Genomic DNA, 72,089 nt, shown 5'->3' with positions numbered 1-72,089 from the left:
GAGGAAAACTTGTAGGCATTGACGTTAATTTCCAACAAATTTGATATATAAGTGTCAACTCTTTATTGATTTGAGAAAAAATAAGTGTTCATTGGCTGTAAATGTCATTCCTCTTTCCAGCCGTTATAGTTGTTGACTGTAACTTCCTCTAAATTCTGATTGGTTTTTTTTGTCTATTAGATCTTCCTCTTATGCGATGCCTCTCCTCCCTTTTCATTAATGTGATGCTACATCTATCATTCTTTCTAGTGAATCATCTATTTTCTCCTATCGACCTTCTTACTAATGCTGTGTTAACTGTCGATGGTGGACTTGATCTATGAACTTACGCTGAGCGTATGTTCTATGTGAATGATGATTAGAATAAGTATCTGAATATGCTTTTTTGGCATCCATTATAGTTTGTTTTAACCTAACCTGCTTTGTAAGTAAGCACTGTGTTTTCCAATCAGAATATCTACCCTCAATTGCAATCCAGTAAAATGATTCCATGATCCTCCTGTTGGAAATGAGAATGGAGTAACTGAGAGGGGGAGGGGGTGAATCAGTTACCACAAAAACATTTCACAGTCCCTTAGATGTCTAAAATCTTGATCTTAGTTATAGATTACTGAAACTTGATAATGCAGCAAATACTAATAATTATTAAGAACTGATAACCAAAACAATTCAGCAATCATGAACACTAGAGACACCAGATTTAACATAGAAACCCAATATGGGAAAAACCACCAATGTAACTAGTTATTATTTTTCACTCTTCTGAAGTGAGCCCTATTCGGAGCCAACCCTGTTAAAGGTTACAAAACACACTGTTAGGTGTGACCCTATTAGAGGATTTAATCACCTTGTTAGGAGTGGCCTTGCTAGAGGTCTTTAGAACAATTCAACTGAACTGTCACCTTGTTAGAGGATTTACAATAGGGCTGTTAAACCCACTCTGTTAAGAGATTTTGAGTTCACTATTACAATGGTTAGAAAGAAACAATGAAGTGACCTGATATAATGTGCAACTTATCTTTTCTGATTGCAGATCTCTGTTATGCTTGACTGGATCCTTACTGATCACACACAAATTTGCAGCTCCTTTAATGCATCTAATCCTTCATCACACTTCTTCAACATTCGCTCATATGTTCAATATTCTCTTATTCCATATCCATACATTCGTACTCTTATGCATCCAAACTCTTACATGTTACGAATTCACAACTTGATCTTTCATATATACCTTACAGATTATCTTCGTCGGCTCTAATCACTGACCAATAATCAATCAAATACAATAGTCGGCTAGAAATAATTAAAATTACAAACTAACAAATCCCTTTACTGGCCGACACTACTTGGTTAATACTATTCAGAAAATAATTCCTGTGTTAACCGACTGAGCTCGGTTAATACAGTGAACTCTGTGACATCCCTTGAATCACCAGGAGAACTCGATAAGTATAGATGACCGAGTGAGCTCGGTAGAAACTGTCTTTTCCAAATTCCCTTTGGACACCGAGTGAACTCGGTAAACATTGGCTTTCCTTTGCTTACCTTCCCAGCTTGGTAAACACTAACTTTTCTTCGCTTACCTTCCCAGCTCAGTAAACACTCTGTCACAGTTTCCTTTGATCACCGAGTGAGCTCAGTAAGTACTGAAATTCTTTCGTTAACCAAGTTAGCTCGGTAGAAGCTATCTTTATAGTGTAATATACAACAATACTCAGTAGACTCTGTAAACTACTATGCTTACCTTGTGAGCTCGGTAGACTCTGTCTGATGACTGATATGACATTTGTGTAACATCAAAGACAACACTCAATTAACCAATTGTATCCAACAATCTCCCTCTTTGGCATTGATGGCAACAGAACATGTCATAGCAGAATGAAATTTGAAAACAAGTCCTTCTCTTAGTGCAGCACTATATGTCAACATAATACTTCTCCCTCTTAGATAGAAACTTCTCCCTCTTTTAGTAATCTCCCTCTATGAAGGAATTGTATAACAGAAAGATATGGCAGTTTTATTCTCCCTTTACAAATGCTTACAAATTTTAGAATAGGTATTACAGTTTTACTCTCCCTCTTTGACAACACATGCCAAAGACAATACAACACAGTAAAAGCTCTTTTCGTATGCCAAAAGTACTTCTCAACTGGATTACAATGTACCTTATGTACAGATTCATATGCAATGACTTCAATACTCTGCTACATCAACTTGATAGATTTTCAACTTGTAATAGGTTGATGCATCACTTAAAACATTATTTTAGTGAACTTCAGATAGGGGAGTGACCCCTAACTTACCTCTGAGATACAAGAATGTATCTTTAGGTAATGGCTTTGTGAATATGTCAGCAATTTGTTCCTTTGTATGCACATATTCTAGTCTGATCTCCTTGTCCTGCACCAATTCTCTGACAAAACGATATTTTATTTCTATGTGCTTGGTCTTGGAATGCATCACTGGATTCTTAGATATGTTGATTGCACTAGTATTGTCACAGAACATAACAACTAGTTCTTTGATTTCCATCTTCATTCCTTGTAATAACTGCTTAAACCAAACAATGTTGGAATAGTTTACTGTTGTAGCAACATACTCTGCCTCTGCTGTAGATTGGGATGTACAATTCTGCTTTTTGCTTGTCCAAGAAACCAATCTCTTTCCAAGAAAGAATGCTCATCCACTTGTACTTATTTTGTCATCAAGATTCCCTGCCCAATCAACATCAGTAAAAACTTTCAAATCCAAATTACCTCCAAGTTTGTACCATAGTCCATAATCTTCAGTTCCTTTCAAATATCTCATTATTCTTTTGATTGCCATTAGGTGAGTGTCTCTTGGTTTTGCTGAAAATCTTGCAACAATACCAACTGCAAGAGCAATATCTGGTCTGGTATGAACTACATACTGTAAATTTTCAATCATAGATCTATACAATGTTTGGTCTACTTTTTTGGATTCATCATCTTTGGTAAGTTTCAATCCAGTACACATAGGAGTTCCAACAGGTTTGCAGTCCTCCATACCAAACTTTTTCAATATCTCCTTGATGCATTTTAATTGAGTAATAAAGATGCCATTCTTATTTTGTTGAATTTGAAGACCAACAAAGAATTTTATTTCACCAAACATAGACATTTCAAATTCCTTGTTCATTTGTTCTGAAAATTCTTTGCAAAGATCATCATTCCCTGTAAAAACAGTATCATCTACAAATATTTCTGCCAAGACAATCTTATTATCTGATCCTTCCTTTATATACAAGCTACTATTATCATTAGTTCTTTGAAAACCAATCTAAATAAGATAGTTATGCAATCTTTCATACCATTCTCTAGGGGCTTGTTTCAAACCATACAATGCCTTGTGTAATTTGTAGACCATGTTCCTTTTCTCTGGATCAACAAAACCTTTATGTTGTTCAATGTAAACCTCTTCATCTAGTATTCCTTTGAGGAATGCTGACTTGACATCCATCTGATAAACTTTGAATCTTTTGTGAGCAGCATATGCAAGTAAGGTTCAGACTCCTTCCAATATTGCAATAGGAGAAAAAGTTTCTCCATAATCTATGCCTTCTTCTTGAGAGTATCATTTGCATACCAATCTAGCTTTGTTTCTGGATACCTTACCATCTTCAGTCAACTTGTTTCTGAATACCCACTTGGTTCCAATTATATTCTTATCTTTAGGCCTGGGTACAAGAGTCCATGTCTTGTTCTTCTCTATCTATTCTATTTCCTCATTCATTGCCTCAATCCAACTATCATTTGCCAATGCATCTTTAATACTTCTAGGTTCAAAATCAGCAAGTAAACAAGTAGTTTTCAACTTACTTCTTGTCAGGGTTCCTTCATATTTCTCTCCAATGATCTGATATGGTGTATGATGTCTTCTGACATATTTAGCTAATACAGGTTCTTTACCTCTTGAATGAGTTTCATTGATATCTGCTTGTGCTTCAATTTCATATTCAGGATGTTCTAGCTCGGTTGCTTCAGACTCAGTAGAAACTTGCTCGGTAGTGTCTGAATGTTGCTGTGGCTCAGTTTGAACTATTTGCAACTCGGTTACTGAAGATTCAGGAGTTGAAGATTCTTGAGTGAATGGTATACTTGGTATAGTATCAGGTTCAATGTAAACGAATCTCTTGTAGTCTTCAGGTATCTTTTTTCTTTCTTTTTCTGATTTTTCTGCAAACTCATCAACTTTCACATGTGCACTTTCTATGATTTTGTGAGTGGATAGATTTAAACATCTATATGCTTTTCTTTTGCAAGAATAACCCAAAAATATTCCTTCATCACCTTTTACATCAAATTTTCGTTTTCTAGATTCTTTCAAAATATAACATTTGCTTTAAATATTTTCAGATAACTTACATTGGGTTTGTAGCCATAGCATAATTCATAGGGAGTCTTGAATGAATCCTTTTTCAACTGTACTCGATTTAAGGTATGAACTGTAGTGCTGATGGCTTCCTTCCAATATTTGATAGCAATGTTTTTTTTCTATCATCAGAGTTCTTGCACAATCCATAATGGATCTGTTTCTTCTTTCAGCTATTCCATTTTGTTCTGGAGTTCCTGGTGCTGAAACCTGTCTTTTAATACCTCTTTCAATGCAAAAGTTATTGAATTCATGTGAAATGAATTCACCACCTCTGTCTGACCTTAAACATTTCAACTTTTTCCCTGTTTCTTTTTCAACTCTTGCCAAATACCATTTGAATTTCTCAAATGCTTCTGATTTATTCCTTAGATACATGACAGTCATCATTCTTGAATAGTCATCAACAAAAAGAATGAAAAACTTTTCTCCAGTATAGCTTTCTATTCCAATGGGTCCACATAAATCAGTATGCACAATTTCTAATATATCTTCAGACTGATATTTTTTTACCTTTAAAACTAGTTTTTTCCATTTTACCAATCTGACAATTCTTGCATAGACCAACCTCAGGTTTCTTGATGTTAGGAATGCCTCTTACTTTCTTGAATTTTCTTATTTTTACCAAATTATCAAAATTGACATGACACAACCTTTTATGCCATAACCAAATCTCTTCAATTTGAGCAATAAAACATGAGCATTCACCAAGTTCTAGATAGAACAAGTTACCTTTAGTTTGAGTGCTAGATCTTATCAATTTTCCTTGCTCATTCAACAGTCTCGCCTTTCCATGCATGAATTCTACCTTGAATCCAGTATTTAGTAATTGTGCTACACTTAGCAAATTATGTTTGAGACCTTCAACCCAGTAGGAATTATTACATATGAGTTCTTTGGATAGACAGATTCTTCCTCTTTCCTTTTATGAAACGAGGTTCATCATTACCAAACCTCACACTACCACCATCATAGTCTTCAAATTGATCAAACTTAGTTTTATCACCAGTCATATGATGTGAGCAACCGCTGTCTATAATCCATGTATAATTCTTACTTACATGAGAGATAAGAGCCATTTTATCTTCGTCATCACTATCAGAGTTATCTTTAACAACAATATAAAAAATTTCATCCTCACTATTATCAGAATCCTTAGAATTTTCAGCCATGAAACATGATTTCTTACCTTTGTTCTTGGATGATTTAAAGTCTTTCTTGCCATTCCATTTGTGATCTTTCTTTTCATCATTGTTTTGCTTGTTTGGGCACCTTGCTGCAATATGACCAATTTCATCACAAGAAAAACAAATTAGAGGAACTTTACCTTTGTATTTTCCTTTGCCTCTAGAATATTTCCTGGCTATTAGAGCTTCAATCACTTCGAGATCACTGTCTGAACTTTGGCTTGATTCATTTTCACTTTCTGACTGTGATTCTATCTTCTTTTTACTTTTCTCTTTGAGTGAGAGCTTGGCTTGAAATGCTGATTCAATATTTTTGGAGGCTGGAACATAGTTGTCAAATTTATCTAGTTCAAATGTAGTTAGTCTTCCGACTATGGCCTCAAGATTTATCTTATGATTTGCTTCACACCTTCTTTCCTATATTGCAGAGACTCTAATTGCATAAACGGGAAGCAAGGTTCTGAGAACTTTGCTTACAACTGTTTTTCCTTTGATGTCACCTCCAGCTGCCCTGATTGCACTTACACATGCTTTAACTCTTTCAACATACTTTTCAATGTTTTCATCCTCTCTCATCTTCATTTGATCAAATTGTCCTCTTAGAATTTTTGCTTTTTCTCTTCTCACATTATCATCCCCTCCATAGATCTCCCTTAGCTTGTTCCACATGTCAAAGGTAGTTTTGCAGTCCTTAATGTCATCAAATTCTTCATAGCTGAGAGCAGATGCTATGTCTATCATCATATTGTTGTGAGTCTTCTTTTCAGCAATATCATTAACTGACAGTGTGCCAGAAGGTTCTTCATATTTTTCTTCAAGGTATTTTAGTCCAGTATCACCAACAGTAGCCAGATGAAGTTTCATAATTTCTTGCCATGCTGAGAAGTTATCTCTGTTAAGTTTTGGAATTTCTCTTCTGTAAGAAATCTTGATCTTTGGCTTAGAATCTTGAAATCCTTTCCTGCAAGCACCAAAAGCTCTGATACCAATTGTTGGAAATGAGAATGGAGTAACTGAGAGGGGGAGGGGGTGAATCAGTTACCACAAAAAAATTTTACAGTCCCTTAGATGTCAAAAATCTTGATCTTAGTTACAGATTACTGAAACTTGATAATGCAGCAAATACTAATAATTATTAAGAACTGATAACCAAAACAATTCAGCAATCATGAACACTAGAGACACCAGATTTAACGTGGAAACCCAATATGGGAAAAACTACCAATGTAACTAGTTACTATTTTTCACTCTTGTGAAGTGAGCCCTATTAGGAGCCAACCCTGTTAAAGGTTACAAAACACACTGTTAGGTGTGACCCTGTTAGAGGATTTAATCACCCTGTTAGGAGTGGCCTTGCTAGAGGTCTTTAGAACAATTCAACTGAACTGTCACCTTGTTAGAGGATTTACAATAGGGCTGTTAAACCCACTCTGTTAAGAGATTTTGAGTTCACTGTTACAATGCTTAGAAAGAAACAATGAAATGACCTGATATAATGTGCAACTTATCTTTGCTGCTTACCGATCTCTGTTATGCTTGATTGGATCCTTACTGATCACACACAACTTTGCAGCTCCTTCAACACATCTGATCCTTCATCACACTTCTTCAACATTCACTCATATGTTCAATATTCGCTTATTCCATATCCATACATTCACACTCTTATGCATCCAAACTCTTACATGTTACAAATTCACAACTTGATCTTTCATATATACCTTACAGATTATCTTAGTCGACTCTAATCACTAACCAATAATCAATCAAATACAATAGTTGGCTAGAAATAATTAAAATTACAAACTAACAAATCCCTTTACTGGTTGACACTGCTTGGTTAATACTGTTCAGAATATAATTCCTGTGTTAACCGATTGAGCTTGGTTAATACAGCGAACTCTGTGACATCCCTTGAATTGCCGAGAGAACTCGATAAGTATAGATGACCAAGTGAGCTCGGTAGAAATTGTCTTTGCCAGATTCCCTTTGAACACCGAGTGAACTCGATAAACATTGGCTTTCCTTTGCTTACCTTCCCAGCTTGGTAAACACTAACTTTTCTTCACTTACCTTCCCAGCTCAGTAAACACTCTGTCACAGTTTCCTTTGATCACCGAGTGAGCTCGGTAAGTACTGAACTTCCTTCATTAACCAAGTTAGCTCGGTAGAAGCTATCTTTCCAGTGTAATATAAAGCAATGCTCGATAGACTCTGTAAACTACTATGCTTACCTTTTGAGCTCGGTAGACTCTGTCTGATGACTGATATGACAGTTGTGTAACATCAAAGACAACACTCAATTAACCAATTGTATCCAACACCTCCATTTTGCAGAGTGCCCATTCTGGTAAATATCTGGCCCTTATTATTAACATCCATATTTCGCGCATCTTCCTTTATTTAGTCTATATTTGTTATAATATTCTTTGCTTTATATTCCCTATTATCAATTTTTTCATTTCCAAACTCTCCATAGATATTTTTATCTCTGAAGCTTTTTCCAACTGTTGATTGTATATTCCCCTCCTGTTCTAAAGTCATTAGTTCTGTTTAGCGTTAATTCTCTGCCACCAGCAATGCTAGAGTTAAACAACACTCATTGATGCCTCATGCTCATATCTTTGAATGAGTGGATTATTTATATTGAAACATATTAATAAAATAAATTAAAGGAAAAACATGATAATATAATTTTCAAATTAATTATTAAAATATTAAACAATATTAAAAAATGTTATTCAATTTTTTTTAGCTTTAAAGTGTAGTATATAGTTTACAAATTTTTTTATATTTTAAAAAGTTAAAAAATTTTGTTCATCTGATGTCTTATTGGTTCCTATGAAAAAAATGTACTGAGAGAAATTAATTCTGGATGAGAAAAATAGGAAAAAAATATTTTCGAGTGCTTCATTGCAAAGTTCACTGCATTAAATGTTGGTCCTTTTGATACAAGACTTTTAGCAATAGTAGGCTCCAATAATTCTAGATTTTTTCACCTTTATGTCTATTCCTGCTTCCAATCTCTTTCCTTCTCCTTTGTATTCCTTCATTGGTTTGCAATCTGCATTTACATGTTTGTTTTCTCTCCTTCATTCTGATGATGGATCATGTAGTATGATCCAAAACGTTAGTGCTAAAAACCTCTCACACAATCGATCCCAAAAAAAGAAAATGTTGTATGTAACACCCCGCCAAGGGATCCAAAAGAATTAACCTAAAGTTTTACTAAGTTTGTCAAACAACATTTTTTTTAAACAAGAAAGAATAACATGCACATCAAACACATAGTAGCAGAAGCAATAACATACAATCAACAATAATCATGCATAATAGGTTACATTCCTTAAGAATCCCATGATGTTGAATTACATTTAAATTTAATTAATGCCAAGTTTAACAACTACCACATCCACATGAAAGAATAATAGAAAGTCCAAAGTTCATATTATACATTTGTTTCGAATGCCTCTTGGCAAATTAATTTGGAATGCTCAATCATCCATTGCACATGTCACAGGGTATGAAAGGCTTAAAAGAATATACATATGTAGAAATAGAAATAGAGATACCTCATCCTCCATGAATCCATGATACGAAGTGTAGTAAAATAAAAAAAACCATCCACCATACATGATACATCCATCCATCATAAAAGATATAAACATCCAACATGAAATACAACTAGCCATCATAAAACACAACTAACTAAGTGCATGGTTCCTCCCAACCATCAATAGCATCATTAGACCATCGTGGGCCCTAGCCATCCCCTGTGTGTAATATCCCAAGTCACCGATAAGATCATCGGTACCATAGTAATAGGGACATCACTACTAAAAAATACTACAACATAATCATAAGAAAATATAACATACAAGAATACAACATAAGATGATTTTACAAATAGATAACATCACCTATTACATACTAATCATCAATATGAGAAAATACATCAGTAAATAACATCATCTAATCATGATAAACAAGCATCCCAAGAAGCTCCAATCATAGTGACTACAAATAGATCTCAATGGTAAGAGTAAAAAGCACTACCGCCCGAATGCGTGGAACCTAAATGGCTCGCTCCCAACACGCTGAGGAGATAGTCTCAAGTTCTGAATAGGATATCAAATCACCTAACACAAATACACTCTAAGTCTAGAAAATCCTAAAAGTATACTAACTCAAGGGTTCCAACACATAGATCGACATCTAGACCCAGAGGCACACAAAACACATAGGAATCTACTATATAAGTGGGCAAGTGTCATCGTACGAATCATGTTTAGAGTTACTTGAGTAATCCCTTAGGAATCTTGGGTCCCTAGTGATCCCTATGGCCACCAGTATTCTCTCATACTAACGAGGCATACTATGGAATGTAAGGTCATAACCAAGCATTCTCTCTACTCCCATCCTAGTATGTACTAGCACTCAATGCATGGGCGAGAACATACAATTAATCTTGTTAGATTCATTTTACTCTCATTTAGTGTAAATGTTATCACTTATTAAAACAACTTACAATGAGTTACCTTGGCAGCCACTTAGGGCCCCGACTCCCATTGCAAGCCACTTCTCAACACTACATATAGATTACCTACCCTAAGCCCATGAAATCACAAATCAAAGAATCATAGTAAAATCACCTCAGTCCTATACAAGTGAATGGAAAGCATCATAAGTATAATCCACAATAATCACATCAGTTCTCCATGAGCAACTGAATAACATCAAACAATAAATCACAATATCCATCGGTTCTCCAACGAGCAACTGGAACATATCCCACAATATCTATTGGTTCTCAATGAGCAACCATAAAGCATCTCAAAATAATCCTGATCAAAGACTCCAAAATAGTCAAGTCAAACATGTCACAACATGACATCATTAAGAACAAATCATCCAAAACATCTTAGTCCTCTTAAAGCGATTGGAACGCAAATCAAATATAATTGATAGATGACTCAAAAATGGTTAAGTTAGGTATCTCATAAACATAAACCTCAACTTCACACAAGAAGACTAGCAAGCAATAACAATCAATAATCCACACACATCATAGAGCATGCCATCACATTACCATGTTTGGGTTTAAAAAGATCAAGATCAAAACATCATAACATCACAAATTCATAACCCCCAAGCCTCTGGTAACAACCTAAACTAGTCAACATCTAATCAACCCCCAAAGCATAGACAATACATTGAAAACATAATAGTCTAATAGTTTGGTTTAAGTTGAAGGCATACTATTGAGTTAATGAAAGGTTCTTTCAATTTTCATTCTCAAGTACGTTACAGGTAAAAGATTCTCCGTTAACCCTATATGTTAGCCTATTTATCTCTTCCTATAAAATATAAAAATTGCCCTCCCATAATATTAAATCAATTTTCCAAAAACAATTAGGGGAATAATTATATTGATTTAAACTAGAATGATTCACAATTTATTAAGATCAATATTGTTGATAATCTAAATAAATTAAAATTTCATTGAGAACTTCCATTATCAAATAACTTAATTAAATTACAATTAAATTAATTAATTAATAATTAGATAAATATCTCAGTAATTACCATTCATTAATAAAATAATTTCATTAAATAATAATTATATTTAAAAATACATTATTATTTAAATTAACAAATATTATTAAAATCTATTAATAATTATAATTAAGTAATACTAATATCTTATTAATAATATTATTAATTAAAAATATTATTAAAAGTTTTAACTAAATAATATTAATTAAAATGTTATATTTTTTTAAAAATTATTATTTTTTTAAAATATTTAAATTATATGCACTTCGTCGCACAATAATTTTTAAATATGATTTGTTTAATTAAAACAAACTCCTCCTCCCCCCCTCACACACACACACACACACACACACACACACACACACACACACACACACACACACACACACACACACACACACACACACACACACACACACACACACACACACACACACACACACACACACACATTAATATCATTTGTAAATATAATCTGATAGAAAAATTACAACCAACCACTAGAATTTTCAACTTAAAATTTCTATTTTTTTAAAATTTCAAACCTTTTCCCAAATTATCTGATAAGAAAATTTGATTGACATACAAATTAAAAAAAATCTCAAACTCTTCATGTTTAAATACAATTTCCTTTTACCTACGGATGATATTTTTAAATGGGTTTATTTTCCTTTCAATCTTATTATATAGATGAGATACAATATGAACATCATAAGATTCATACAAGAGAATGAAAGAATCATACAATGAAATCCAGAGAATTCAATCTCAACAATCATCAAGAAGACAAGATTATCCACATAACATAATTTTAACTGGGTGCATAAAACTCAAGAACCTACCTGGTTCTGATGCTAAATCATGACACCTAGAAGATTTACGAGAGAATTATCTTCTATCCAAGAACTTTTTTCTAATAGTTTTCCCAAAATTTCCCTTCCAAAATTCGCTTCCAAATTTGCTCCCAAATTCATCTCCAAAATTCCTGTCCCTCAAAATGAACCCCCTAATTGTGATAAATAGATCTTTCCTTAAATTGAGCCACTGATTGTACGTTCACCCTAGAGAACTCCTTGCTCACAACTCTTAACTCAAAATTAGCTTTTATTTATCTTTCTTTTATCTTGCAATAATCTTTTTCATGCATGTTTATGAATTTTTAAATAACTTAATCTAAATTTTCACTTGACTTTTCTTTTCATTAACTTATTAAATTAATACTATGCATACTTTATGTAATTAAAATATCTTTATTAAATTTACTTATTTCATCTTTTTAATTAATTTCTCATATTTTAATCTCATGTACGCATCATGCGAACTTAAATTTTTTAATGATTAATACCTTTTCCCACTTTTAATTTATTTTCGAATGTTTAATTTGATAAATATTTATTAACTTAAATAATAATAATATTTAGCATTTATTTAAAAATGAACTCTAAATATATATTAGTATTAAATTAAATAAATATTATCATGTTCTAAATTTATTCTCATAACTTTTATCTACAAATTAAATTCTTCTTATTTAATTAATTTCCTAATTAATTAATTATAATTAAATATTAAAATATCATAATAATTATTTATTTAAATTAAATCATTAATTTAATCTTTTAATTAGACTTAATTAATTATAGAAAATTCATCAAAGACTCATAAAACAACATACAAAAACCCATCATAGCAAAACACATACAAAATCAAACCAAAGGGTTATAATCATGAATTAACGTCATTCGATGCATTCAGAGGGTACTCGACTCAGATACTTATCCTAATTTTCAATTAGGACAAATTACTTAAAGGTTTAGGATTTGGACTGAAGAATTTATCTCCCCTCTCTTACCATTGAGATAATGCGATAGGGTGTACACTCATCTTGGCAATTCAGGGAAGTTGATGCCTGGTACCTGCAACCTGGATAAAATTCATGCATGTTCAGACACAATATTCTAAGCTAAACAGGCAATGGCAGGAAGTGGTGCATCATGTAGATCTTGACTAGTAGGTGACTACGACTCCCTTCCTTAACCACATCAGAAATGCCACACATAAAGAAAAAAAAAATGCACACCATAAACATGCAATATGGTGTAAGTATCCGTAAGAAAACACATATGATAATCCATCTAACTAATCATCATCAATAACTGAAAAATTGTACTAATCATCATACATACATGAAGTATAGAGCACTAAGTAATCTCATCATATATCAACTGAATCTGAAACAATATCTGATAATCTGAAAGTAATTCTACTAAACATCGAGCATAAAACTAGCCTAAAGAGTTTACAATGATAACATAAATGCAAATTAGGGGCATGCACTACACTGTAATAATCTTGTAGATATTTGATAATTCACATAGTTTGTTATATTTAACAATTCATGCAATTTTTTCTTTCAGATCGAGATATTGAACTCTTACCTGTAAGTAGCAGTCTTAAAAATATTTCTATTGCTTTGTGAACTTGTTACAACTCATATGATTTAGTTCCCAAATTGATTATGTTCCTTGTCAAAGTTGACAATGCACCCATGAATCACATAAAAAGTGCAACCATTCTATCAAATTGATTATGGCAAGACGATGATAGAGAGACTATATTGGTCCCAAATCAATCTCAATTGACAATGAATTAAAGGATGGTTGCAAGAACCAATGTTTATCAAATGTGGTATAGTCAAAATAATAACATTACAGACCAAGGAAAATACTCACAGGCTATTACTTCCAATGTTTTTCTTTAGTGACAGGAGATGATACGAAATTGGCAGAAGCTAACTGTTAAGCTCAATAATTATTTAGTTGTGTTATTGTTCGAGAAGATAAATAAAATGGGCCCTTAGCATATTTCGGAGGACACTCAACATTGTTACCAGGCCATATATGGTGGATCTATTTAATTGATCAAAAAACTCTGTGGGTCTCCAATTCTATCAACACTCTGGAAATACAAGATCAAATTTGAACCTTTGATGGAATTAACATGCATTCATGGGCTTGACTCATTATAGGACCTAATGATTAACATATTTGCATACATTTATCTTGTTGTGTGATGAGCAATGAAACAACTAGGATTTAAACAGTTCAAAATAAGCGACTTACTTATTATGGAAGCATCCTAGAGTATAATTGTCAACCATGTCAACCTAATCAATAAAATGGGAGAAGGGGTAGTAATTTTCATAATTTCATAAAGGCAGTACACAAAATATGTTGAGGAAATGGACAAGGCATTTTTAGACTTGAGGGACACAAGGCGTCACAAAGACTATAGTTGGAAGTTCAAAATCTATATATCTCTTGGTGACTGGCAACACGCGGAATTTCTATTGAGTATTAAGTTTCCAAGCATTTTATTAACAAGAACTACAAGAAAATATGCGAGCTACTGAAAATAGTACACATTTTTGGGCATGTCTATTTGAACTACTTAGATGCCCAAGAATTAGTTGCAAGCTGACAATGTTTAAAGAGACAATAGTATACTATAGTCCAATCTGAAAACTTTTTAAGTTCCACCTCATATTTATTATATTCCAAGGTTATATGTCATCACTCTTAAATATCATATACTAAATAAAAAAATAATCTTGAAAAAAGCATGTCGATTTTGACCAATTAACACTTTTAGTTAAAATTAAAGTTAGCGTGTGTGATGTATAAGTTGTTTACATATTAGTTAGACATGAAAGAAAGCCATTTATGGCAGCATGACAAATTTTGTCAAAATAGTACATCTAAAAAAGAGGGTGATAAATATCCACTTGTCCATATACCAATCGATCCATTTGATGGAAGATCCCACTTAAATATTTTGGTGAAACCATATACAAGACATAGGGAAGCACAAGAATAATGTTGTTGATTTTTATTTGAAAAATTGAAGAATCAGTTAGAGAGATCATAAAGTCACCAAATGATACAAAATTTTGAAAAGCTTTAGATAGACAAGGGGGTTCTTTTTCACAAGAGAAGAAACTTCATAGGAGAGAGAAACTTTATTTTATTGTTTCTATTATACTAAGATTTTAAAAGAGTTGTGTGCTAGATATTGCACTGAGAAATTAAATAATGTAGATCTTATGTGTGCTTTAATTCGTCCACCTTTTAGATTATAAGTTCTAACATAGATAATGCTATATATTGTGAGTTTGGGATGATCTATTTCTTATCAAATAGCTTCTCATACCTTTATGGTTTCTCTTGTGAGATTATAGGAGTCGAAATCTAAGTGTAATTTTCTTCAGAATTAATTTAATTCTAAAATATAAATCTCAACATCTATCTATTGGCTATGGATAGATAGTTCTTTTCCTTTTGTGCCTCTTGGTTGAAGGCATAAAAAATTATTCATTCATTGCATAGAAAATGAAGAGAGATGCATCTTCACATTAAAATTCAAAGAGTACATGCACACACATTGCAAGAGAATCAAGTGTGAGCTCTCGTTTTATCTTCCAACTTTGGGTATTTAGGTGTCGTTTTGAAGGTGCTTTTAGAAGGAAAAATATGTTTAGTAATATATTTTGAGTGAAACTATCTAAAAATAAGGACCAATACTAATTGATTTATTTCCTCAAATTTTTGAATAATCTCTGCGCATGAAGAGATTGGCAACTCTATTAAAATCACCATGTATAGTTAAGGGGTTATAAAAAGTAAAAGAATGAATCCTACCATCCTTGAAATTCTTGAGATAGATGATAGAGTGTTGCATGATTTTTGGGATCACTCTAGAGGATCTCTAATGTTGTGAAAAATCATATATTATATAAGATGATAGTGTATCTACACTTCTGTGGAGGAGTGTTTGCACTAGATTTCATAAGTTGAAAGAGCTAAAAGAAAAGACAAGCATGTTGCAAATATATGGGAAAAGGGTATCTCATCTTAAAGAAGAATTAAAAATAGATGATTATAAAGCTCCAATGATCTCAAAAGAAACTATTTGGGCTATAGAGTATCATGGAAAACCAACCAATCATCTAAGATCATGTTGATCCAATCATCATTTTTAAATCATATTCAACAAGTTCAAGAAGATAGAGGGATATCAATTAACCAACTCATTTAACATCAAATCATCATATGATTATCATCCTCTTAGGACTCAAAACATGTCCTTTTTTAAGGTATCACAAATACTCAATCAACAACTTGACACTCCAACACAACATCATACCTTTCATATTTGATACCATTTCCACACTTGATTTCTATTAAAAACTTTAGGCCTTAAACCTATTAAACCACAAGGTCATTCATTCACAACAACCAGTATTCCTTACCTTACAAGAGTCCTTTGATTTTATCCTATAGTTCATACCTGCACTTAATCAGTAGCATTAAATATAAACTTGTCATTTTCCATAATTATCCACAAGCATGTAAACATGATCAAAGTTCATTTAAAAATTACTAGTCATTAAAATCACATAAGATAACAATACTTCGTGTTCTTTAACTAGTCCCCATCAATAACTATACTTGTACTCTTTACCATCACCATCTAATTAGTTTAAGTATTATTTCATTTATAGTTTTGGACTATTCATTCAGTTTAAGTAAAACTAGACTTTGATCCCTTATGTATTCATTTACCACATATTTTTCAAGGTTCATTCACATTATCTTTACCATGGTTTGATCATTAAATATAATTCACCAACAAAAAAAAACCCAACAAAGATTAATATCAGAGTCCATACTGTCCAAATCTCAAAATTTACTAGAAAAGCCTAATAGGGCATAAACTTTATAATAAAATCCAAAACCTTTTAACTTAAAACCCATATCGTCTAAAAGGTATATCATCTCCCTTCAGAAAACCTTATGGGTTACTCTATATTTGAGGGTTTTAAACTAGTTTATTGAAAACACATTATATCTTATTCTATATTCTATGGAAAAACTTCTAACTTGACTCAAATAAAATCTAACTCATCATACTTCATTCCCAAATAAGTCTTAAGAATAATTCAATCCATTTACATATAGAGAAATGTGTGAAAATAATAAATAACATGACTAATTAGAGAGAACTATTAATTATCTTGAACAAAAAACACATTACTTATTTGATCTTTTAAATTGTATACATTAAAATTGATTATAGGCTTGTCTCCTTCCTTTATTCATGTCATAGATCACTCATCATATGAGGATCTAGACTCAAAAAATGCACTCAACTCCTACATGTCATCACAATTTTCCAAAAAAGTGGTAGAGGGTTGTTTGATGAATATTTATAAAATACACCTCTAACCCTTTGCCAAGGTGACTTCAATTCAACCATTTGCTGGTTCTAATAGCCGTTGGCTAGTTTCTCAACTACTCAACTACCTTTAAGGTTTGACCAACATATTTGTGCAACTTTGCAAAATGTTACATTTTGTAACAATTTGTCCAACTTTGTATTTTAACACAATTGACTTCTAAACTTTATATGAATCCTTATGACATATCAAAATGGACTATAAATGAAAATTTATGACCAAATTACTATTTCATGGGCTTATTTTCATTGTTTGGCTAGATCAAGACCAATTCATGACAATTTTGACTACTTTTTACAAGTAGTTTTACATAATGACTAAATGTGACTTGAAACATCTACAAATAACCTTAAAAATTCAAATATAAATGGAATTACTCATGGCATATATTTCATCCTCCTAGAATCTCTAGGCATTGCTTTGCGCTTGGTACTCCTACACCATACTATTGACCTTGAAAAGTCTCCCAATCTCTTGGAAATATAACAATAATAACCTACAAGAAAAATATTTAGACTCAAATCTTCATCTTCATCTTTGTATTGTCCTCTTCATTCCTTCAATTCTCTTTCAATTTTACCTTTAAAGACACATGACTATCCTTCCAGTCACATCTCAGTTATTGCTATCAATGGAGTATGAAATAGTTGAAACCTCAAGTACTTCATTAGTCAAATGTCTACCCCTTGTTATGCTACAACATGCACAACTTCCTTTGCCTCAGTTGTGATTCCTTCCCTTTCCTCTCTCCCTAGTCTTCTATCCATCAACAAACTATCCATCTTACCAAACAATAGATCTTGGAAGATTCCTTTCTCTCTTCACCTTACACCTTCTATCACTCAGTTTAATCCCCATTGGATAATGGTCATAATAGACCTTTCCTTGTCTGCTCACACACATACAACCTTCAGCTTTATTTTTTTGGCTAGATGGACAAGCACCTACAACCAAAACTCATTAGTAGAACAAAATCAAACTCCTTTCCCAACCTAGATCATTTTCTGGGCTTTCTACCAATTTTATCGAAAGCATGATTAAAAACGAACCAATCATCTAAGATCATGCTGATCCAAACATCAAATTTTTATCATACTAAACTAGAAGTTCAATAAGATAGAGGTATATCAGTTAACCAAGTTCTTTAATGTTCAATCATCATAGGTTTATCATCCTGCAAGGATTTAGGGTAAAAGCACAAACTTGTGTCACCTTTTATAAAGAAACGTGATATCAGAATATGACAGTTCAACATTAATGACAAAAAAGTGGTATTTGTGTTTAAAATATGAAGATGATGTAAACTGATGAAATGTGTAAAATTGTATGAATTTTATTTTTATAATTTTTATAATTTTTTTGATTGAGAATTTATTCATTTTATTTTATTTTGAAGTCCCTTTTTTAATTGTAAAAAATATAGGATGTAGTTCCGGTCAAACAAGTATGTGCAAATCATCTTTTTTTGTTATGATTTGAAAATATTTTATAGATGACATGTATAGCTAGTGAACAAAAAAAGAAATAATTATTTTTTATCTATATTTTCTTTGTTATAAGTACTCAAGTTCAACCTTGTCAGAATCCAACAGTTTTTTCCTCCCGTCAAAACTTCCCTATCAAATCAATACCTTCTTAAAAAAAAATTACATATTCGTGAAGAGGATTCTCTCCTCTAGTGATAAATATAATTTTTTTTTTTGATATGATTTACTATTTTTTTCATTTTTTGAGAGAGCATCTTCTAAAATGTTAAAATATCGACTTATAATATTTTTAGATTATAACATATTATAACTAATCAAAACAATCAAAAATTTATATAATGATGATATTGAATCTGAGATCTATAAAAGGGTATTTTTAGTTTTTGAAAAAAACTGAGTTTTGATAGAGAAATGAGATTTGACCAAAATAGGTTTTTGTATCACAAACGATGACACAGATCTGTGCTTTTACCCTTTAAAACATTTACTTTATTAGGGCAACACAAATACTTGATCACCAAATTGATATTCTAATACAATACAATACCTTTCATATTAAATATCTTATCCAACTTGATTTCTATTACAAGTTTTAAGATTTGAACCTATTAGTACTTAGGAATACCAAGAGAGGGGCATGAATCCATATTAATAGGTAGCATACTAATTCAACCATAAATCTAATTAACCTTAACAATAAATTCCAAAATATAAAATAGATAAGAGATACAATACAGTAAAAGTGAAGAACATCAAACATGCACAAAATCATCAAAAATGACACAATGATTTCTATACATGCACACCCTCAGCTAGAGGGAGAAAACCATGGTGAGGATGACACCCACAATCCCTTCACTATAGTAAATAAATTTTCCTCATCAAGAGCTATAAATACCCTTTCTAAGTGTTCACCTTGTGAGGAGCGATATGTACACTATTAGAAGTACAATTAGATCTATTATGATCTACCTTGTTAGAGAATCTAGAGAACCTTCTAAGTATTCACCCTATTACAAGATTTACACAAATAGATTGATTAAGGTCCATTCACTTAAGGGATTTCCCTTGCCACACCAACTAAGAAATAACAATTTTTGTGATTAGGGTGTAGCACTCATTTCCTATTAGATCTAGTCTATTATCTACACTCTAACTCTTCTCTTTGATTAGTATCTACTTTATTCTTTGATCTCAACCCTAGCACACCAATGTCTTGACCAAATTCATCCAAATGACACTCAAAAATCCTTCTTTTCAAAAATACTAAGAACATCCTTTAAAGGATCATCACTTATGCCTCTTAATCAACACCATTCATTCAGACCTCATCCTTGACACTCATTCACCACATTCATTTCACATAGCTTGATGTCAAATACATTTTCCTTAACCGTATAAGGGTTTGTATATGTTTTTCCTAAAGAGGGGCCAAAACATGCTTGACCAATTACAAACTAATTATGGAATCTTCTTCACCTAATTGCCAATTATCACCTCGACATATCCTAATTCATAATGACATGATCAAACTATCATTTGGTCTCATCCAACCATTCATATCGATCACTAATCATTGATTCAAGATTGATAGTCTAAGAATATAAAGTGCCCATCTTGTAATTCATCTACTTTTGAGTTCTACATCATCTATCATCATCTTGAGTTGTGATCCTAGTTATAATCCCTTTTTATCATCTCCATATCACACCTAAGACCACACCATTTTATTCTTTCTGCAGATAGATTTCCACCACAATAACCTTGTACTCTATATCCTTTTGTCCATCTATCACTAGACTCTATTCAATGTTTTCCAATCATCGTCATAGAATATTAGTCACTTTTTTCAATGTCTATGATGTTTTTCCATTAATTGAAGCTAAAAACAACACCACATCTGATCATTTCACTAATATGATCATTGCTCATCATAACACCAACAATATCCCCCTTGTGATTGATGACAAACTCTTTTGTGAAAATAGACAAGGTACATCTCAACACCATTATGCATTGATCATAAAATTTCCAAGGTACATCTCAAAAAATTTCCTCCTAATATTGTGCACCATTCATCATAATGCTAACAATATCCCTCTTTGGCATTGATGAAAAAATCTTATGTGAAAATAGACAAGATACCTCCCAATGTTATTTTGCACTAATCATAACAAAACTCCTCCTAATACCATGCATCATTCAACTAAACTTGATCTCCTTTGTTCTTCTCTGCTAAAAAATTATTTTCACACCACACTTCATGTCCCCCTTTTGTAAAACATAACAAAGAAAATAATCTTTACTCCCCCTTTTCTTACTCTTGCATCCTTTCGAATACTTCCTTGTAGTTTCTTTTGGTTGAATCCAAAGACATTTTTTATGATCTCTTTAGATGATTCATGGCTTGATTTTTCCATAAAGATATGTTTCCAACTCTTCCATGGGATCTAATGTTCTCATGTCTACTAGTCCAATTACGAATGTTTCATCCTTAATATTTTATTACATCATTTCTATAGTAGGGGCCAAATATGTCATAGCTCTAGGAGGGTGATTACTCTCTTTTCTTGTTCAATTCAAAATTGTCTCACTTAAAGTGTCATCATCTTCGCTTTGGCACTGTACCCTTCTTCCAAGATAGTAATGGGGTTGAATTGTTCAACCAATACATCTAACTTATTTTGTGTTTCTTCAGCTAATGCATAGAGCATTGTAAGAAACTTGGTTGAGGCCCACAAGTTTGTAAAACTCTAAATGATCACCCCAACTGATCTAAAATGTGAAAATAACTTCTATTGGATCCTTAGAACATATCTAAATCCTTAAACAACTTCCAATTTTATGCGGCTCGAGAGGGATAAGAAGAGGGCCCACCTAAAATCTATTATTGCTCCTCCCACCCACCCCTTTAATAGTAGGGGGCCTATTCTAAGTCTCTCACCTTGACATGGATCAAACTTGATGTCAATTTGGCTTTAGAGACAAAGTTTTGAAATATAATGCAAAGTGAGAAAATGTCTCAAACCTCCAACCTTGCTTTTAAAGATGAATTAAAAATGTTTGTCTTGGTCTAAACCAAACCAACCATAGAAGTAAGTCCCAAAGTCCCACAATACAAAATTTTCCAAACTGGCCTAGTTGATTGGCCTAATTCCTACTAGGTCCATCCAAACAAATTGTTAGCCTTAACTCAAATATCTTACTCACAACTATAGAAAAATAGGCTTTCTAGATACCCCTTTGGAAGGGCTATTCAACTTGAAAGGATCAGGGTTTGAATCTCATAGAGAACCCCCAAACTACTATGGCCAATGACCTAATACGGCTAATTACTCTAGTTTTCTAATACAAGCACCAAAAAGAAAGTTCTTCCAAATTTTTCAAGTTCTTCAACACATTTCATTAGTCTCACAACCACCAAATACAATAATATATTGAGTTCCCCACTTTCCAAACTCCCACTATAACACTAATTTCATTGTTCAACAACCAAGCACATAAGGGATGCTTAGCTAGGCCCTCATTGAAAAATAGAAAATAGTGACCTCCAACCTTGAAACTTAGGAATATTAGAGTATATAGGAATAAATTGATTCAAGAAAAGAGCCATTAATTTTACATGGTGGAAAAGAGAGTTAGGGCCACTTCTTTGTGAAAACTTGATTTTGATGAGGGTTTGGAGCAACTCGTAGAAAAACCAATGGATCTCCCTTATTACTCCACTTTAGGAAATGAAACAAAGTAAAATGTAAAGGGAAAAAAAAATCCTATATAACCATTCCAAATAATTTCACATTCCAATCCAATATGGATCATAAAATATAGAACAACAGGAAAATACACAATAAAGTTATTGTTTTATTTCTTCCAATTCCATCAAAATCATTCAAAGTCTCTAATTTGCCTTTTTTGGCCTTCTTGGTGGTATTTATGCCTACCTTAATGGTCATAACCAAATTTTAAATTAAAATGGATCATTGTGAATGTTTTTCCATTTTTGCACAAAAAGTTGTCAATGTTGCTAGGCAATATTGACAACTTTTGTAACTTTTTTGCAATTTTCTAAACAACATTTCATTTATGAATTTTAGGGGAACAAACTAACTCATATCTACCTTTAAACCTATGATTCCTAAAAGCCATGAAATTAATCAAATATATCCCTTTGACCTGTATTTGAGTCAAGGTTTATAGGATTATTGTTGAGCTGTCGTTTTGCACGATGCTGAACGACAAGGATCATTGTGAATCCCTCTCTTGAAAAGATGATCCAGGATCAACTCCAAGGTTTTGGGTGATCTTGTGACCTACTGAAATTTGTTCAATTGGAGATAAATGTGCATGTTCACGATGAGGCCTTTGCTAGTTATAAATAATTTCAGATAATTAGTTTAACCTATTGCTGTTTGAAAAAAAAAGTAACCACAAAAGAAATATATTTATGGTATTTTTTGTTTTATGATGAATGCAATTATATGAATTCCTATTTTAACCAAGTGTTAAAAAAGAAAATAACAAAGATAAGATAATGAGAGATGAAAGAAAATAACTTGAAAGGGAATTCCTAATGGACATAAACCATGGTAATAGCATGTCTGTGAATTAAATTATCAAAAAGATTATTTAGTAAACCAATAAAATTAGGAGCAACGCTTCCTCAAATCCATTGATAAAATCGTCGATGGGAACTCAATAATAACTAGAAGATGTTTCACATTTCATCAAATTGCAAGTACAAAAAAAGTGCACTCATGCAATACAAGATGCTATAAAAGAACAATACATGATCTTTTATCCAATTCATTTATTAGAAAAATTAGTTAACATGAGGCAAACACTGTAACGCCCTGCTCAGGAACCCAAGAGAAATAAGCCTAAAATTTTACAATGTTTACTGAACAATTTTTAAAAAAAAGTTTAAACAACATCAAGATAACATTAATGCGGAAGCAATAAATACATACACATCAATATCATGTAATCAATTATAGACATAGTTTCAATTCCTCAAGGGTTCCTTTATGTTGAGTAAGAAGTTTATATTAATTAGTTTAAGTCTCAAATATAATGTCTCATGATCATAAAGAAATAATAGATACATAATCACATAAGCATAGCATAACTAATACAATGAAAGTACATCTAATAAATAACATCCACTGCACATGTTGCAGGTTATGTGAGAATAGATATAATACATTAGAATACATGATAGCATTATTAGATTAACTGAAAAGAAGTCTCTGAGATAAGAATTAAGAATGATAAAGCTACATTTTCTGCAACAACTGGCAATGTGAGGGGGACCCAAATGGTAAGAAGACACTACCTCTTGACTACGTGGTTACCTAATCAAGCTTCCACTCCCACCATGTAGGGAAGATAATGAATGATCCACATATGGCTAATCAACCAAGAAACATTCCTAGGCAAGGAATTCCTAATAGCCAAAACTACATCAAAGGTAACACATGCTACTGAAGAAGACAAAATAATCCAAAAAGAAAGAACATTCAATCCAATACCAACACCACATAACCAAACATCATACATGAACCAAGTATAAATCGAATACCAAGATCATAAGATAAAGTCAACAAAAGATATTCACCTCAAGTCAAGAACCACATGTATAAAGTACATCCATGAATCACCAATCATCATCAATGAAAGTAAATAACCACAATAAACACATCCAACAATAAGTACACTAAAAAAGGTACAAAAAATCTATAGAGGAGACTCATGCTACATACTAGGGAGTGTCATCACATGGTCAAACTACTTGAGTTACCTTGGACTGATCTCTCAATAGACCTCAGATTGTCAAGTGCTGAGTTACCCTGGACCCTCAACATGACACATGTAGAACTGAAAATCCTCTCAAGAAGATGAGGCAACCAGTTATACTGTCATCCCATTCCCATCCTTAGTCTATACAACCACTCAAGGCGTGGGCGGGTCAAATATCTCTAACTTATCTTTTTAGTGTGTTTCCCCAAAATATTAATTACTAGATTATCACTTATTACATAACTTACAATAGGTTACCCTAGCACTACCCATTTTGGGTCTCAGACCCCTACTACAAGCCACTCCCAAAGACATGTACTTAGACAACCTCTGCTAAGAACATAAAACATAGTTGTGTCCCATACCACAACACCCATAATGATCAAACTCAGTTCCTTAATAGGCAACCTGAAAATATGTTGGTTCTCCCACCCAAGTACACATAAATGCTCCACAAAGTAAACCTCATAAATATATAATTTTCAATTTGAATCACAAGACACATCATGACATCTAGCCACATAAACGGTATAAAATAAATTTCACAAAGCCTCTGGTGTACATCCTAGACTGGTCAACATCTAATCAACCCCAAAACCCCAAAGTATAGACAATACATAGAAAACATAATAGTCTAATAGTTTGGTTTAAATTGAAAGCATACTATTGAGTTAATGTAAGGCTCTTTCAGTTTTCATCTTCAAAGTATGTTACAGGTAAAAGATTCTCAGTTAACCCTTAAACGTTAACCCATTCATTTCTTTGAATAAAATATAAAAATTACCCTCCCATTATATTTAAATCAATTTCTAAAAAAAAGAAGAAGATGATAATTGTATATATATATATATATATATATATATATATATATATATATATATATATATATATATATATATATATATATATATATTTAAATTATTAAGATAAATCCATTGATTTAAAGTAAAATAATTTGCAATCTTATTATGAATCAGGATTATTGAAACCTAAATAAATACACTTTTTATAAAATATCTTTCATTATTAAATAAATTAGTTAAGTTAAATATGATTATATTAATTAATAATAATATTTTAAATAATTATTAAAATTGCATAATAAAATTTATTTGTAAAAATAATAATAATTCAAACTACTAACAATTATTAATTAAAACTTATCTTATAATCATTAATATCTAATAAAAAATTAATTTAGAATCCTTATTAATAAATACTATAAAATAATAATAATCTTACAATTTTTTAAAAAATAAATAATATTAAATAATTATATAAAAATATTAATAATTAAATTTATTAATATAAATTTGAAACAATATATAATATCCCCTAAAACTATGTTGCCGACCTTTAAATGAAAAGGGCCATAGGACCACTTAATCTCCCCATGCGCAGGTACGCTGCACTACATAATCAACGTCATAGCACGTGGAAAAAATTGTTGGGGGCTAAAATGGTAAGTGGGGTATGGGATGGGGTAAATCCCCCCCTCCCAAATATATATATTTTTCAATTTTTTTAAATTAAATTAAAATTTGTTTTTAATAAAACTCATTTCTTTTTAAAATGAAATAAACCTCCCCTACATTAGTAATTTTAGAAAGTAAATATATAAAAAAATTTTATTTAAAATAATTTTTTGTAATAAAATAATTTTTTAAAAAAGATTTATAAATATATAAAACCCTCTCTTTAAAAAAAATTATGTTTATTTATTTATTTATATTTATTTTTAAAATTGTTTTCAACATTAACTTGATAGAGAAAATTTGAGCAACCAATCAAATTTCCTTTTTAAATTTCTTGTTTAAGTTCAAAACCCTTGCCGATTAATTTTCTCTATTCCATTTTAATTCAAATCCAAATTCCAATTTAATTTCCAAATTTTGATTCTATTGAGGGAGGATTGCAATGATATATCCATAATCAGACAAAAACATGCATGTCCAAATTCTAAATTACAAGATTGAAGGATTCGTCATAGAGAATTATTTAGGCAACCATTAATAGATGTGATGAAGACAAGAAAGAGAGAATTGCATATTTAATCAGTGATAAAAAACACAAGACCCTACCTGAACCTGATGCTAAAATGCAACCCAGAAGATTTGCGAGAGAATTTGTTTCTATCAAGATCTTCTCTTTAAATTTTTTTCCCAAAATTTCCCTTCCAAGATTCATGTCGAAATTCCTCCTAGTTGCTCTTCAAAACCTGTGTGTTCCATAATGACCTGAAAACCCTCTAATATAAACTCTAATTACCTTTTAGGGTTTCTGTCTCCACCAGTTCTAAATTACAATTATTTTATTTAATTATTTCTTTCATGCACAATTAGTTTTCTTTTTAATTAAAATACTATTTTATTATTCCTTTCATGCACAGTTAAATCATTTTTCTTTTATTAAAATATTCTTTTAGTAAAATTTATTTATTCCTCAACTTTATTATTTAAAGTGTTCTCATAAAACAATATTTAATTATTATTTAATTAATAAAGATAACATAAGTGTATTAATTAAATGTCACTAATTTTAAATCTCTATTAATTAAATAATACTGCTACACCAAAATTAAAGTTAAATATTTATATAATATTTAATTTTAAATCTTTTTAATGTAGTTTTCTAAAATTAAGACTTTTAAATTAAATCTTTTAATTTAATTAAAAATCCATTTAGTCCTAATAATTCCAAAAACATAAGATCATCCTATTTTAACATTTTTCCACTTTTAAATTAAATAACATCTAAAAGTTCAATATAAATGATCAATCCAAGAATCATAAATAATTAATCTATCAGGCAAATCACAAAGTCAGACCTCAAGAAATGCATAAGGAAGAACAATCCAAGTCAAGAATCATACAACATACACACAAAAGACTCACGAGTTTTAGAAAGGGTAGATAGTCTGTTACGAGTCCTCCTTGCAGGACAAGTATTTTAGGCTATGGCTAGGATTGGACCTGATCATTATCTTCCCATTCTCACCATTTGAGTATTTGTAATTGGGCACATTCATCCTGGCAATTCAGAGAAGTTAATGCTCGGTATATGCATCCTGTATAAAAGATGAGCATGTACATGTATATAAATATATCTAAACTAAACAAGCAATGGTGGGGAGTAGTACATCATGTAGATCTCAACTTGCAGGTGACTATGACTCCCTCCCTTAACCACATCAAACACGTCAGACAAAAAGATAAAATAAACATGCACACCATACACATGCAAGTATGGGGTAAGTATCATAAAAATCACAAGTCTAACATCAAATGCTCAGGTACAATAATGCATCTCTATCAATACAAATATAGTCATCATTAAAGACATCATGTAACATTTTTATGAAAGAAACCACATTTACTAATTTGGAATCATCAAGACATCATTAACAACACGTGAAATGAAATAAACTAAGCAATTATAACCAATATATTTGTAATCAAGTCATGAAATAATATCATAATATTGTAAATCCAGTATCTCTAAAACTAATCAATGCATAAAATTAGCCTAAAAGAATTTGACAATCAGAACATAAAAGAAAACTACAAGTGGGCATTACAAACACCATAAAGAAAAGGTCACACAATCATAACAATACAGTAAAAGCATTTGGGTTCATTATTATTCATGAACATGGATTCACAAAAATAATGCACTCTAGCAAGAATAACTACACTCAAAATGAGAGCACCAATAACATATATTATTGCATCAAAAAAATGACTTGGAGTACATATTACAACCATGTATTTATAAGAAAACCATCTCCTCCCTTTGTGTTAGGAGTGAGACTTCTTAATATATAAAGACATGCTAAAAACTAATTGTATACAATATGGCTCTCTAAATGGTGCTAAGTAGGTCTCCACCCTTGTTTATATTCATTAATGGATGCATGAACCTTTGCATGACACAAAAGAATAAAAGAATGAGAAGGTAAGGAAATGCAGTTGCAAGATGATCTAGGAGTCTCTAGAAGCTCTAAAAATGGAAGCATGACCTTCTCTAGGCATTTTTGGGAGTTGAACTACCATCAAAATGCGTTTCTAGTGCATGGAATACTCTAAATTAGGAATTGGTACTTAACTATCAATGCACTAATTCTTACTCAAAACTGTCAACACACTTCTGTGAAAAACACACCTACACACCTGCACACATGTGCACCTTGGTGACAAGTTCCAAAAATCTAAAATTCTTCTAAGTGTCAAAAATGAATTTCCAACATCTAGTTTTCTTCCCATTTAGACCAAAATGATGTCTACATACTTGCTCTTAAAGTTCTCTATTATTTTTGACACTTGGGTAGCCTTTGAAAAATTGAGATCCTCATACTTATTCTTCACTACTTTCTAATAATTACTCATTTCAATCCTTGTTTCCATAAAATCATCAAGCTTGGTGTTTAGTTCCAGCAGTGCTTCTTTAGTCTTGAAGGCTTGTTTGATGTCATCTTCTGATGAAGCTTCTTCAAATGTACCTCTGAACTATTGAAAAATTGATTGCACCACAAAAAGCTTGGTCTTTGACTCATCCTCAAAAATTTCAAGGCTCTTGGCATTACAGTATCTCTCCACTTCCAAATACTACTATTGAGCCTCATCTTTAATCCGTTGGATTTCTACGTGCAATACCTCCACAACTTTATTTCCTATTGATATTTTCTCTATCCAATCATCTAATTTACCAAGCTCCTCAATTGTATATACCTCATTAATGTTCGAAACCTTTGATTTTTGATTGATTTCAAAGCTTGTAGGTCATTTTCCCAGGTATGAACTTCATCCATTAACCCAAAATCTTGGTTCACTATGGACACCAACTTGTTAGCACTCGACTGGATGTGGTGTAATAGACTTGAATTTCTTTGTATGACATGTAGACATCTTTCTTAAAAATTGTCATGCCATTGCTAACATGCTTCCCAAAATGAATCTAATTGTGCCACCCCTATTCCTTTTCTCTCTAATGCTACCAGAAGAGTGATCTTTGGATTCTTCAGGTTGATTGGGCACACAACTTCATGAAGATATCCTATTAATATCTTATTTTTCTTTTGTAGTGCTATCAACTCAGACTCATCCTAGTCCATATTTCTGAACACCTCTTTCATACCCATAGTGGATCTTCACTTTGGATGTGTCTACCATGGGTCTTACCAATATGATCTTCTTAGTCTATGGGAGTTAGTTGTTTGACATCACTGTGTGGAGCAGAAATAGCTATATGTACAAGCAAGTCCTACTCTTGGTTCTTCATTATGAAGGCCAATGTTCACGTATCACCCATAGGTTGCTTAGGCTTCCTGGTTGATTTCACTATTTCCTTCATTCCTTGCTCAACTATCAGGTCCAACTACCTTTTATGGTGAAACATGAGCTCCCTCTTTAGTCATGTTAGTGTGGTGCCCATGGGAGACATGTATTTTTCAAAAGACCCTATTATCAGTCCTCTCTAGAGTGTTTTCTCATTGAGAAAGATCTACAATTTGAGTCTCTGTATTTGGTTGGCTAAGGTTCCAACCTTTGTATTATGAGGAATTTTCTATGACTCTTCAAGTATTTTCCCTTCCTCTTATACTTCATTGACATGCAATTGTTGGGGTTCCCCTTCCTCTATCACTTTTTCTTCTTGTTCTATAGCTCAAGGAAGTGGAGTCACTGATCCCTTATCCAAAAATGCAAAATCCTTAGATGGTGGTGATGGAATGCCCAGAAGTACTTGAGGTAGAGGTGACATTTTATTCTAGTTCTCTCCTGAGGGTTTAGTTGTGGGAGTATCTCTTATTTTCCCTCCCACCATCTCAGTGCCCATTGATGTGAAGTCAAAGTCAGAGAGGGCAAAGAAATTAAATTATTTCCCTTCCATATTATCTATCCATTGTTTTTGCTCATCTACTATTGTTAGTACCTAGATAGGCTCCCTTAGAGAAGATGAAGGTGTCACTGTGGAGCTTCTTATCCTCTCTTCCTCTATGGCCCTAGGTAAGTGGGTTCTTTGGCTTAAGGGGACAAATTCAAAATTTTATTCCCTTCTTCTTCTGCCTCCACTTCTTAGATTTTCTTAGGCACTTGTGGAACAAAGTTTTTTTTCTTTTAATCTCCTCCTCCATGTTCTTTCCAAAATTGATTCACTCCTTTCCTTTTTGGGAGGTGAGGGGGAGGCTTCTTCCTCTTGTATTTTCGTTGGTGGTACCCTCTACTCTACCTATTCTAGCTATGAAGGCTCTTGTGGCTCTTGTGTGGGCTCTTGAGCTTCAGGCATAGCTTGAGGCTCTACTTGTTTAGGTTGTACTTACTCTTTCTTAGGCACTTGGGCTTGAGTTTCTTTCCTAGCCTTGGAATGTACTATTTTCCTCTTGTTAGTGCCCTAATCAGCCCTATAGTACTCAACCTCTCTCTCATGTTGGTGTACCATTTCTGGCCTTACTAAGGATTGAGCAAGGAAGGTTGGCATCATGACCAAAACACCTTTTCCTTTGATTGGACTTACTGTGACTTGTAGGGGAATAACCTAAGGAAATGGATCCATTCCGAAAGGTTTCTTGATCCATTCCTTTGTCAATTGGACTAGATGCCTAGCTTGATGATTTATATATGTATTCTCATCTTTCCCTATTTTTGCATTCATTATTGGCTGGTCGTATATCTTTTCCCTATTGTATAAAGGATCCATAATATATTTGGTATCCTTTTCTACAACCTTTAGAGGGATCTTAGTTTTTAGCACATGTTCTACTAAATATAGTAATCCTACAATAGTCCCTTATACAAACATTGTAGTCATCTACTATGTTCATCTAGTGGTCTTCTAATGCATCCTCATATATGAACTCTTTCCCTACTAGGTGTTGTACCATCCAAATTTTTTCAAAGTAGGGGTGAGTGGAGGCATACTCTTCCAAGGGATGTTGATCCAACTTAGAATTGACGGTGATAAGATCTTTCTTTTATTTCACCTCAAAAGCACCAATTGTGATGGGCCACACCCCTGTCTTGTTATGTTTTCTTCTCACTTTGTCATATGTAGAAGTGAGTTGACATGTAATCTTGAAAATTATTAACACAAGAGATGGATTTCTTGGGAGCTTCTTTGGGTTTTCTAGACTATTGACTACCCTAAGATAGGTGATTATTTTAAACTAAATGTAGTAAGTGTAGATCTTTGTGATCCTAGACATTACTTCTACTAACATTCTTTTGGCATAATCACTTTCTATGAACTTGATGATTTCAAAGATCAACCTATCATTGACCACCCTATATTCCACACTTTGAAGTGGGAGCTTCTTCTTTGCCAATTATGGATATACTATATAGGTCCAAGCATTAGCATCTTTTATGCTTCCCTTTTTGTAAAGTCTTGGGTAATCTATGGTTAGAGCTGCCAATAAGTGCACCATGTATAATGCCATGTGGAATCATGGACCAACTTTGGCAACTACAAGTTTCTTATCAAAGTTACCACTTAGGATAGTAGCCCAATTAATTGGCATCTTTGCCATCTTGATGGTTTCTATAAAGTGGACCATACATGTTTAAAGGTGTCCTCTTGCATGAAGTCCCATACCTCTGCTCAAAAGCACAATTTCATATCCAATGTCATCCTACTCAGCAACCCGTTGGTATTTTTCCAATAAGGAAAGAAGATTTCACTATTTCCCATGCTTCTTTGAGATTTTCCTTGTACCATCATTCTACTCTATCATATGTTATCTTTAAATATTGATCCGCCGTTGGGACATGAAATAATTTCTCAATTTTCCAGGGTCAAAGGTCTAGATCTATCTCTCCTATAACACTCTTGATGACCTTTTCTTCATATACATAGTGTTCTACAAGGGTCTTTATGAGTTCTAAGAACTGTAATGATGTTGGGTAAGATGTCAGGTTCACAAGGCTTGAGCACGTCAATGTTGATACCATAGAAAAACTCTCTTTTGACTTGTTGAAAATTGTGAGGATTGCATTGCAGTCTATATGCCATAGTTCTATATAATTGATCTTGGTATGTCCATCTTGAAATCTTGATTTTTTGGGTGCCCCTTGATACTTAAATACTACTAGTTTTGTAGCTATCTTTTTCGCCATTGAATAGGATGATGATGCCATCTTATCTACACAAGAAAAGAAAACATTAGTCAAAAAACTAAAATTTAACCTAAAAAAACCTTAATTTTCTCCAGCACTGGTCAAAATCAATCAGAATGCAATGAAAATAGTTTACCCCCCCCCCCCCCCCCCCCTCCCCACAAATACCCTGAAATGTAGTATAGCACACCTAGAACATGCTTACAGGTGCATGCACTTATTTGGCCTTTGAATAACCTTTTGTGCATAGTTGCACACATGCACACCTTGATGAGGTGTGCACATGCATATCTTATGGAGGTGCACATGTACACACCTCTAATGCCTTAGTAGTGAGATTTTACAAGAATTTGCGAAGTTTTTCTATGTTTGGAAGGTGTGCACATGTGCACTTTATGGAGGTGCACACGTTCATTATGCTTTGGAGTTAGGTTTTGATTGGCTTTTCTTTGTTTTTGTTGTATAGAGATTGGGAGATGCACACATGCACACCTTCATGGTGATAATCTTGTGTTTTTCATATGTATAAGACAGAGTGAGCACATTGAAGGGTGTGGAGGTGTGGACATCAGGGGGAGTAGAGAGAAAGTGAGAGGGAGAATGGGGGTCTAGGGTCTTATATAGACCTTGGGACCAATGCACATCTCTAAGGGTCCGCACCTTCATAAGTGCGCACCCTCCAAAGGTGCACACATGGGCTTGTGTGAATGTCTGTATCTTTAAAAGGAGATGCAATGCACACATGTAAACATGTGCATGTGTGCAAGTGTGCTAGTGCACACTTAAGAATATGTAAGTTAAAAATCTCATTCTTTCTCTAGATTCTACTTGTTTGGACTTCTCTAGTCATATACTGCAGATTGACCTAGACTCCTAGGGGAGTTAAAAAGTAACCTAGACCCTGGACTAAGAGTCTGGTATGAAAAAAATTACTAGGGGGTCCCCATTTCTAGGAGAAATGGGGTTTGTGTTGTGAGACCACAACAAATAGCCCCAACAAAAGAGAAGAAATGACAAAGGCATTTCTTCCTCAACAAGCATCCCTTTGACATGTGTCAAATGAAAACTAAATTTTGAACACTTCAAGCAGCTTTCAAGTTCCTTGATAGTCAAAACTTTAGAAATTCAAATCTTCAATCTCAATGTGTGTTTAATGTATTAATTTACTTTGACATCGTGAGGTATAATCTAATGAGTATCTAACAACTTGGAGACAATCTTTTGCTGCTCTAGTCCATTCATCATGAATCCTCATCTTCCTATTTATCAATCATTATCTAACTAGATGAGAGAATCCATTCTAGGGGATCTTGATGAGTTATCAATTCTTTTGTTTGGATCCTTAGTAATATATTTTTGGTTTTCTTCATGGAGCTTGTGTGTTTCCACTTGATTCTTCCTTGAAGCATTTTGTACAAAGGGTGGATAGCCATTTTGGAGTGCATTTCCCTTTTGTCTGATTACCTTTTGAATCTTTTGGAATCTTTAAAATTAAACACCATCTATAATTGTTTTATTTCTTCTTTAGCCTGACCATGCTTAGATTGTGTGGCCAAGGCATTGGTGTTGTTTTCCACTTTCTTTCTTTAGTTTGATAACCCTCGTATTCCTCTTTGATTGAACTCTTGGGAAAATCTCACACCAAACAATGATCTTAGTAGTTTATGGGAGAGACCCTTTGTTTGAATCAACAAGTTTTGATAATCCCTTGCTAATGTCGATCTAGATTCAAAAATCACCAAGATAGTCAAACATTAAAGTTTTTAAAGTGTTGAGAGTTATCGATCTACAACTCTAATTTTAAGACTTAAAGTCCTTTACAACTACAAGCCATATATGTATATTTCTAGTTGGTACAAGAAACAAAACCATCTTAATGATTTGACAAAGAAATACCTCTTCATTAAAGTCAAAACCAAAAAGAGTGATCTATTGGATGTTTCAAAAAATCTTCTTGATTTCACCTAACCCTAGATTGACACAAAGTGACATACACAAATTTTAAAGAAAAGACACAACATGAAATAAACATACAACTGAAAATAAACACACTTGCATAAAGTAATTTGTTTTGAAATGTTTTCTACTTTTAGCCCTTGAAGTAACATTTTAGAAACTAGCCAATGACTCACAATTGGACCAATTCCCCTTGTAGAGAACTTAGATTAAAAGTTATTTCTTCCAAAATCTCCATAATTTGATAAGGGCCAATCCACAAGTGTTGAAACTTAGTGTGACTGCTCAACTTTTCTTTTGCCTTGTCCCACATGAGAACAAGGTTAGAAATTCTGAAAGATTTGATTGTGGCCCACTCGTTGAACCATCGTTTCATGACATCATGATATTTTTCCATATTCTCTATAGTGATTGTCCTTTTCTCATCCAATTCCAAGAGATTTATTAATATGATATGAACTCTATCAGCATCCTCAACATATCCCCTCATAAACTTCAAAACTGGAGTCTTGAGATTGAGTGGGAATACTAGTTCCAATTTATATATGAGTAGATATAGAGAAGTCCCCAAAATTTTTTTTATCCTAACTCTATTCATCCATAATATATATTTTAGCTAAGTGTGCCAATATTTTGGGTTTTCATGTAGCAAAATCTTTATCACTGTGATCAAGTTCTTATTGGTGGACTCAACCACACCATTCCCTTAGGGATACTAATTAGATGAGAACTTGATTATGGCCTGATTATGTAATGCCCATTGATTAAGGAAGATTGATGCAAAAGATGACCCATTGTCACATATGAGGAAGAATAACATACTAAAACTTGTGGCAATGTGTTCCTTCAAGAAATTTGTAACCACTTTTGTTGATCAATTTCGAAAAGTCTTAGCTTCTGTGTAGCCCATGCAATAGGCTATAGCTACGTGGATGAACATATGTCCTGTAGATGATGGTGGGTTCACTGGTCCTATAAATTCCTTCCCCCACTTGGCAAAATGGTGTACCTCAAACATTGGTTGTAGTGGTATAGCTAGATGTCTTTCTCTCTATTAGTACTCATTTGAAAAATATGGAAAGAACATACATGTTCAAATGTATCCTTCAAGATGGTAGGCCAAAAGTATCCCGATCTCAAAATCATGTGAGATGTAGCCTCTGGTGATACATGTCCCATGCTATACCTATCATGAAGCCATTCCAAAACTTCTTTAGCTTCTTTGAGTCCCAAACACCTCAAATAAATTCCCTTATAGTTTCTTTTGTAAAGTTTTCTATCTTGATATAGTATTCACATTTCATCTTGAGTCCTCTACATTGGGAATTATTCATCCAATTAGGGTATTGATTCTACAAAAGATAATAGACAATATCTTGATACCATACATCTATGATTATTCCTTGATCAATATCCACTTGGGAAACTATGCTCCTTTTTTGATTATCGGTGTTAATTTTATCATCAAAATTGATATCATTATCACTATTGATCTCATTATCAACTATCATATTAGTTATTTTGTGTCCTCTCAACAACTTCATTGGTTGAATCTTTGAATCAAACACTTGTAATATACCCATCCATTTTCTTTTTCTTTTTCCTAGCTCAATCTACATCAATAATGTTTTGATGGCAACATTTATCACAATTGCATATACCTTGTTCCTGAGTATGTAATGACTTAATTTATTGACTACCTTGATTAGAGCGAATGATTATTTGTCAAGTTTTGATAGTTTAATTCATTGTTTTTTAGTGGACAACTCATGAATGCAGTAGGTATTTCATCCTCTTTGTCTTTCTTTTGAGTGAAAATCCTAAAACATGAATGATCTAGAGAAAATGCATAGATCTTGAATGATAAATCATACTCTGGACTTACAAGTATAGGAGCCATAGAGATGGCTACTTTGATGTTTTCAAAAGATTTCTTTATTTTAGCGACCCTTCAATTTTGCTCCCTTTTTCAATAAGTCATTGAGAGGGTGTACTATTAGAGTAAATAATTAATTATTAATTATTAGTTCTTTTAATTAAGCTTACTTAGGTTAATGCATGTAGTTAATAGTTTAGTGATGAGTTGTTGACAACACCGGAGTTTGTTCCCTTCTAGCATGTTCCAACTTTTTGTGGAAGTGTGCTTAGTTGTCAACCTTATCTTCTACCACCTTCCAGCTTGTTCTACAAGCTTCCTTGAGGCCTTTATATTTGGTCTCTTTCTCATTGTAAAACTATCTCATTTTCATTGTAAATACATTTTCATTGTTTTGGAATATGTTCTCTCTCAAGTCCGTTTAGGGTTTTTCCAAGCTCCAACTCTTCCTTTCTCAATTTCCCTTCAATAGGTTATTTGCATGCAGGTGATCTTGGAAAGTTTTGGAGTTGGATTTGATCAAATCCTACATGGTATTAGAGCCTCCTTGTTGCTTCTTGGTTTGAAGGATTTTTGAAGCCATAATTTGGAGACAAAAACCCTAGTTTGTTTGTGATTTTTTCTTTAATAAGGAGGAAGAATATTTTTTAAGTATTTGGAGAAAAAGGAGAAATAGGGTTTGACATAACAGATCTAACTTTTTTGGGCCTTTTTCCTTTATTTTTTGGAGGTGCGACAATGAAAATTTAGAAAAAATAACTACTAAGGTGATTTTCAAACAACGATATCTCCCTCATATGGATCTGTTTTTCCGAGCAAATTTTTTTTGTTTTGGGGTAGAATTTTTTGATCTATACATTGGTGCAGGTGGTTCGAGATCTCTATTCCTGAATTTTTTTGCAACTTGTAAATCTTGATTTTTGCCACTTTAAATTCTTTGTATGGGCTCATCTGGACACATAATCAGGTTCCATTTTTTTGAAAGTGCATATTTTTGTCTACTTTCTAGATCTACAATTAGATTATAGGTTTTGTGGATAGTAATACTACTTTCAGAAATAGGCCCTAAATTGGTCGTTGTAGTCACACTAAGTATAGAGTGCCCAAATCATACATTAGGGGGGGCTTTGTTGTCTTTTATATCTCTCGTGGGGGGGCTGGTTGTGCTTATGGTTTTGAGAGAGTCTCTTGAAACATTTCTGATGGAAGTTGTCCTTGGGGGGTCTTGTTAAGGCCTTCCTTCCTTCATTTTTTTAGCATGTTTGTACTTACCTCTTTTTCGGGGAGGGTTTTTCCCATGAGATTTTCCCTCTTTCCTTATTTTCAGAGGTTGCATTTCTTTGCATTGTACATGGGTACCTAACATAACCTTGTTGCCAAGACCCATTTTGCATTTTCTCTTAGTTTTGTGAGCTTAAAGTATTCCCCTAAGTTGCACTTAAGGGGGGGTGTTAGAGTAAATAATTAATAATTAATTATTTATTCTTTTACTTTAGCTTACTTAGGTTAATGCATGTAGTTAATAGTTGTAGTGATGAGTTGTTGACAACACAAGAGTTTGTTCCCTTCTAGCATGTTCCACCTTTTTGTAGAAGTGTGCTTAGTTGTAAACCTTATCTTCTACCACCTTCCAGCTTGTTCTACAAGCTTCCTTGAGGCCTTTATATTTAGTCTCTCTCTCATTGTAAAACTATCTCATTTTCATTGTAAATACATTTTCATTATTTTGCAATATGTTCTCTCTTAAGTTCGTTTAGGATTTTTCCAAGCTCCACCTCTTCCTTCCTTGGTTTCCTTTCAACAGGTTATTTGCATGCAGGTGATCTTGGCAAGATGTGGAGTTGGATTTCATCAACTCCTACATGTACTATCTCAATAAATCCACTAATGAATCTACATATAAAATTGATCTTACTAAAGAAAGATTTCAGTTCTTTATGACTACGAGGAGGTTGTTGGTGTTTTTCCACTACCAAGTAATAAAGATACCTGATACTAAGATAATGAAGATCAAAATAACCTAAGGATTAGCTACTTCCCATAAATAGCTAGATGCTCTTTAGATCTGGACCCATCTTCAATAAAATAATACAAGATTTTCTACTCTTTTGGCTCTACAAAACCAAGGCGAGTACACCTAAAGGATAAAAAGATTCACAAATTGATACCACATTCACATTTCATTCATTCCATGGAATTTTATAATAATATTCATCCCCTATAGCATATTGGTCACAATTCTTCTTAGATCTACAAATAATTCTAGGAAATAGCAGCTAACTAAGACTCAAAGGTTAAATATAAACAAGTATTGACCAACTACGACATTCTTCGTACATTTAATATAAAATTGATATTGATTTTTTAGATTTTTCCTTGAAATCTATCTATGATATTTTCATATGCTAACTTAAATAATTGATCAATGCCTCATCCATTGGGATTCATAGTCTATCCAATTTCTTGATCTAATTGACTATATTACAATCAATATAATCAACAATTCTCCCTAAAACTCATTCTTACATAGATCCTTCTTAATACCTGAAGATCCTATCATGTTCAGTAAATCATTTAATCAATTCATTGAATCAAAAGAAATAGTGAATTGACATGCAACTTATCCTAGTTGCATTAAACTGAACAAGCTTTGCTTGAACAATCTCAAAAGAACTTAGACAAAATTTAGAGAGAAAAGACATGGGGATAGCTCATCTTTGTATTAATTCTTTTTGAAAATTATGTAACATTAGATAATACTAAAAAAAACTCAAAATCAGATACCATGATCTTGGAAAATTAATGTATTCTCAAAAAATGTAGAGAAAATACATCAAAGAGTTGACATCAAGAAAATTGGACTGAAATAGACTAGCAAAACTAAAAGTTATACAATAAATTAGACCCTTTCTCTAGCTTTGGAATCTCACTTATATAGTATGAGATGCAACAAGCTTCAGACATAGAGAATACTGACAACTATCCTTAAGACATAAAGATATTTAAAAAGTTACTATCACAAAAGACAAAAATTGGTGCAACAAAATGTCTTTCATCATGAATGTTCTCTTGTAGGACCACTTTTACTACACCTTTTTTGGTTAAGGAGTTTCATGATTAGCTTTTCTATTATTGTTGTTCTTCGTCAGAGTTCATAACCATTGGAATTGCATGTGATGGGCCTTATTTTGGTACTTGAAAGCTGAGATGAACCTGTGGTTCTTCATCCATGTCATCTTGCACTAGCAGATCAACAATCACCGTAAGTTGTCCTATTGCCAAGTCATCTATTTGGGCCTTGGTGCTTGTAATTGCAATTCATTGCTTACCTTTGTCCTCTTTGGATTTTACTAACATGTTAATCATTTGTGCTTCATCCTATTCCATTTCTTCATCATCAAATTAACCATATTCATATTGTTTTGCATGAACAAAATCTGCCATCCACTTGACAAAAAGTGTGTCATTTGGCTAATTAAATTTAGAATATCATGCTATTTTTTGATCACATATTCTCCAATTTTATCAATCTCAACAAAATCTTCTCTTAAAGAATCATAAAATAATTGCACTTTTACAACTTCTTTAGTTGTAGCTACCCACCATGGATTTCCCTTTTCATTTATGACTCTATTCATTTGAATACATAATAGGTCATTTAATTCCTGGGCCCATTTTTCTTTGTTCTTCAACTTATTCTTTCTATCCAGGGCATGGGGGAAAGTCTAAAACTTTTACTCTTATATTTTTCTAGATTTAATGATTCTCCTTTGTAATGCAGTTCTCTTATCATAAAACTTGGAGAGGTCATTAGTGAATTCATAAGTCTCTTCTATATGCCCAGAAGATAGAGTAATAACTGAAAAACACAAAAGAGTTACATCCTTGTCCCTCTTGTTCCACTTATTAATAATTTGAGCATCATTATTTTCTTTCATCTCATTCGATATATTTATTACCTTTGCTAATTTCTTATAAAATGTTGGCCAACCAATCTTATAAACTAAATATATGATGACTTTCCTTTCATATTAGATATCTAACTCTACATGCAACACCTATAGTTTACTCTTTTCTTCTTCAAAATCCTTTGTAGTGTAATTCTGAGGTCTCTACGATGTGTCTAGAATTTTAGTAAGAGGAGTGGATTTAAAAGGATCCATTGATGGATAAGGATAAGTGTTCCTAGGCTTATTAGATTTCCCTTGGTGTCCCATCAACTTCTTTTTAAGTTTAATTCTCTTTTGAACTTCTCTATTATAGGCAGCTAAAACTTTCTCATACTTATCCTGTAACTCTAATCTTTCCCTTTTATCCCTATGAGTTGTGGCTATGGTGAAGTTGGCTGATCCAACACCTAGTTTTGTGACCTCTTCACTTGTAGTATCTTCCACTCTCTTTACAATCAAATTTCCTATCAAGCTGGTATCATCAGGTAGGGAAGAGCTAGTTTTGGATCCTTTTCTCATTGATCAGATTATCAATGTAGCACGATCCTCGCTAAAGTTGACACTTTTCATCTCTTTCCTCACCTTATCATCTACATTTAATTTTTTGGTCATAGAATTAAAAATCATTACAACAATATCCAAATCTGGTAATAGAAAAACCCTAGAGGATTTTATCATTTTTCTCCCTTCTTCAAGGGTCAAGCTTTTAAACTCTTGCATCATTTCCTCCTTTATTTGGTTCTGTAGATCTGCATCATCCATCTTAGGATGCTCTATTTTCATTTTATTACATATTTCTTCAAGTAGTTATATATTTGTCTCCCAAAAAATTGATAAAAGGCTCTAGACTTAACAAAATTATCATCAGAAATAAATTCATGGCTGGCCTATTCTACAACATGGTCCAACTCCCTTCCTCTATAGTTAGAAATAGTCAACTCAAGTCTTGGCATGGGAGGTTCCTAATGATTCCCCTCCTCCAACTCTGAAGTAGTAATAAAAACTCCCCCTTGGGACCCCAAATTTTCCATCTGCTCCTTAGAAAGATGTTCATCTCCTATATGTAATGGGGACTGAGTGGTGAATACTCCTCTATTTGAGACACTTGTTTTTCTTCTACCTTCTACCTCTTGGCCATGGGCTCATCAGGCGTCTCCTCCAAAATAACACTAGTTGACCCAATTATTTATTTTCCTTTATCCACTGCAGACCCCTTATTCTAAATTATATTATAGCTAGGCCTTCTTTGAATAACTAATTTCCCTAATCCTACTACAAGGGTGAAAGACAATCTTGTCATGACCTCTCAGGCCTTATCAGGATAAGATTTAATAAAAAAGATAATTTCTGATCATTCATAGCCTCCATGATCTCTAGAAAAGTGATTATCAATTTATTTAATTTATCTGCCTTTATCTTGGCATCTTCCAAAGGCTTATAATTCTTATCAAACTAATTAATAAATTCTAAAACCTTTGAGTAAACTCTCTACTTCTTTTTAATCTCTTTCTCTTGAAGAGAGAATTCATTGCTTATTATGTCCTTAGGGAAGTAGGGGTGATGATCCTTGACACTATTCAGAGCCCTTCATCAGAATATATCAAAAAACCCCTCACTGTCATTAAAACAAATATGGGAGACAACCATTTTATATTAGTCTAGAAATTTATACAGGAACAACCAACCACCTTTAGTGATTATGAACTAGTGAGCAATAATACAAGATGGGAAAATTGAGTAATCAATTGCGCTTTGGCCAATCCACCTATCTACCATACCATTTTAGCTATCCCTACCTTCAGAGGTACTTGGTAAGGAAGTACATGGGGAGTCCCTTGGTGTCCATATACTCTAAAAACTATAGATATAGGGTAGGATATCATAACTACCCAATTGTGGGAGACCTTCAAACTAGAAGGGTTGTCCATAGGCCTGATAAAATCCAACAATGCCTTGGGAATTCTAGGATTGTCCCTTAATATGAACTTTCTCAACCTGGATGTAAAGTACCTATCAGATCTAACAAAGCTAGCCTCCTCTACATCCTAGTTCATATTTGTACTCTACAATTGGACTGGTAGATCTTCTCCCTCATATTCTCTATTTAAAACCATCTCTTTTCAAAATAATTAACCCCTTTAAATAAGAAACTATGCATCAACAATGAATAAATGTCAAATGTTTTCTCAACTTTGCTATTTACAATCCCAACTAGTTCTACATGAATCTCCTATGTTAAGTAAGATGCAAAATAAAAGATGATATCCACAACAAAAGAAGATATATATACCATCATGTACATGAACTTTATGGGCATAAATTTTTTTCATCCTCACCAAAAACCCTACATAAAGTCATGTAAATATTTATGGCCTTAGAAGTGAAAAATTCCTTCTTAAAAGGCTCTTTAATTGATGCTATAAAAAAGGTCAATTTTTCAATTGTGGCCAGGTGTTCTCTGAATGCACCTTGCATGACTGAATACTTTTGGATAGATAGTCCTTTTCCAATGATGCAGTGCAAGGCAGGAGAATCCCCAAAGGAGATGTCCTAGCCCCCAACAGATAACCACATGATGTAAACACAATAACAATGCAATATTTGATACCAAATCACAACTCTTTAATCATAAAATAATTGTTTACATGAAATGTGTTGGGCTGTAAAGCCTTCCAATATATGACCAAATACAATAGCAATTACAGTGATAGTTTTGTAAGATCCCTCAAGATCCAACCTAAAAACTAGCTAGTCCAGATCCACACTCTATTAGAAACCTCCAAGATCTCAACTTGTGCTCGTAAGCCACCAAGTAATTTCCTTGTTCTCCAAGCCTCAAATACTATCCTTTCAAATTTTTTCTCCTCTACCACTTCCTCTTCTCGAAGATGGATGGATAATGATTAAAGACTTCACCACAATCCCTACTTATACCAATCTAAGCCACAAGTCAGCCTGGAATGCTAAAAACTAAATAAACCTAACATTGAACACTTAAAAAGCCACAAGTCAGCCTCCAACAAAAATTAAATACCAAATTCTTTTAAAGGCTTACAATAATTATTAAATACATCAAAATTAACTACCCAAGACCCAAATAGGTCCTCTCAACCCCACCAAATTTTTTTAATCATGTAGGATATCTAACTACCCCAAGATGCTCGTACATTAGACTCCCTAAGTGCAAAAAGATGTTCTTAGTAGCTGGAAGAACATCTTCTAGGATTCAACACATAAATCCCAAATTGGTTCTTCACATACATGTCCTCTAAGTATTCAACTTGTACACTCTTTCCCTTTCCCTTTTTCTACTTCTTCACCTCCATCGTTGATGTTCCATAGGTTTTCTGCCCACATTGGTTGCTAACCCTTTTAGAATAGACCAAGTCAACCCAGCTACCAATACTCAAGTTCCTTCTATTAACCTCTTCATTTTAAAAAGGAATCAAGGAATGCTTCCTACCACCTTTCTCAATTGTAAACACATTCTTGACACAATCATGCACAACCTTGCAATCATACTACCAAGGTCTACCAAGCAACACATGACAACTGTTCATGTCCACAATATCACACAACAATTAAGCCTTACATTGCCCAATTTGGAAATCAACAAGGCACTACTCCCTCACTTCCAAAGCATGTTTACCTTGCAACTAACCAATCCAATAAGGATAAGGGTGTCTCACTCTCTTTAAACCAAGTTTTTGAACCATCTCCTCCTGAACAAGGTTATCTGTACTACCATCATCTACAATCACCTTACATAATTTACTACGATACTTAAAACAAGTCCTGAACAAACTAGTTCTCTAAAAAAAATCCAGTGTCCTCTCACCAACCAATACTCATTGAGCCAACAAACTCTCTCCTTGCTCAAGTTGATTGTCCTAGACTAAAACCTCATTCACAACAATAGTTGTCCTTCCAATTGAACATTCAAAAGCTCTATGCCCTTCTTGACCACACTAAAAAAATTACCTTTGAACCCACCTCCACCTATCCTTCTTTTCTATTCAATAGGTTTTTTTCACCTTCTGCACTCGATTTAGCTTATGCCGAGCTATCTTGCTTCTTCTTCCCTCTAGCATTACCTTGAATCTTCCTATTTAGCTTCTCCTCTACTCTTAAAGAATACTGATAGGAATCCTTAATTGATAAAATATTCAGCATACCAACCTCATCCCAATTATTGAATCTCAAACCATTAATGTATTGCACTACCTTCTCCTTTGACAATTCTCTATGTCCAGACCAAATAATCAACTTGTAGAACTCCTTTGTATAATATTTCATAGTCATATCCTTCTACTTTAGATTTTGCAACCGTTTAAACAAATTAAGTTCATAATAAATAGGGATGGACTTAATTTTCAATTTAGTTATCATCAATCTTCATCTAGTGATCTTCATTTCACCTTCCTCTTCTTTGCCCCTTTGTAGTTCCTTCCACCAAAGAGAAGCATGTCCCTTCAGTTTAGCTTGTTCCAGCCTTACTCTAAGTGGATCCTCAATATCCTCAAGCTCATTGTAGTCTTCTAATTCACTAATCCAATCAATTAGGTCTTTAGGATTCAAAGTACCCAAGAAATTAGAAACTTCCATCTTATGCTTCAACTTCAATTGAGATCTAGGTCTAGCAAACTGACCAACCCTATTTTCCACCAGTTTCTCTACATAATTAGTTCTGGCCTCACCACTCAATCTAGCTAACTCAAAGTCTTCAACAACTTCCTCATAACCATCTTTAGTACCCATATGCTAAGGTATACCACATATAACACTTATGATCTCAGTGATCATATCACTCTTCATCAATGCCATCTCAGATCTGATAGTGGCTTTAACCTCCTCTATTTCAAATATAAAATCTACCCTAACCCTTTCTAAGATCCTTTCTTCCACAAAATCACTAAGCTCATCAATAGGCCTAGGGTCCAATCTTCTTAGAAATATCTTCCAAGATTTTTGCAAACCCCAATAAATCCACTTCACAAAACCACGGTGCAAACTACCTCAACTTTAGCATTTAGTCTACACACTCAGGAACAACCTTCACTTTGACACCATCTGATGTAGTATAGGGTAGGAGAATCCCCAAAGGAGATGTCCTAGCCCCTAGCGAATAGTCACACAATAGAAACACAGTAACAATGTGAGATCTGATACCAAATCACAACTCTTTATTAATAAAATAGCTATTTACATGCAATGATAATAGCAATTATAATAATATTTCTATAAGATCCCTTGAGATCCAACCCAAACACTAGCTAGTCTAGATCCACACTCTAGTAGAAAGCTCCAAGATCTCAATTTGTGCTTGCAAGCCACCAAGCAATCTCCTTGTTTTCCAAGCCTCAACTACTAGCCTTCTGAAAATTTTGCTCCTCTACCACCTCCTCTTCTTTAATATGGATGAATAATGACTAAAGACTTCACCACAAACCCTACTTATACCAATATAATCCACAAGTCAACCCAGAATGCTAAAATCTAAATAAACCTAACATTAAATACTTGAAGAGCCACAAGTCAGCCTCCAATAGAAATTAAATACAAAATACCTTTAAAGGCTTACAATAATTATTAAATACATCAAAATTAACTACCCAAGAACCAAATAGCTCCACTCAACCCTACCAAAATCCCTTAATCATGCAAGACAGCCAAATACCCTCGGATGCTCCTACATCATCCAATATCAATAAGCTCATGATAATTTGTGACTAGCTCCAACCCAAAAACCTCTCAGATTTCTTCAGCATCAATTCTTATCAGAGGTTCCCCATCTACTCTCCTCACTAACCTAGCTGCTTGGTCATAATTTTGGGCTATGGCTATGAGAAGGTCTAAATCCATGAAAACCCTAAAGACTACTAATTTACCCAAATCAAAATTCCAAATATTTCCATTGGGGGCAAAAAAATTCCTTTCTAAGAACCATTTCTTTAAAAGCTGGAGACCTATTTTAGAAATAATGATATCCCTAATCCAATTCCCTTTATCATATAAACCATCTACGATCTTGAGTCTAGGGTTCATAGGAATTAGCTTTTTTATCTGGGTTGACTCATTCGTGGACTTAGTTAATTATTCTAGGAAGTTATCATGTATATTCCTATTGGAATATTCTACTTTTCCCCAAAAACCCTTCTTTAGAGGTATATTTGATGATAATAATGCAAAAAAACTAGAATTCTCTATGTGATATAAGGGTTAAGATACTTACTTGCTTCTCTTACTTCTTCTTTGACACTTGTAGTAAGTCACTGATATAGAAATTTCTTTCACAATTCTACTAGTCGAGAAAAGCTTCTTCAATAGGTTCTTGCTCTTAAAAAATCACAAATATGTTTACATGAAGAAAATCTTTGAGTTATGTAATATATCCCTAGTTTCTACTTTGCATGTGGTGCCTTAATTCTCATAAATGGATCATAGATCGAAATAGAGTAGCACCACTTTTCAATTTTAAAAACAAGCCATCAATTTTTAAAAATCTGTTGATTGAGGAATAAAACCATTAATGTCTTAGCTTCAACCCTCCAAGTTGGTGATCAACCCAATTAAGTCCTTCCACATAAGCCTTTCCTTTCACTACTAGCGATTACATTGGACCCACTTATATCTTTGGACATGTGTCATGCTCTCGTTATGTCACCAAGGCTAAATAGTGAGCAACATCCTGTGGTGACATAGTGACCATCATTGATGATGCTTTAATCAAGTGGTTAAAACTTTATGATTATTCCATTGTAAACATGGTGGGCTTGCAGAACTTCCCTTTGGTTGCTATGTCACTAGCAGTAAAGTTTGAGCAAGTTCTCATAGTGACAATGTGACCACCGAGGCTCTTGAAGAGATTTGATGATGTGGATCAATAGTACCTTTCTATTAGTGCACATACTTAATGGCATCTAACACTTCTTACAAGCTAGCATACTGATGAGGCTATTAATGAATGGTAAATTCATGACACAATCTTTAAGTTTGGTCCCCTTGTATTTTCTTTTTGTGGGTGATTGCTATGTTGCTAGCACTAAATTTCATGCAACTTCTTGTAATGACAAGGTGGCCACTTTCGATCATATAAAAATTTGATGGTGTGGATCATTTCACCTTAAGACATTATTTACTTATTGAGTGGGTTCTACAACCATGTCGCTAGTGGTAAGTGACATGCAATTTTGTATAGCGACAACATGATAGTCTAAGATCAAGGGTTACCATTAAAATGATTATTTTTTCAAAAAGAAACCCAAACCCGTAGAAAATTAAAGATAGAAGCTTAAGTTAAATTTTTTGGGATCTTTAAGAAATGTGTGAACAAATTGTCAAGATGTTCCCGAGAAAACAAAGGGGTGATTTTGAAATCATTCCTACTACTCAAAATACTTTGAAAAGGTGCTAACCCAAAAGTTTTTTAGGGCAATAATTCAGTAAAACACAAATTAGGGTTTTTTTAGGGTTAACAAAATTAAAAAGACCAAACCCTAATTTTCACAAAAGGAACCAAAAGCATTCAATTTGAGATATATATTCAAGTAGTCATGAAGTGAAAACATGAACAACATAGGTGACAGATTAAGAATTGCTTCTATTCTTTCAAGATCAATGGATATCCCAACTTTAGAAATAATATGATGAAGAAGCTATCCTGTTGAGACCCTAAATAAGCACTTTTTGGGATTAAGTGATATGCCATATCTTTGACATTGGTTGAATACTTTTCTCAAATAAGTAATACGAGTACTCTGATCTTTTGAAAAGATGGTTAAGTCATCCATATAAATAATTATATATATTTTTATCATCCCTTTTAATGCTTTGTCCATCACTCTTTGGAGTGTGGCTCCTACGTTGATCAATCCAAAAAGCATTATTTGGTTTGCAAAGGTTCTCCATTTTATTTTAAATGCAATCTTCAACTCATCTTCTTCATCTACCATTACTTGGTTGTATTCAGAATACCCATCTAGAAAAGACATCATTTTAGACCCATTCACAATTTGCAATACTTTATCAAGTGAGGGAAAATGGTAGTTATCCTTTTTGGAAGCTATGTTCAAATTATGAAAAATCCACAAAAAGGTGAACTCCAATCTTTTTCCTTAATGTAAACAAGTTATAAACCCATGTATAATGTTGGATCTGGAAGATGATTTTAATATCAAGTAACTTTTGGACTTCTTTCATTATCAAAGGCTCAATTATGGGATTCATTGGTCTTTGTATTTGATGAAAAGTTTTGGCATCAAGCTTCGATAGAATGTAATGAGTGATGAATTCAAGATCATATGTCTGGAGTTCTTCATAACTCCATGCTATGAAATCTTTGTATTCTATAAGTAATTAAAGCATACTCTCTCATTCTTTAGGGTTACATGCCTTGCCAATTCTTATGAACTTAGGATCTTCTTCTATACCTAGATTATATGAATCACATGAAATTCAATCCCCTTTTCTTCAACATTTCTTCTACTATGTGCTAATTCATCTCAATCGAATATATGTTCCAACTCTTCCGTCCCCTTAATGATCTTGATAATATGTTATTCATCTTGGAAGACTTGTAAGTTCATAATGTTGTCTAAAATAGATGGGAAAATAATCAATTTAACTAAAAACATCTTTAGTTTTGTTCTTTCAATGGGTTGCAATGCACTTGTTGAAATGGAAAGGCCATCAGATACCATGTTATTCTTTCTCGGAATGGACCTTATGTTCAAGGCCTCAAAATCTTCTAGTAAGTCCCAAAATCTTTTCTATTACACAAGTAATATTCTATAATTCAAAGAATAAATTAATTTCACCTATCTAATAACAAATTGAGAGTCTCCTTCAATTATGAGATCTTTGACATCTTTCTTTAATGTGAAGATAAGTCTATGAATCAAGGCTTCATACTCTGCAACATTGTTAGTACATCTAAATTTTAAACAATATGTTGCATAAAAAAACCTACCTTTGGGATTAATTAATTCAATACCTATACCAAATCCTAATTTTCATTTACAGACATCAAACTTGAGTATCCAAATTGGTTGTTATTCTGGATCTCTAGACTTGTGTTTATTCTTCAAATATTTTCTTTAAATTGAAATTTGAAGGACTATTTCTTTAGGATCCATTGTAATATTTCACATGGTGGACTTGGAGTGTTTCTATTATTTACCTTTGATACTGGGGTTGTCCATTTTTCTTAGTGATATTGAATATTCCCAATTAATCTGGTGATTTTTATCAAATTTTGGTTTAGGATGAATAAACACCAAGGTCTAACCTTAACCTTTTAAAAAATGTCTTCTCCTTAGGACTTTGATCATCCCTGGTAGAGGATTAGATAAACCTCCAGCATCTAAAGAAGTGTCACTGTATGATGCATTATAATCTTCTTTTTCTTCTTCATCAATCCCCACAAATTCAGATATGCACATGGAACTTGAACTTTCCTTTTGTATCTTATTTGGAGTTTGACCATTTTCAAATTGCATTATTTGAGTGAGTACCCTAGCAACTACTTCTTAAAAATGTGTGCATTCAAATTATGAATGACTAACTTTGTGCAACTTACAAAATCTTGGAAGAAGCAAAACATTTGGGGTCTTCTTCTTCACCTAAGAATTGTAAGTTTGCAACCATACTATCTATGAACCAAGTCACAACCTCCTCTTTTGGGAACCTAAATCATCTTGAAAAAATGCTATCTTATTTGGTGCATTGTATTATGTGGTCATTGTCTTTAGTTTTGGCTGAATGATGATCTTGATATGATTATTTAGTCCTTTCCAAGGTAGGCAAAGATGAGTAAAATTAGTTGAGAACCATCCTCTTAAGCATTTTTTCCTTTCTTTCCTCATTAATAATCTGTATATTTTTGAAATTTCCACCACATTTATATCTATGATGTCTTATATTTTTGGGTTTGTAGTCAATTGTATTCAAATATATTTTTATACTCCAATAACTTTCACTTCGATTTTATCAAGTTCAATCACTATTCAATTTGTGGGTTGAGGAGTAACTCCCAACCTTTTAGCTGTTGAAAATGGAATGATGTTACAAGAAGCTCCTAAATCAATGAGACAATATGGAGGTTTCTTCCAAATATTCTAATGCTGAGCAAGAAAGGAGGCAATTTAGCCTTATCTTTATACATGATTGGCATAGCCTCAGAAGTGTTGACTTGTTGTGATACTATCTTTTGAGTACCCATGCTAGGTGTTTCCTTTTTAAGATCAAGAGTTTTTGTTAGCACTTCTCTTTGATTAGGAAAATTCTATAGCATGTCAAAAAAGGATATATTGGCCTTCTTTCTTTTTAAAATTTTCACTAGATTGTACTTTTTAGTTGACCAAGTAGGATTCTTGAGGATTGTATGAACATTTCCTTGGTTTTGATTTTTTTGTCCAACGTAGGGTACTCTAGTAAGTACTAGAGTGTTATTATCCCTTGGATCTTTAGGTTTTGGTTGCAAAGTAGGAGTAATCCCATCAATCATGGGTTCTCTTCAATTCCACAAATTGTAAGTATTTTGATTGTTATTTTGCAAAGCAAGCACCTCTTCTAGTTGAGGATCCAATTCTTGACTGAATAGAAAAGTAAATTCTTCACTATCTTGTTCTACCATCATTGAATTCTGTGGAGAATCATAAGATTCTAAAATCATAGTATTGCATTTCATACGGGGCTTGTTATTATTTCCTTGTGAATTTTGGTTCACTTCTTGATTTCCATTGAAATATAAGCCATCATCATTGGGTACATTTTCATTATTTTCATATTGATTGATGTCTACAAAATGAGCATATTGTTGTTATCTGCAAGGATGCTTCCATTATTTAGACAAGTAATCCATTTTCAATTCTATCTTTGGAAATTGTTGTTATAATCTAGAGGATTGAAATTGTTCCCTACATTGTTATTTCCCCTAAAATTCTTATTGTAATTTTGACCATAGTTGTTGTTGTAAGGGCCTACATTCATTCTCTATAAGTTATTATTCTCTCTATGTGACAACCTCAAATGGGTTAATTCATTGGTAATTTGAGACATAGTCTTCTTCATTTGGCCAATCTCATATGCAACATTATTTTATGCTTCAATGGATGTTGCTACCTTTTGCTCAAAGAAAGAAACTTTTGGAGGTTCACATCCTAGGTAAGTTATGGCTAGAACTGGTACAACTAGTGCCTATTGTAATGGGACTAGATTCATTGGAATAAATTGACTAGGAATCACTTGTGCTCCAGTAGCATATGCTAGTACTATTGTAGTATTTTGAGCTAGAACCATCAATCCTCCTCCATTAGGATTGGCTTAGTTAGTAAAGGTAATTACTTCCTCGAAGACCTTTTCCAATGTGTCAATGTATTCAAAAGGTAGTCTCCATAGGAAGATAGTTGTAAGATTGTCCATAACATTAAGATAAATTTGAATTGAAGCCTCAACTAATATAGTATAAGGTGTTTCCAACTTGCATTATGCCATGTGAAAATGATGATTGAAATGTGAAATGGTCTCCATTAGATCCCTCTTGATTGATATGAAGTGATGATGTATCATAGTCAGGTTGACGAATGTTTTAAATTTCTCAAGGAACAACTTTTCAAAAGTGGCCTAATTCTGGATACATCTTAGTGGAAAATTTGCATGCCCATTAAAGGAAACTTCTCCCAATGAGTATGAGAATAAATAGAGGACTACATTCTCTTCTTGAACTTGCTTTCAATTGCATATTTCTTTAAAGACTTTGATATGGTCCTCAAGTGTTCATTTTTCTCCATAGATGAACCTTGTGCAGAGTTTCTCAGGATTCTTGGGAAGTCATTAAGTGCACCTTGTAAGTTAATTGTTGAATCTACTACATTTTCAAAAAAGGCTATTAGTGGAGGATTTGGTGGAATGATGGGTGGAGGTAGGTTTAGAGTGGAATTGGAGATGATGAAATTTGGAATGGAAGTGGTAGAATTCTTGGTAGTCCTTTGTTAGTGTGAGGCTTTCAAAAATGATTGAATTGTAAGAACTTGGATTCACTATCTAAAGATCTTAAAACTTACTGAAATGAAGATGGTTGATCAAGATCTTCCAGTTTGTGTCAATTTTGGAAAAGGCCACCTTTACAAAATCACACTCTATCAAAATAGTGCACTTGCACACCTTTTGATAGTGTTGAATGATTTTTTTTTTGAACTTCCAAAAACTAGAAAATTTCAATACAAAAAGTTGTTTTTCTTATCCAAATGGTTTAGAGGCCCTTCTTCTAGTGCAACTTCTATTGAGCTATCAATTTGTACAATGTTGAACGATGGGGATTCTCGCAAAGCCCTATCTTGAAAAGATGATCGAGGATAAACTCCAAGGTTCCAAGCTATCTTGCAACCAATTAAAATATGCTCAATTGAAGATAAATTGTATGTTTACTAGGAGGCCTTTGTAGGTTTTGAAATTTTTTGGATAATCTATTTGATTTGTTGTTGTTTGACAAAAAGTAACCACAAAAGAAATATATTTTTGGTATTTTTTGTTTTATGATGAATGCAATTTATCAATGCAACTATATGAATCCCTATTTTAACAAGTGTTAGGAAAGAAAATTAAAAAGATAAGGTAATGAGATATTAAAGAAAATAACTTGAAGGGAAATTCCTAATGGACATAGACCACCGTAACAACACATTTGTGAATTAAATAGTCAAAAAGATTAGGTAGCAAATCGATAAAATTAGGAGCAACACTTCCTCAACTCCATTGATGCAATAGTCAATGGGAACTCAATAATAACCAAAAGATGTTTCATGTTTCATCAAATGACAAGGCCACAGAAAGTGCGCTCATTTAAGACAAGATGCTATGCAAAAGAAATAGGCAATCTTTTCTTTAATTAGTTATGTCAATGGAATTTGTTAACATGAGGGAAACACTAGAACTATAAGTCTGCACAATCATAACAACATAATAAAACCATTTGCTCCATTATTATTCATGAACATCCATTAAAAAAATAACACACTTTGGTAAGAATAACTACACTCAGAATGACAGCACTAATGGCATATACCATTGCATCAATATAATGGCCTGGAGTACATATTACATTCATGTATTTATAAGAAATCATATCTTCCCTTTGTGTTAGGTATGAGACTTCTTAAAATGAAAACAAATGCTAAAAGCTAATTAAAAAAATTTGATTATATACAAACAAAGCTCTAAAAATGGAAGCTTGACCTTCTCTAGGCATTTTTGGGAGTTGAACTACTGTCAAAATGTGTTTCCCATACAAAATGCTCTAATTAGGAATTGGTAGTTAATTTTTAGTGCACTAATTCTTACTCAAAACTATGGGCACACCTATATAAAAAGTGAACCTACGCACTTGCATGACAGGTTCCAAAAATCCAAAATTCTTCTAAGTGTCAAAACTAAATTTATGACATCTGGAATTTGTTCGCCTTTAGACCAAAATGATTTCTAGATATTTTCTCTTAAACTTCTCTATTATTTTTGCCACTTGGAAAGCCTATGGAAAATTAAGACCCTCATACTTATTGTTCACTACTTGCCAATACTTACTTCAATCCTTGTTTCCACAAAATCCTCAAGCTTGGTATCTAGTTCCAATAGTGCATCTTGAATATTGAAGGCTTGTTTGATGTCATCTTCTAATGAAACTTCTTCAAATATAACTCTGAACTATTGAATAACTAATTGCACCACACAAATCTTGGTCTTTGACTCATCCTCATAAATCTCAAGGCTAGCAAAATTGTAATATCTCTTCGCTTCTAAAATTTTCTCTTGAGCCTTATCTTTAATTCAATGGATTTCTACATGCAATCCCTCAATAACCTTATTGCCTAATGATATTTTCTCTATCCAATAATCTAACTTATCAAGCTCCTTAGTTGCATATACCACCATTAAAGTTTGATACATTTGATTTGAAATCATGTAGGTCATTTACCCAGGTAATAAGTTCATCCATAAACCCAAAATCTTGGTTCACTATGGACACCAACTCATCGACACTCAACTGGATGTGATGTAAAAGACCTAAATTTCCTCGTATGATCTTCATACCTCTTTCTTCAAAACTATGATGGCATTATTGACATGCTTCCAAAAATAGATCCAATTATGCCGCCCATAATCATCTTCTCTCTAATGCTACCACAAGAGTTATCTCTAGATTCTCCAGGTTGATTGGGCCCTCAATTTCATGTAGATAGCCTCTTACTATCTCATTTTTCTTTTGTAGTGCTATCAACTTAGACTCATCCCATTCCATATGCCTTAACACCTCTTTCATACCTATGGTGATCATCGCTTTGGATGTATCTAATATGGGTCTTCCTAACATGACCTCCTTGATTTGGTATTCTCTAGGAGTGAGTGGTTTGGTGTCAGTGTGTAGAGGAGGAATAATTATATGTATAAGGAATTCTTGATCTTGGTTCTTCATTATGAAGGCCAATATTCACGCATCATATGGAGGTGGCTCATGCTTCCTAATTGCTTTCACTAATTCCTTCATTCCCTCCTCAATTGTTAGGTCCAACTTCTTTTTCTAGCAAAACATGACCTCCTTCTTTAGCCATGTTGATGTGGTGCCCAAGGGAGAAATGTGTTTCACTAAAGAGGTTGTTTCTACTACAAGCTCATGTTGGTCTTAGAATAGTTTTGACATTCGAGTGTCAACACACTTAACCAATTTCACTATACATGCCAAGTACACTATGTATGCCAAGCTATAGTATGTGCTGAGCTAGTATTTCAATAGGTGCCGAGTGACATTAGGTTTCGAGTAAGCAATAGGTACCAAGTGATATATAGGTGTCAAGTCACAGTTGATGCTAAGCAAGTCAGAGTGCTTCACATGCTGAGTGAGCTAGAATCATAGGTGTGCCAAGCAAGACATAATACAACAGATGTTGAGCAAACTAGGATAGTATATGTGCCCAAGACTAGTAGTCTAGTATGTGCTGAGTAACACAAAATCAACATATGAGTTTGTCCCCTCACAAACTCAAATGTAAACCATTTTTGGAGCTAACATAGAAAGATCTCAAAGGAAAAAAAGGATAAGAAAAAATCTTTTATATTTCTTATGCAATTGTAGACGCTCAAAAATGGTTTGCATCTACAATTTCATCACTTCTTCATACTAATTTGTCCCATTTTTTCATTCTACTAACTCTGATCTTTTGGCTAGATTGACCATATTTTGTCATTTGTATCCCCTTTCACATCAATTTCATATCAACTCGGAATCATATCAAATCAACTCAAAATCACCCCAAATCAACTCAAAATCACCCCAAATCAACCCAAAATCACTCGAAATCAGTCCTAATCAACCCGAAACATATCAAACATCCCAAATAAATCATCAGTTATTTGCTCCTAGGCATTGTTGTGGCTTTTAGTGCCTTGAAAACCTATCAACTTATCAATCTTATCAATCTGACATTAGTACTATCATGGCTCTCAGTTCTAGGTCAAACTATCATTCATGTCATCTAATCTTTGGCATTGTTGAGGCTTTCAATGTTAGATCATGACATCATCAATCATTTTAATAATATTGACAGTGTCCGTCGATGTTAATATGATCAAACCTTATCAATCAATTTCAATCCTGTAGCATTTACAATGTTGGTTAAATGTTACATATCAACCAATTCATGTCATGTGTCCTTGGCATGTTATCAACTTCAATCAATCAATTTGACCATGGCTTTGGTCTACCTTTTCATCATCTTATTTGATATCCATCATTGTCACATTTTCATCAAAGGATACGGTCGCATTCATTTAATCAATTTGGCCAATTATCTACTAATTTTCTCTATAGGATTAAATAACCCATAATTTAATCCTATTCTTTCTAATTAGTCTTCCTAATTATCATCCTCAATTAATTAATTTTATTAATTAATTGGTTTATCATCTGCAAACCCTGGAAATTCTTAACTTCCTAAGTTCCATTTTCCATCATTAATTCCATTTTCTACTAATTCTTATTTTGTGGAATAAGAGGATTTTTAATTCGAATATTTCATAAAATATTACATCATCATGACACTTGGGTATGACACCTCGTGGATTATCCTTCGACACTTGGCTAAGACTTCTCATAATCAAATATTCTTATTGTCTTATGCATGTCTCTATTTGGCTTCTTTGTCATAGATTCTTGGCTTTAAGTGGGTTGAGGTGTCTTATGATGCGTCATAGATTCTCTTCCACATTTAGCCAAGTTTGACTTGCATGTGTCATAGAATCTCACAATTGGCATATTCTATCATATGCGTCATAGGAATCTCTTGCCACATCACATATCTAGGGGTGACAAATCCAATGCCCTCACTTTGAGTGTTGATTATAAAATGAACACTCTTTCTCTCATTTCAGGTCCTTGTCCTCTTGAAGTCTTGGAAGTCTTTAGGTACTAATTTCTTTTAGATTTCTCACTCCATCTCTCACATTCAAATCACAACTTCAAGTATTCTCATGGAATTATCCACATCATATACTTTTGCTTCAATTTTGTGTGCACTATAGGCAACTTTGGAGCTACAATCATTTGGAGAAGAAAGAAGGACATGGGAGCTACAAGTGAAAGAGGGGGTTTCTATTGCTTTTTTTATTAGTTTGGCTTTCATGGTATACTAGTGGGTGCTAATGTATGTTGATTGAGTTTGTGATTTTCTCATAGTATGTTATGCATTTAACTCATTTTTTTGGTCCTACAGCAATCAACACGCAACCAATTAGAAAAATGGAGAAGACATGTAACCAATGAGAAAAATGCAAGGAATGAGCAGGAATTCAAGATTCAATATGGATTGTAGATCCATACCCAACCCTAAGTCTATGAAGTCTTCATAAGGAGGATTGGACCACATTATTTTATGTTACTGAAGAGAAGCTAGAAGGAAGTTACTAAGTAGATAACAAATTGTAGAATAGGGAAAATAATAGGGGCATCATAGACTTAGAGAGTTGAGCAACAGTTACACATTCAATTGATTAGAACAGGACAAGGGATAAGAATAGAGATTAGATCATGCAAGGGTCACATCACAGAGAGAAAATCAAGTGCCTAAATCCAACAATTAAAGATTGCATACTGTCAGGTTAATTGTTCTAATACTTTCTTGCCATTGTATTAGATGTTGGAAATCCTATATTAATAAGTTAGCTTAACAGCTAGGTGGGAGAACCTTTGGAGAAGGTGATTGAAAATCCTATTGAATTAGGTGGGTTTAAGAACGTATTGTAAATCCTTTAATAGTGTGACACTTAATGTAAAGTGTTTGTAAATCCTTTAACCAGGTTACCATTGACACAATGTAAAGCCTTTAATAGGGCATGCCTTTCATAGGGTAGACCATTTGAAGTGGTCAAACAATTATTGCTATAGTGATTTTTGTGGGTATCATCCCACCCTAGTTTTACCTTCTTATTTCTGGAGAGTTTCTAAGTTACCAAATCTAGTGTTATCTGTGTTGATGCATGTGTTTATTATATGTTTACATGCATGGAGTTTATTTTTAGCTAAATGTTTTAAAGGAGTAGAAAAGGTTAAAGTGTGGTACTTTTGATTCACCACCCCCCCTCTTAGAATTACTCTTGCCATTTTGAACATTCCAAAAATTAGCATCAGAGCTCTAGGTTCTCACAAGAAGAAGCTTAACAACTTAGAGAAAAGGTCTAAAGATGGAAGTCTTCAAACTTGGGAAGATCTGTTAGGAACCTGTGTGTTCCTTCTGTTTATTTTGTTAGAGTAGTGTTGTTGGACGCATATGCTTTGTAAGTCGTCCCGTGAGTATATTTTATTATCCCACATGCATAGGTAGTATTACTTTTCTAGATCGTACCCAGTATATAAGAATAGGTTGAGGCCCTTGATGGGTACGAACGAATTTATTGTATTGAGCTTGCTCAAGGAGGTTACCCCCTCGAAGTGGCCTGTGATCAGTAGATTCATTCTGAGTTCTGCTATCACTTGGTATTCTGTTATTTCGAGCATTCTCACGATATTGCTATAAGGAGGTTCTTCACATCTGGTATCAGAGCACTCTCTTGGGCTCGCTGGGTGGAAATTACATCAAATTTTTTTCTGTCGTGGCCTTCAGGTTCCTCTCACTTCTAATATCTCTTGTTATTGCAATAACTCTTTTCAGTTGTTTTGTCTGTGAGTGAATTTTTCTAAGTCGACTGTTCAAAAAAAAAAAAAAAAAAAAAAAAAAAAGTAAAAATTTTTCTGTTTTTTAGTCGTAGCTTCCTTGTTTGCTTTCTGTTTCTGCTCATACTTCCGCAGAATGTCTGCAATATCATTTCGCATACTTCCTTCCTTGGCGACCCAACCCCAAATTTTACATATCAAAGCCCTAAATCCCTCATTTATCTAATTTTAGGGTTTGCCCTATCTTTTTCACCTCTCATCCAATCGCCACCAAACTGAGCCACAAGATTCGATTCCTCATTTTGCTCCCTTATCCCTCTTGGACTGTTTGCCTCATTTCGCCTCCCTACCCTTGAAACCCTCATTTTTCTTTTTCCCTTGTCCCTAGGTAGTCTCCCACCACCCGTCGAACACCCATTTCCTATATGAGTTTTACCCAAATCCAAGTTTGCCATAACTAAAAAAGTTTTTGTTTCTCATCTTCTACCCATTCCAAAAAAAAAAAAAAAAAAAAAAAAAAAAACCTTGTTTTATGGTTGTTACGCGTACAGGAGCAAAAATCATGGAAGAGGAAATTGCATCCCTCAAAACCAAACTTCAAGATCTGGATGACAAAATTCTGGGTCTTAACTTTCAGCAGTCAGCCATGAGCCGAAACCATTCAGGAGATACTGGGTCCTCTTCTGGCAATTTCTGTGGACCAAAGCTTGATTTTCCACGCTTCGATGGTTCTGATCCGACTGGATGGATCTATAGGGCAGAGCAGTATTTCAGCTTGCATAATACTTTGGATAACCACAAAGTCCCCCTTGCATCTTTTCATTTGGAACATGAAGCTCTTCAATGGTTCCGTTGGTACATCAAGGCTAATGTAGGCCCAACGTGGAGCGAATTGTGCACCCTCATTTTGGAGTGCTTTGGCCCTAGTTCCTTTGATGATTTCATAGGAGCACTCACTAAACTGCGTCAAACAGGCACTGTAAGAGAATACCAGACAGAGTTTGAAAAATTAGCTAATCACACAGAGGGCTTGTCTGATGAATTCTTTCGTAGTTGTTTTGTCAGTGGTCTGAAGGATGCACTTCGCTCAGAAGTCAAAATGTTTTGACCTACTACAATGATGGAAGCCCTTGGGTTGGCTAAGTTAGCGAAAGACAAGATTAGTGCTCTACAACGCTCCAGATCTAATTTTGTTCCATTCAGAAATACAGGTTCTCACAACCCTCCAGTCATACCAGCTCCCAGAACTACTCCGATCAAGCACTTGTCTGAAACAGAGATGCGAGTCAGGCGAGACAAAGGGCTTTGTTATAATTGTGATGAGAAATGGTCTCGGGGCCATAGATGTGTTCAGCAAAAGCTCTATCTCTTGGATGTGGATTCTCCACCGGAACTGGAAGAATATGTAGATGCTCAGGAAACAGTGGATGATGAGGTTGAGCCTCACCAGCCTGAACCTCCTTCACCAGAAGCTCCACCAGAGATATCTGTCCATGCTTTGGCAGGAGTCACTACTCCACAAACCATGCGGGTCCAGGGTTTCTTCAAGAAGATCCCTCTTACTATACTCATTGATTCTGGTAGCACTCATAACTTCATTGATCCACGAATAGCCAAACAGGCTGATTGCTTTATCCATCCCTGCTCTAGCTTTGAAGTCATGATTGCCAATGGGGGCACTTTACCTTGTAAAGGGAAATGTCGCAATGTGCGTCTCTCTATTGGAGATTATAACATGCGCTCTGACATGTTTGCCTTACCCTTAGGTGGCTGTGATGTGGTTTTGGGTGCCTAATGGTTACGCACTCTTGGCCCCATTCTCTGGGATTTTGCTGAACTTTGGATGCAGTTTTCAGCCGAGGGGCACCAACACACTTTGAAAGGCTTACAACCAGGGTCTCTCAGCATCATCAGTTCACACCGTATGGAAAAACTTCTTAAGAAGAATTCACATGGTGTCTTCGCTCAGCTCCATTCCATTCAGATGCAGCCATCAGCAGTCTCTAGCACTCCTGCCGATCTCCAACACATTTTGGACAAGTATTCTGGTATATTTGCTGAACCTGTGGGATTACCTCCTTCTCGTCCAGAGGACCACCGTATTCAGCTCCTTCCTGGCAGTGTTCCGCCCAACATCAGGCCCTACCGCTACCCATTTCATCAGAAGACCAAAATCGAGATACTTGTCCGTGACTTACTGAAGTAAGGTATTATTCGCCCTAGTACCAGTTCCTTTTCTTCTCCAGTTCTGCTTGTTCGCAAAAAAGATGGGTCATGGCGACTCTGCATTGATTTCCGAGCACTTAATCATCTCACTATAAAGGACAAGTTTCCCATTCCAGTTGTTGATGAACTTCTTGATGAACTTCATGGGGCTCATTTTTTCTCCAAGTTAGATCTTCGTTCTGGGTATCATCAAATTCGGGTTCATGAGGAGGATATACCTAAAACTGCCTTTCGCACACATGATGGTCACTATGAATTTTTAGTCATGCCCTTCGGCCTCACGAATGCTCCTTCAACATTTCAGGCAGTGATGAATAACATATTTCGACCATACCTCCGGAAATTCATTCTATTCTTCTTTGATGATATCCTCATATATAGCAAAACTTGGGCTGAGCATCTCCATCATCTGGAGCTTGTCTTGCAACTTCTCTCTGATCATCAACTCTGTGCAAAACTATCTAAATGTGTGTTTGGCCAGGAGGAAGTGGAGTATCTCGGGCATATTGTTGCACACCATGGAGTGCGGGTGGATCCTACAAAAATAGATGCCATGAAAACTTGGCCGCATCCTAAAACTCTCAAGAGCCTTCGGGGTTTTTTGGGGTTGACTGGCTACTACCGCAAGTTTGTCAAAGATTACGGGAAAATTGCAGCACCATTGACAACTCTGTTAAAAAAGGATGCCTTCTCCTGGACCCCTGTTGCTGAGACTGCATTTGAACAACTGAAACAGGCTATGTGCAGTACACCTGTTCTCGTGATGCCAGATTTTTCCAAACCCTTCACTATTGAGAGTGATGCTTGCGGCAATGGATTGGGTGCTGTTCTCCTGCAAGATGACCATCCTATTGCGTTCACTAGCAAAGCCCTCTCTGGTAAGAATCTAGCCCTCTCTACTTATGAAAAAGAAATGATGGCTATTTTGCATGCTGTACAGAAGTGGTGGCCATACCTCTTAGGGAGTCATTTTTGCATCAGAACCGATCACCAAAGTCTGAAATACTTCCTGGAACAACGGGTATCCTCTCCTACACAACAGAAATGGGTCAGCAAACTCATGGGGTATGATTATGAGATCACCTACAAGAAGGGTAAGGAGAATATTGTGGCAGATGCTCTTTCTCGCACATTTGATAATCAAGCTTCCCTTTCTGCTATTTCTATGCCCATTCCCAATTGGTTAGCGTCTGTTTAGCAGGGCTATGACAGTGACTCTTCTTTATCTCAAATCATTCACCAGCTAGCCAATAATCCTTCTGCTATACCACATTACTCTTGGGATGGTGCTTCTCTTCGATACAAGGGTCGGCTAGTGCTTCCTCAGAACCCAGCTCTACATCAGGCTATTTTTTATGAACTCCATGCTTCTCCTTCAGTAGGGCACTCAGGCTTCCTCAAAACTTATGAGCGAGCAAGGAGAAACTTCTTTTGGAAAGGGATGAAACAGACGATTCAACAGATGGTGGCTGAATGTGATACTTGCCAACGCCACAAGGGTGAAACGACCCTCCTTCCTGGCTTGCTCGAACCATTGCCCATCCCTACACAGATTTGGACTGATATTTCTATGGATTTCATTGAAGGGCTTCCTAAATCCGGTGGCAAGACAGTGATCTTGGTTGTGGTTGATCGTCTCTTGAAATATAGTCATTTTTGTGCCCTCGGCCACCCCTATACTGCCTCCTCTGTTGCACAAATCTTCATGGACCAGATATTTCGTCTTCATGGACTCCCTTCTTCCATTGTCTCTGATCGTGATGCAACTTTTACCAGTCATTTTTGGACTGAACTGTTTCAGAAAACTAGCACCAAACTGAAGATGAGTTCGGGCTATCACCCACAAACTGATGGTCAAACTGAAATTGTCAATAAATGCTTGGAAACTTATCTTCGTTGCTTCACTTCCGAGCATCAACATCAGTGGGCCAAGTGGCTCCCTTTAGCTGAATGGTGGTACAATACCTCTTACCACACTGCCTCTAAAATGACTCCATATGAAGCAGTCTATGGTCAGGCACCTCCAGTGCTCCTTCCCTACACTCCCAACAGCTCACCAGTCCAGGCAGTTGACATAGTTCTCCGCAGCAGGGATCAGATTCTTCGTACCTTACAGGATAATCTTCACATGGCTCGTAATCGGATTTAACAACAAGCAGATCAACACCGTTCTGAGCGCTCATTTCAAGTTGGGGATATGGTTTTTCTTCGTCTATAGCCATACAAACAATCCTCCCTAAAGCTGAAAGGGCGTCATAAGCTGCAGAAGATTGGTTCAGTTGCTTATAAACTGGAACTTCCTCCTTCTTTCCGCATTCATCCAGTCTTTCATGTTTCTTGTCTAAAGAAAGTTCTGGGTACCACTGTCACAGCACAAACTACTCTCCCTGAAATGGATACGGAAGGATCCATTATCCTGGAGCCGGTGGCAATCATTGACCAGCGCACTCGCCAGCTTCGCTCTCGCTCCATCTCTGAGGTCTTGATTCAGTGGCATGGCATGCAACCAGAGGATGCTACCTGGGAACCCCTTCTTCAGATTCAACAACAATTTCCACACCTTAAGCTTTGAGGACAAAGCTTTTTTCTAAGGGAGAGGGGATGTTAGGAACCTGTGTGTTCCTTCTGTTTATTTTGTTAGAGTAGTGTTGTTGGACGCATATGCTTTGTAAGTCGTCCCGTGAGTATATTTTATTATCCCACATGCATAGGTAGTATTACTTTTCTAGATCGTACCCAGTATATAAGAATAGGTTGAGGCCCTTGATGGGTACGGATGAATTTATTGTATTGAGCTTGCTCAAGGAGGTTACCCCCTCGAAGTGGCCTGCGATCAGTAGATTCATTCTGAGTTCTGCTATCACTTGGTATTCTGTTATTTCGAGCATTCTCACGATATTGCTATAAGGAGGTTCTTCACAAGATCATAGACAATCAGGTGATTGATGTGCATCTCACTCTACATAAATTAGAGGAAGCCAGAGAAGAATTGAGAAAGTCCTTGAAAAGAAGGAAGTATATAGCCATAGTTGAAAATGACATTCACTACAAGGAGATTGATACCACACAAGTGTTTTCCAATGGAGATTCTAAGGAATTTGATGCAGAAATAGTTGAATTGATTGAGAAAAATAGGGCTTAAGTAGAAGAGATAAGATCTCTTAAAATAGAGCAAGAGTCACAAGCCATGATGCTATGTGAAATAACTAAACAAAAGAAAAGAGTAATTGAAGACAGGGCTATAATTGAGGATGAAAAAAGAAACCTTGCAAATAGACTTGAGGAGAAGTCCATAGAACTAATAAAGATTTCCAACATGCAGTTGGATACACTTAGCGAAATGATGAATGCTCATCATGAGTTGAACATAAAGGACATTGAGATCTCCACTCTAAGAATATAGAATGAACAATTTTAGAATGAGTTGAAGAGAGAAAAGGAGATAGTAGAGAGCTTCAATAAATCAAGGGAAGCCATCAAGCACTTTGAACAATTGCTGAAATCACCAAGATTCAACAATGACACTTCAATACTTGTTTACACCAACACTGAGCAAGGAGAATCATCCAAGACTATAGCAAAAAGGAGTAACAAAGGTAAGAACACTAAACCTACTTGTCATTTCTATGGTAAAAAGGGACATAACTCTAATGTGTGCAGGAGCAAGAATGGTCATCAACATGATAAGCCTAGAAGTGAAAGCTTTTGTCACAAGTGAAAAAAACAAGGACATTAAGCACATGAATGCAGAATCAAGACTACGAGGTCACCAAGATTTGATGGTCACTGCTACAACTACAAAAAGTATGGACATAGAACTTTTGAGTGTAGATCAAAGCCTATATAGACACCTAATCAGTCTATGAGAAGAAACAACCATGCACACCACCACAACTTCGATTATAATACTAGGAAAAGCTATCATTACTGTCAGGTGTATGGACACATTCCTAAAAATTGCATAAGGACACATTTTAGAGGGAATTACAGTAGGTGGTTAAGCCAAAGCACATGTTTTAGTTGCTTGAAGACTAGTCATATCAGCAAGAATTGCCCAACAAGGGCCAAGGAACCCAAGTTAGAAGTCAATAAGAGTAAAGAGAAAGTTGATATGGAACACATCAAGACAGAGATAAAAAGGACATGGAAAACAAGGGATTGATCAAGCACATCCAACGAAGGGATCACTTCACCCAAAAGGTCAAGTAATTACACTTCATCGAATTAAGCAAAAAAAAGATGTGTGGGACTAGTATACAAAGATGTATCCTACATCAGTCCCAAAGAACAAAGGAGTATTGCAAAGAAGAAATATGCATGAGAAAAGATGCCAAGTCAAAATTTTGAAGAAGCTGTTGAGTTACCCTTGGATGCCAAGGAAAGCTCCATTACATGCTGAGTGTCCAATAGTGACTGAGTTGATAGTTGATGCCGAGTGAATGAAATTTAATGGATGCCGAGTTATGTTGAAACTTTCAAGTGCCAAGTTTATAGCTGTATGCATTATGCAATAAATGCTAGGTTTTGAATCATATAAGGTTGAATTTCACTCATTTATACTCCATTCAAACACAAAGGAAAGGAGAGAAGAGAAAAAAAGCGATCAAGCAACAACCTAACAATCATTTCCATGGATTTCAATAGTAGTTCAGCAAAAACTCATTTAAAGGTATTTATCAGGTGCCAAGCTACACAGTGTTAAAATGGCATCAAGCTCCAAAAACCCCAAAGGAAAAGAGAGTCACGAGGTTCAATTAGTCAGCAAAAAGGTCAAACAACCCAAGTTCAAACCCATTCCTAAGGTTGCATATAAGAACAACCCAGCCAATGCTTTATCCATCATCCCATCCAAAGTAGTCATGGTGCAAGATGTGAGAAAGTCTTATAACTACAAAATTTGTTGCATAGGTAATCTCGAAATCTTCCAAGCCTATGACAAGTTATTTCATAATTGTATATTGAAAAATAAATTCCAAATAGTTGAGAAAAAAGGGTTTGACAAATACCCTAGTTTTTCCCACTATGTTTAAGACTGGATGGATTCACATTGTTTTCAGTTGAATTCATGATGGCTATCTATGGCTAGAGATAGGACCTATTAAGATTATCAAAAGGATAGTACATAGAGTTATGGGATTCCCAACCCTAGATTAGCCAAATACTTTGAGAAGTGATAGAAGGGAGGCCATTGAGAAGAATAAAAGAGCCAAATGGAATAGTAGGGGAATGACCATTAACACTATAATAGAACCCCTACTTGACTTTGTAGTTAGAGTGATTTCACACAAATTCTACCAATCAAGTAGATTGAAAAATGTACCTTGTATAGCTATTGATGTAGCTTACAAGCTGGTAAAGAAAGATCATACCTATAATCTGGCTGAACTAATTCTTCAGCAAATAAATGAAAATTTGGGAGCTATAAGAAGATCCAAGGGAGCACAATGCAAATTTGGATCAGTATTAGTCTGCATATTCTTCTATGTGATGGAAGAATTCCCTTCAATTAGGAAGGTAAATTGGAATTCCAACAAGTTTGCAATCACACAAATCAATAAGTTAATTGATCATATGGCAGATAATTTTGAGGCTCAAATGACTAGCTATTTTGAGGACTTTAAGAAGTCCATGAAGCAAGGAATGAGAATACTAGTTTCATTAGTAGAGCAACATGTCAATGAAAAATGCTTTTTGGTTGACATTGACTATACATACATTCAAGCTATAATGCGAAGAGTAAGATGGTTTAGGCCACTAGGTTATGAGTTGGATGTGGACCAAGCCTTAGCTGCAATCACTATCCTACTTGCAAATGATATGGACAAAGCTGCCAAACCTTTTGGAACATATGATGTGGTCAAGTCAAGGGTTAAGAAAAACTTGAAGATAGCCCATGTAGTGAAAAGGAGAAATAAATTAAGAATAAATTTGGAGCTGACATTGAAACAGTAGGTACAAAAATAGAAGAAGAAGCAGTAGAAGGAGAAAGTGAAGAAGAGGAAGAAGGGAAAGGCCCAATGGAGTTGACAATGGGCTTAGGAGAAGATAAGGAGGAAGGTGCCGAGGAAGAAGAAGCCAAGGAAGCACCTACTCAAGCTAAGAAAAAGAAGAGAAAGGATAAAAATCAGCCTACAACTTAGGCAAAGGACATGAAGCTAGCAAAGCCCACTCAAGAAAAACCAAAGAAACCTATAACAAGGTCTACTACAAGGGAAACAAAACAAAAGGCCAAAGAGGAACCAAAAGAGAAAAAGAAGGCCACTGAATAGACTGGTGAAGTGCAGAGAAAGAGAAGAAAATATGTAGCACAACTAGATTCTGATGAGGAGAGAACAGAGTTCAGAGGACCATAGCCAATTTAGAGTGGTTAGCTATCCTCCTAACTCTATAATTGATTAACTTTGTGAAAAGATTAGGAATGTAGATTTAAATGATTTAAAGACTCTTGAGTTTAATAAGGTCAATAGAGAAGAGCAAAATAAAGTAGAGGAATCTATGTATGCCATGATGGCCGAATTCAAAAATACACCTCTAGAACTTGACAATACCATGCCCAAGGAACTATATGAGATAGTTGAAAATAAATGGCATTATTGTCTAAAAATGGAGAAGGAGATTAGAGAATCTACCTTAGCCCAAGTGATGCCTAACCTAATAAAATATGAAATAAAAAAGACAAATAGAAAACATGGTGGAAAATTTACACCTAAGTATAGAGCCTTTAGCATCCTTCAAAACAAGATTGAGGATGTAGTGAATAAATCCACACAATTGTGGAAGTCAATTTACAAGGTAACTGATGACAAAGATGAAGAGGAAAATAAGGCAGAAGCCAATACCAAGGAGAAGATAGAGGCAAAGGAAACAAAGGAGTAGGAAGAAGAAAAGAAAGAGGAGGAAAAAAAAGGTGAGGAAGAAAAAGGAGAGGAAGAGAATAAATAGAAAGAAGAGGAGGAATCAACTAAGGGAGAAGACATGGCAATAACTAAAAAACAAGAGCAAAAAGAGGAACAAAGTGTGCAAGACATAAAAATGCCACCTCCTAGTCCTCCTCATGTAGCCATTACACCTGTAGAAACTATAATAGTGAAGGCTATTACTAACAAATCATGTCAAAATATTAATCCTCTAACTGCAGAGGATCTCTCCAAGATCCTTCACCAATCTACTTTATAGGCACAGTTATGCACAAACCCTATATTGGTGAGTGTTGATGAGATAAAAAAGGTAGTAGTAGATCCACAAAGAGAAAAGGTGAAACCAAAGGAACCACCTTTTACCTATATAGCTACTTGCACTAAAATTTTGATGCTTCCACCACCACCTCCACCAAGTGAAACAAGTGATACTGTTTAGATGTCGAGTGTAGAAAAAGGGGAAGACATAAGAACAACAAGACATACTTCTTCATTTGATCCCATAGTATAGATAATAGGTACACCCCCAAAAATTTTGATTGATCAAGGTAAATCAAAAGAGGAAAAGGAGGAAACAATACATGAGAAGCAAGCTATAATCTAGACATTGATTGAATTACCAAAAATTGGCACTCGTACACAAATTCTTCAAAAGTTGAGCATTGGAATGATATCATTGCAAGTCCAAACATTAGGCTCGAGCTCTATAAAAGTTGCTAGTATACTTCACTATGGATATCCTAAGCTAGATGAAGAGATTATTATACCTCCTTATGACTCCAAGACCATAACTGTAGAGAAGATAACTGAGATGCAAAATGCATTGGATAGGAGAAAAAGGTATGAGATACTCAGAAAAGAGTACAAAGAAAAGAAAACATTGAATGAAATTAAGGACATCTTTATGGATACATTTAGCTTGCAGTCACCAGATGAATCAAAAGCCATAATGGAGCAACTATCACATATAGTTGACCAGGTGACCAATGAAGACCAGGATACTAATGCTAAACTCATGGAATGGTTAGAAAGAAAATTTAAAGGGAAGGTAAATGAAAAGATATCAGGTGATATAGCACTAGCACAAGTAGATTTGGCTAAGAAACTTGAAAAAGTTAAAATTGTACTTAAGAACACTTTCTCATTGTACAACAAATTGTGTGACTTTTCCAACTTCACACAAGAGACTAGCCAATGTATATTGAGCTTGGAGAAAAATCTTAAAATTTCTAGCATGCAATTACCCTTAAATCCAGCACAAAGTGAGAAGCATTTTTCACAATCACTTCACACTCAAAGGGAGTTAGCTGTACTAAAAATAGAGGAAGCCACTATAAAGGCTAAATTGATGCAAATTCAATCCTCTATCACCCCACATTTGGAAGGCCTCCACAAGGAGCAAGTATATGGAAAAATAGTTCTACAGAAAGATCCTAATCTTTCTACACTTGATGGAATAATACACCTTGCTGTAGAGACTACCATCTAGCACAAATCACTAGACATTGATTTGGAGAATTGGGATGTAGCTCTAAAAATAATAATGGAGGTAAATAGTAACATTTTGGCTAAGTATGGTATTACTCCTTAGAACCCTTTTTCATTAGTGTCAAAAAGGGGGAGATATATGTTTTTTCGGGAAGATATAAGGGATATATAATATTTTGATGAAGGTATAACTAAAAGGGACAATACTATAAATTTTGATTACATTCATTTTGAGAATAAAAAGGAAAGTTTGTAGATAGCCAAAAGGGGGAGATACAAAATTTTGATAAAGTGAGGGGGAGATACAAAATTTTGGCAATCATATGGAAGATAGCTCTATTCCATATAATATCTGATACAAAATGCAGGAATTCCATAGCTTTGATAGATTAGATAAATAACATAGGTACAAAATATAGTTACAAGGAAAACAACAAAGATTATCAAGCACATCAGCATATAATTTTTTTTTCAAGAATGAATAAGGCACAATCAACTCAAGGGGAGTTATAAGGTATATTGTTCCTTACAAAATTTTTGAACAAATCTTGAAATTTCACATACATGCCAAGCAGAATGAGAAATGTACTCATAAGGTCAATTTAATAATGTATAGTTAAGTGTTTTTGACACTCATGTCAAAGGGGGAGATTGTTGGTCTCATAATAGTTTTGACATTTGAGTGTTAACACACTTAACCAATTTCACTATACATGAGAAGTACACTATGTATGTTGTGATATAGTATGTGTTGAGCTAGTCTTTCAATAGGTGTCGAGTAAGCAATAGATGCGTAGTGACATATAGGTGCCAAGTCACAATTAATGCCAAGCAAGTTAGAGTGCTTCATATGCCAAGTGAGCCAGAATCATAGGTGTACCAAGCAAGACAAAATGCAATAGATATCGAGCAAACTAGGATGGTATATGTGCCGAGCACCAGTAGTCCAGCATGTGCCAAGTAACATAGAATTAACATATGAGTTTGTGCCCTCATAAACTCAGATGTAAATCTGTTAAAAATAATGTTTATTATAGTAGTTGGGCATTTAATGCACAGTCCAGAACTTTCTACTTGCTTCTTGGAGCCTCTCTCTTTGTGCAAAATTTGAATTTAAAATTATGTAGAAATCTCTAGAGTGCTTCCTTTCTTGAAGCTTCTCAAGAACCCTCTAGAAATATGTATGAGCTCTATAAATAGAGCATTCCTCTCAGCTGTAATAACATGAAGAAACTTTATAGCTCTTTGATATGTTTGAGTTTTGCTGCTCTATTTTTAAGCTCTGTCTTTTTTATTCTTTGTGCTGCTATTTTTTAATTCATCATGGTATCAGAGCAGCAACACTAATCAAGCTTACACTTTCAGAAGAAGTTTTTCCAGAAGTTCGTAATGAGAGAAGTGGAGTCAAAGTTTGGGAGATTTTGAAAGATTTATATCAAAATTCAGGTGATGTATGGATCTTATCTCTCACAACTGAATTATACAATTTGAAATTATCAAGCTCACAAGAGATAGTCCCACATTTAAGTAAGTTAAAGGAAAAGAAAAATGAGCTTGCTTCTCTTGGAAAAGATATAGATGATAAAGATTTTGTGCAAATTATATTACAAAGTCTTCCAGGATCTTATCAATCATTTATAAGGGGTTTAGATACTGCAGATAAATTAAAAAGTATTAAATCAGAAGAATTGTGTGCTAAGTTGGTTCAAGAAGAGAAAAGACAAGTTAAAGAAAAAGAATCATTTGATGGTGAATCTCAAGCATTTTTAATGAAAGGAAAACAATATTATAAGAAGTCACAAGAAAATGAATCTAAAGAAAGAAATTGGAAGAATGAAAATAAGAGTATTTCATATATAGATCATAATAGAAGTAAATGGAAATGTCATTATTGTGGTAAAACGGGTCATAAGTCAAATGAATGTTTCAAGAAGAAAAGAGATGTAGAAAAGAAAGTAAATAATTATCCAAAATTAGGAGATTCTAAAAGAAATGCATTTTGTGTTGCACTTAAAGAAAATAATACTTTCAAAGAAGATTGGGTTATTGATTCTGGTGCTACACAACACATGTCTCATAATGAGAATCAATTTGAATCAATAAGTGAAAATAATATAGAGAAAATATATTTGGGGGATAATAGTGCTTTAGAAGTTAAAGGGACTGGTAATGTCAAAATTGATAATGGTTTGTTCAAAAATGTGAAATTAGTCCCTGAATTAAAAACAAATCTGCTTTCAGTATCTCAAATTGCAAGTCAAGGACATAAAATAGAATTCTACAATGATAAGTGCTTAATCAAGGATGTCAATGATAATTATAGAGTCATTGAAATTGGTAAAATGGAGAATGGATTATATAAATTTCAAGAATTTACTTCTAAATGTGGAGATAAACATATGTGTGCTATTGCTCAATATGATGATATGAGCAGGTTATGGCATGAGCGTTTGGGGCACATCAATTTTCAAAGTCTCAAGCTTATGGAGAAATTACAAATGGTGCATGGGCTGCCAAAGATATCATTAAGCCCTAAGGTGTGTGAAGGATGTGCAATGGGAAAACAACATGTGGAAAGTTTCCCTCAAGGTAAATCATGGAGAGCAAAAACTCCTCTACATTTAGTCCATAGTGATGTAATGGGTCCTTTCAAAACATC

The 72,089-nt window shown here is 34.2% G+C and overlaps 1 long non-coding RNA gene across 1 annotated transcript in view; it reads left to right on the top strand.

The window, feature by feature from the left end:
- Positions 1 to 70,777: 70,777 nt before the first annotated feature.
- The window catches only part of LOC149573535 (uncharacterized), a 2,703-nt gene continuing 1,391 nt past the window's right edge, over positions 70,778 to 72,089 (top strand). Inside the window, exon 1 of the long non-coding RNA XR_016359656.1 lies at positions 70,778 to 70,876. This is a non-coding gene — a long non-coding RNA (uncharacterized LOC149573535). The remainder of the gene's footprint in view (positions 70,877 to 72,089) is intronic.

The sequence above is a fragment of the Cupressus sempervirens genome, chromosome 2 (assembly GCF_028749045.1).
Source record: "Cupressus sempervirens isolate cs-2001-9-10 chromosome 2, ASM2874904v1, whole genome shotgun sequence".
NCBI classification, from domain to species: Eukaryota; Viridiplantae; Streptophyta; class Pinopsida; order Cupressales; family Cupressaceae; genus Cupressus; species Cupressus sempervirens.
The sequence above is the reverse complement of the archived record's forward strand: the minus strand, read 5'-3'. Positions and strand labels throughout refer to the sequence as shown.